The 70,496-nt window shown below is 54.6% G+C and overlaps 1 protein-coding gene across 3 annotated transcripts; it reads right to left on the bottom strand.

The window, feature by feature from the left end:
* Positions 1–2,342: 2,342 nt before the first annotated feature.
* Positions 2,343–57,249, bottom strand: BCAS4 (breast carcinoma amplified sequence 4). 3 transcript variants are annotated; one of them, XM_034641024.1, is made up of 6 exons: positions 57,015–57,249; positions 42,854–42,925; positions 41,230–41,605; positions 34,044–34,145; positions 29,418–29,552; positions 2,343–2,813 (listed from the first exon to the last, which is right to left on the bottom strand). In XM_034641024.1, exons 1-6 carry the CDS (start codon positions 57,192–57,194, stop codon positions 2,584–2,586), a joined length of 1,095 nt encoding a protein of 364 aa, XP_034496915.1. In that variant the 5' UTR covers positions 57,195–57,249; the 3' UTR covers positions 2,343–2,583. The 3 variants fall into 3 exon arrangements, with proteins under 3 accessions (XP_034496915.1, XP_034496916.1, XP_034496917.1); XM_034641025.1 differs by lacking the exon at positions 41,230–41,605 and having other exon boundaries at positions 57,015–57,231; XM_034641026.1 differs by lacking the exons at positions 34,044–34,145; positions 41,230–41,605 and having other exon boundaries at positions 57,015–57,241.
* Positions 57,250–70,496: the final 13,247 nt, after the last annotated feature.

The following is a 70,496-nucleotide window of genomic DNA, read 5'->3' on the forward strand; positions in this document are numbered from 1 at the left end:
GATGTTGAATGATTCTCCAATGTTTCTTCCCTCTTATATGAATTCATTTTATACATCTAACTCGTCCTTAATCCATTTGGAATTTTGGAAATGTTCCTGGCGTACAGAGTGAGGTATGGAACTCGCTTTATTTTTTCCAGATGGTTACCCAGTTGTCTCAACATGAAAACATTTTTAAACAGTTCAGGGTAAACCACACATTTCTGCCAACGCGTGGGCCACCTTCTTGAAACCTCTTGCTTTGACAGACATGAAGTTCACGTCCACTGGCAAAGGAGGGAGGTGGTTGACTAAGGAAGAGCCTAGCTCTTCTGAAATTTTGCAATGTCCTTTATACTGGTGTCCCACAAAAGAACACTTCCTGGGCTGCAAAGTGACCCTGGCAAGGGCTGTGGGGACGGCTCGAGCTAGCAGCCAAGGCTTTCCTTTACCTGACAGGACATCAGCTCACCTAGCACAAGGACAATGCTTCCAGAACACCAGCAAAGGACTGAGGTCAGAGTCGCTGGCAGGCTCTGTGTCCTGGCCTGCCTTGCCCCCAGGCATCCCCAAGTGTCCCTCCACGTTCACTGTCTGGCATCAGGACTCCCAGCAAACTTGGAATGGCCAATCCTCGTTCATGAGTCAGCTGTCCCCACGGATGCTCTCATGCAACCTCTCCCCTCCTCGCTGACCTGGGGGAAAGCGGGTGTCCCTGAAAGGGTCCAAGGACAGCAGAACGCAGAGAGGGTTAGTGCATGCTTCCACGTGTTCTCACTCCGAGATGGAAGGGCGGTCCCTAAGTCGCTGTAGATGCTCCTGGATGCCACCGCAACTGAGAAACAGCACAAAAGTTGGCCCTTTTCCTGCCAGGCCAATCACCATCGCAACACCACCCACGGCAGTGCCCGCTGCCAGCCCTGAGGCCAGCGCTCACACTGGTCCCCTCATTTCGTCCACACCAACACCCCCCAGTGGGCAGGTGCCCTTGTTCGCTGCATTCTCACTGAGAAGGAACCTGGGCTCAGAGAGGGTAAGCAAGTAGCCCAGGACCACACGGCTAAGGTGTGCAAGCAACGGTGCCACCCAGGCAGGCTGACCTCAGAGCCTAGAAGCTCTTTGCCGCAGTCCTGTGGCTCTCTATTTTAGGACACTCACAGTGCTGTGGCTTGATCACATGACGCTCCCTTTCACCTCTCCCTGACCCCGGCATCAAGACCTGAAAGGAGAAAGAGGCCTGGGTGTCTCCAGCAAGCCACATATACTTGGCCTTCCAGAAACTGGTGTCCTCATGGCCTGTCTGAAAAATTAACTTTCCCTCCAATCCCTGCTTGCCCTGAGCAGACGCACTGAGGCACAGTGAGTGGCTGAGCTTCCTTCACTGAGAACAGTCCCGATCGATACAGCACAGCCGCGAGGCTCAACAGCCTGCAGAGTACAGGTAGTGACAGGCACGGCGTCAGCCAGGGAAGCCGGACACACAGACGGCGCCACGTGGGCCCCGGCCACTCATCCACCCGTCACACGGAGTACAGACGCCAGCGACGCCTGTCTGTCCCGATCGATGGCAGCGTGCTGTGAGCCCGGCGCGGGGTGTGGGAAAATTCAGTGAACCTGCCACCTAGGTGAACCTTTCTGGATGTAAACTACACTTCCATCATTTAACATGATGTATACAAGCTTTTTTACTAAAAAAATAATGTCCACAGGAAAATGCTGGCTCTTCTTGAACCAAGGCATCCAGCTATATCTTTTTTTAAGATTTATTGATTTATTTTAGAGAAAAAGAGAGAGAATGGGAGAGCAGGGTGAGGGGTGGAGGGAAAGGGAGAAAGAGAATCCCAAGCCGACTCTGCACTGACTGAGCAGGGAGCCTGATGCAAGGCTCAATCCCATGACCAACTGAGCCACCCGGGAGCCTCCGGCCTGTATCTTTAATTCCCAAACTGTGTCCTGAAATTATCAAGATCCGGCTTTTTCCTTGCTTTTCTACTGCTCTCTCTCCTGATTATGTTAGATTTCCTTGAAATTCAGATGCAGGTCTGCAGTTCAGTTGTGTGTGTATGTGTGTGTTTTCTTGGCTCCGTGAGGAATTCCAGGAAAAAAAAAAAAAAAGCAGAATTATTCCTCACCCAGGTGAGAAATCTGGAATTCCAGGACAAGAGCAGGAAACTCACCCACATGAAACGAAATTAAGGCCAACCCATCGTTGAAGACCCCTGGAAATCCTCACGATCCCTCCATTCTCGCTGGGAATCCAAAGGCCAGGTGACGGGCGTCCCGATGAGCAGATTCAGAAGGTCAGGCTTGCGTCGGTGTCAGGAGCTCCCTTCGAGAAAACACTTGCACCCAGACCACACATGACCTCTTGACACCTTTATTGAGATGATTCACAGGCCAGCGGGCACTGGGGTTCACAGACAAATCAACCACCACAGGTGACCCCGGAGCCATGCGCCTGGCGGCACCGAGCGGACCCCCCACGATTCCCACGCAAAGCCCCTCACAGAGAGACGGGGGGCTCCGAGTCCTGGGGACCTACAGCCTCAGTGGCTGCTCAGACCCCCGGAGCCCAGAACACCGGCGGGAAGGGCCTGGTCCAGCTCAGCGCTCAGGCAGCACACGCGGGGGCCCCCAGTGCGTCTCCGAACCCGTGGTTTCACGTGCAGCGAGCGAGGGGATCAAAGCACACACTGACAGCGACACGACAGGGCTCACAGGCGCCGGCGTGGGGGGCCAGGGGGCCGCAGGGCGGCGTGGCCGGCGGCTGCGGGGAAATAGTCCTCCGTGCGGTACAGCGCAGGCAGCTCGAAGGGCAGCGGCGCCGGCGGGTTCTGCAACGACAGAAAACGAGCGGCCCAGTGAGCCTCTGGAACCCCTCGCTCAGTGACCCAAGAGTTCCATTCGAGGCATGAACTCGGCCCGCGGGGAGCGTTGCCCCTGTGACAAGGCTGCCACGGTCCTTCCGTCCTTCGGTGGCCCTGCCGGGGACAGCCAACGCCGGGACCCGGAGAGCTGCCGGCATGGAGACGCACCTGATAGTGACTGAGAAGGCAGGTGTCGCTCAGGCCCACGTGCGTGTGTGCGTGTGTGTGTGTAAGCGTGTGTGTGTGTGTGTGTGTTTGCGCGCGCGCGCGCACGTGAGCTCTGTGGGGCGCCCTGGAGCCGGGCACACAGCCTGCTGCTGGGCAACTGGGGGGCGGGCTGAGCGTTCTTTCACCGGGTCCCCATCTGTGCCGCCTCAAGTCAGTGCCATCTGAATGTGTTACTTTTTCAAAAAAAAAAATCAAGCCATTTTAAGAAGTGCTCACTTCTATCTGTTGCGGATCTTTGTTGTGAAGGCTGGGAAGAAGAGATTTTCCATCAAGCAGCCCTCCCCAAGCTCTGGGTGGTGAGACCCTTTCTGGGGGAGAAACCGGTTTCACAGAGGACCACGTCAGACAAGGCTTCTCAAACGTGGCTGCACGGTGCCCCCTCACCCCACCCCGGGGTATTTCAAAGTCCCCAGATGGTTCCCATGCAGAGCCAGGGCTGATTGCAATGACTCTGGCCCCCTTGGAGGAGGGAGACTGGGCCCCGCTGGGAGATGGGCAGGTATGTGGGGCTCAGGGGTGCACAGGTCCCNAGAAAACGAGCGGCCCAGTGAGCCTCTGGAACCCCTCGCTCAGTGACCCAAGAGTTCCATTCGAGGCATGAACTCGGCCCGCGGGGAGCGTTGCCCCTGTGACAAGGCTGCCACGGTCCTTCCGTCCTTCGGTGGCCCTGCCGGGGACAGCCAACGCCGGGACCCGGAGAGCTGCCGGCATGGAGACGCACCTGATAGTGACTGAGAAGGCAGGTGTCGCTCAGGCCCACGTGCGTGTGTGCGTGTGTGTGTGTAAGCGTGTGTGTGTGTGTGTGTGTTTGCGCGCGCGCGCGCACGTGAGCTCTGTGGGGCGCCCTGGAGCCGGGCACACAGCCTGCTGCTGGGCAACTGGGGGGCGGGCTGAGCGTTCTTTCACCGGGTCCCCATCTGTGCCGCCTCAAGTCAGTGCCATCTGAATGTGTTACTTTTTCAAAAAAAAAAATCAAGCCATTTTAAGAAGTGCTCACTTCTATCTGTTGCGGATCTTTGTTGTGAAGGCTGGGAAGAAGAGATTTTCCATCAAGCAGCCCTCCCCAAGCTCTGGGTGGTGAGACCCTTTCTGGGGGAGAAACCGGTTTCACAGAGGACCACGTCAGACAAGGCTTCTCAAACGTGGCTGCACGGTGCCCCCTCACCCCACCCCGGGGTATTTCAAAGTCCCCAGATGGTTCCCATGCAGAGCCAGGGCTGATTGCAATGACTCTGGCCCCCTTGGAGGAGGGAGACTGGGCCCCGCTGGGAGATGGGCAGGTATGTGGGGCTCAGGGGTGCACAGGTCCTTCACATCTCCACCAGAGGCCCCTCTCGCCACCCTCCCCATTACCCCCACCCTCCCCATTACCCCCACTCCCTTGACTTCTCTCATTTGATTGTCCAATCTCCTGGCCCCCTGCACCTGAAACCCACTCTGAGCGGCCTGCAGGTGCAGGTGCCAGGGCAGGGGTGGGGTGGGGTGGCAGCTCTGGCCCACCACCAGCAACAGCTCTCCCAAAGCCCAGCACCCCTGCCTGTCCCACACTGTGCTGTGTGCATACTCGGCCTCCCCACGCACTTGTTCCCTCCAGCGACGCCCTGACCATCATCCCCATTGTGGAGGCGGGGAAACCAAGGCTCAGGGGGGTGCCTGACCCACGTCCCGTGTCCTCCAAGCGTCCACCCACTCCCCCACCAGGTCCTGAGAGCCCAGGCCAACCAGGGCCCACCTGCGCAGAAGACGGCAGCCCCAGCCATCCTGAGCTCGCTGGCTGGGGAGACAAAGGAACCAACAGAACAACACTGCCACGTGAGCACTAACGGTGGGGAGCTGCAGGGACCTGCGGAAACTGGAGGATGCTCACCTCCCCGGGGGTGGGGGGGGGCGGGGGGGCTGGAGCAGGCAGGGCAGCCTTCCGACTGAGGAATGGCATGTCACAGTGCTGTGGCGGGGAGGGAGGGGCACTTGGGGACTCCAGCGGCTCAGTCTGGAGTGGGGCCAGGTCACTGTGTGGACAGAGATGAGGCTATAAAGCAGGGCCAGATCACGTGGGGTTCCGGAGGCCGTGCTAAGAGCTTCATCCCAAGGGACCAGGGAGCCACTGAAGTCACTAATCGGGAGTATGTGTGTGGAATTCGGTGTTTCAGAAAGAGCAGAATTGAGGGAAAGAGGGGAGCAGGGAGGAGGCTGTGGCCGGGATCCCCTAAAGAGAAGCAGTGGGGTTTAGGGCGGGAGTGGACAGATTCTCATGTCTGAGCCCCAAAGCCCTGAACTTTCCCCCACAGAAGGAAACCATTAAAGTATTTCACGTAAGACAGAATGTGCTCAGGTGTCTGAGGTCTAAGTACCTCCCTGCGTCACTGTCCCACAGCTAGAAAACCAGGGTGAGCCATTCACCTTGGCCAAGGGCCAGCCTCACGGAAGGGCAACAGAACATTCCATCTGTCAACCCTGTGTCAGCCACTCTTGGCTCAGCCTACTTGGGGGTACTTGGGGCCCAGGCCTACCACCTGCCCCCTTTTCCTAGCACCTTCCTGGGCTGCCCCCTGCCACCATGGACGGGATGCAAGGCCTCTAGTAGCTCCATGACCACAGTGTGACTGAGAAATGAGCCACGAGATACATCTCACAGCCTGAGGGATGCAACGTGTAGGCAGCCCATATGCTTAGAATCTCTTCACCCTTTTCTCCTAAAAACTGGTCATTGTAGTAATCTAGAAAATGCAACTTCCAAGCGAGTAATGACAGCCTGATCAGCAACCTGGTCCTGACACATGGGGGTCAAAGAGCATTATGTGATCCTGTCTGAACAGACAGGTCGCTTCTCCTAACACTCAGGTCCCCGGCAAGGAAAGGGGCCCAAGAGGGCCGTGTGCCTCATCCTGACCCCCTGTTCTTTTTGAAATAGTTCTACCATTCAAAAGGGGGTGCCTCTGAATGGGTAAGACACCCCTCCCAGGGATAGGCCTTCTGCCTCCTCCTTCAAGGAGAGAGACTTCCAAAAAAGGAAGAAAATCAACACAATGAGGACAGAACCAAGGAGAAGTCACCCTAAGAGCCTTCTAGTGGCCCTGAACCAAACCCCCGCCAACATCTTAGAGCATGTGGGGAAATGTGGGATGGTGACTCATAGCTGGTTGGAGAACTAAGCCTGAAGTCAGCCAGCAAGGGGTGACCTATGATGAGCCAGGGGGCTCCAAATGTGGCCTCAGGGGTACAAACGCTGCTCCTAGACAGCGGGTGGCCGTGAGGCGGACACGGGCCTGTCTAGCCTCCACTGCCCGCCAGGATCCTGATCTTCTTGCAAGATCACTTGTGTCTGCGCTGGACCTGGCCGCCCTCCCCACCCCCTAAGGCTCAGGTGGGGGCTGGGCGGGTGGGGGGGCGGGGCAGGGAAGGTCTGACCCGCCCGAGCTGTGACTGGTCCAGGGCTGAGCTTGTGACCTGAGCTGGGCCAATGAGAATCAGCCTGGGGACTCTGCCTACTGAGACAGGGATGCCATCGCCCCCAGGTTCCGGGGGTGGGGAGTGGAGTTGGGGGGGGAAGGGGGATGGGCCATGAGCCCAAGGGCCACTTCTGCCACCTGCGGCAGTGCAGGGCCTGCCTGGGATTGAAGCCAACGCAGGCACACGGGGCTGGGAGACGAAGTCTGACGCTATCATTTGAGCAGCTCCATCCATTACTGCCTGAGGCGGGAGTTGCCCTGGGCCGTTTCCTGCCCACCAGCCATAGACCTCTCTTGTTTGCTTCTGCCAACTTGACCTGGGTTGCTGTCACTTGCAACCAGGCTTCCTAAAACAATAAACCCACAGTGGAGCCAGTGCGTACTTGCAAACCAGAGGCTTGAATCAGCAGGTAAGGGCTGGTGTGCGAGGCTGAAAATAGCCAGATGCCCCAGCTGCTGCTGGGAAGGAGACCACATCCTGCAAGCCAGGCCTCAATCACAGATACTTCAGGACGCCATGGAAACCCAGGCCTCCCCACCCAAAACTCCCGGATTCTCCCAGCAACCTGCAAAACTGGGGTCCTCCCTGTGTCTCAGAAGTGGTGGGAGCCAGGGGACCAGGGAGCTGGGGTCCACCAGGCCTGTCCAGCTCGAAGCCCAGCCTCTGCCCATCCCCAGACAGGGCCCAAGTTTTTGGGGACCAAGCAGCAAACCCAAACCCTTGAGAATCTCGGGGGGGGGGACTTCAGAGATATCTACCTCCCACCCCCCTCCTTCTACAGATTCCCTGGGGTGGGGATGGGGGTGCTGCCAGGTAAGCAGGGAGGAGTGTCGAACTCCAGGATCCCCAGCTCCCAGCCTGCAGGCAGGAATGTTCCACCTGCCTGAGACTGGTTGGGAGATGGGGCAGTCTGACCCTGCAGGTCCCGGCCTCTGCCACGCCCCCTTTCTCTGAGTCTCTCTTCACTGTCCCCTCTGCCCCCAGCCCAGAGCTCGTCTGCCAGCTTACCGCGCTGGGCCTGGCCTGCTCTCCCCCGTCTACCCACATTCTCGCATCCTCACTTCCATCCTGGACACCCGAGTTCTCAAACCTGTAGCCCACACACCAGACGGATGTGCCTGGTCGGCTTCATGATGTCTAAAAAATGGAATTAATTGCAAACATGTAACAAATCCGGAGATTTCTCATGAAAACCAGACTGCCAGCTTCTCTTGGAAAATCAGATGATCTGGCAGCTCCGGGACCACAGCTCCTTGTGGGCTCCGGGTGGCCGAGCTGAGGAGCAGGGGGTGCTCTCCTGGGGTCCAGAGCCCTCCCAGCCCCCTCACCATTTCTACAGCCTGCTGCTGCCAGCACACACCTCACAATTGGCCAGCCTGCCAGTCTGGGCCACCAGGAAGGTTCTTTTCGGACAAGCCACTGCAGGACCGGGTTCAGGGCAGATCACTGTCTCCTAAAGTGATGCTCACCCACCTCAGGGTCTTGGCTTGCCCTGTGCCACCTGCTCACTTGTTTCCAGAAATTTCCACCCCCTCCCTGGAAGTCCTGACCCACCTCGTGTCTCCCTCCCTCATCCCGAATCCTGGTCTGCTTTCTGCTCGGGCCAGGGTCTGCAAGCTTGTTCTGTGACGGCCCAGACAGTAAACACGTGAGGCTTTGCAAGCCACAGGTCTCTGTCGCAACAACTCAACTCTGCCCTTGAAGTCCCACAGCAGCCACAGATCAATGGGCAAACCAGTGGCTCGGCCGTGTGCCAGTGAGACTTCACAGAACAGTGGCAGGCCAGATGTGGACCCCGGCCATGGTTTGCCCCTGAATGAAATCTGTCTTCCTAAAGAGATCAGGACAAAATTCCTTCCCTGCATCTCCCATAGAATGGGCACTGGGTCATAGGTCATCAGACCCGGGCTGGAGGATTCCGGCCCAGGCCCACCGAGCTGACTGTCCCGGGCCTGAATGTTGTCTGGTTGGCTGCCCTCAGGCCATCACTCCAGCTCCGGCCTGTCCTACCTCACCCAGCAGCCTCCCTGCCAGAAGAAGCAGGCCACGGGGCAGCCCCACTCGTGGGCTGGCTTCCGAGGTCCACAGGGTCAGCCCCAGAGCCTGGTCAAGCCCTGGGGGACTGAGGCCCCAGGCCGACCTTGTGCAGGCGAGCTTGAAGCCCAGAGGCCCACACTCCTCCCCTCGGTCACCAGGCACTCCCAGGCCTCTGGGGCTTGGGAGAGGCTCCCCCCACTACAATCAGCACACCTGCTGCCCCAGGCTCCACACAGTGTCTGTGACTCCCCACCCCCCCCAGCCCTCTTCAAGGTCCGGTTTTCTCTGCGCCTTGAGCTTCACCGGAGCTTAGCCGCCCCTCCCCTTGATGGGGCTGCACTTGGCAACTGGCTTCCAAAGAGAATATGAAAAGGAAAAGGCAGTGCTCAGGAGGAACCTGGCAAACGCTACCTGAGTCAGGTGGTCAAGGTCAACACCACCAGTGATACATCTTGTGGACAGCCTCTGTGCTGGGTGTGACGAAGGCACTTCACCTCTGCGGTCTTCCTCCCCAACCCCAAAGCCCCGATCTAACCACGAGAAAAACATCAGATTGGCCCTAATAGAGGGGTATTGTACAAAATCCCTAACCAATATTCCTCAAAGCTGTCAAGGTCATCAAAATCCAGGAAAGTCTGAGAAGCCGTCCTAGACCAGGGGCGGCTAAGGAGGCATGAACTAAACACAATGTGGTTGGTAACTTGGATGCAATCCTGGAACAGAGAAAGACATTAGGGAAAAACTAGCAAAATCTGAATAACTATGGAGTTTAGATATTAGCAATCCACCGAGGTTGGTCCCCTGACTGGGACAACACACCACCGTAAATACGGTCATAACAATGAGGGGAACCCAGTGAGGGGCACATGGGAACTCTCTGTATTATCACAGCAATCTGTCTCTAATACTAAAATTAAAAAACAAAGCTGGGGGGAAGGGAAGAAAAGCAACAGACTGAAGAAACAGCTCGATCTGCACAGACCAAGCCCCCAGCCTCTCCACACCCACAGTGACTGAGTACTGAGCACTTTCTGAGCACCCAGCCCACGATGGGCCCTGAAAGTTCACAGCCCCCCCACTCTTACAGCTGCTGAGAGAGGCAGGTATCCTCAATCCCATTTCGCAGAAGAAGAAACTGAGAGTCAAAGAGGCACCAGCCCAAGATCAGTCAGTTGGAAAGTGGTAGAGCTGGATCGGAACCCAGGGCCACCCAGCCCCAGCGCCGAGCCAGGACCCAGGGAGCCCCGGGGCTGAGTGGAATTGGGGGTGTGCTCTGGGTGCAAGGCCCTGGATGTCCCTTTATCGCCTGCTTTCCAACCTTAGGACATCAGGAGCCCCCCCCCCCACCCCTTCTAGCCGACTCCGAGATCACAAACTGGTGGCCTTTGGTTAGCATCTGGCCCGCAGACACAACTGGTTTGGCTCATGCAAATTTAAACATGAGTTAGCTGCCAACATGGAAGAAGTGGGATGTTTCAAATAAATACTGAGTTCCTATTTCTCCTGAAAGGAGCTATCTGGCCACGCTGGGCCCGCATTCCTGTGGGGTGCAGGGAGCTGGCCCCTCTAGACAGGGCATGTGCCGCCTGGCTCGCCGCCATCCCCGCCCGGCCTGACTCACTCGTCCGCAGGACCTGCCGGGCCCCGTGGGCATCAGAGCTGGCACCGGCTCCAGGCTCACGTCACATCGCTCAGACACGGGGCTGTCGAGGAGCTGGATGGAGAAGGCGTTGCTTCCCGTCCCTTGCCCTGGGCCCCATGGGCTGGGAACCGCCAGCCTGGGGCTATCGCCAAGCCCAGCGGCTGCTGCCCTTACCCACTGTCTCCCCGACTGGAGCCTGGGAGGCAGGCACTGAGACGGTGCCTGTTTCGTGGAGGACAAAGCAGGCTTGAGGAGGAGCGGGTGGGTCACATGCCCAGGGTCACCCAGCTGGTAAAAGGCCGAACTAGGAATCAAAGTGGGCTCTCATGAGCTTTGGACCCTGCACCCTGCCAGAGCCAGCCCACAGGACCTTCCCCTCAGTCCCAGCCTCCCTGCTCCGTCCCCGCCGAGGGCTTTCTGCACCTCGGGCCACGCCTGGCTATTCTGCCTGCAATGTTCTGTGTCTGCTCCAGGGCCCCAAGTCTTCCAGAATGCTCAGACAGCTGTGAGCAGAGCTCCTCCCATTTCTCTGTAAGCAGCCCCTGCGTGTCCAATCCTGCCTGAAGTGCTGGACCAGCCAGCCTTGCCGTGCCTGCACGAAAGCAGTCCCCCTTGCTCCCCGAACGCTCCCACCCAGCTGGGCCACCAGCCCCAACCTCTGCCAGCCCAGTGACCGGAGCCGCTGGTAGCAGGGGGAGGCTGGTAGGCTCTAGTGACAGAGGAATAGGGCGGGGGGCTCCCACAGCGTGCGGCTCCTGCCCCCGAAGGATCCTAGCAGCAGGGCCAAGCTGGTGCAGGCTCGCTACAGGGGATGCTGACCCTGGGCAGCAGCTCTAGAAGGTTCGTGGATCCCCGAGGATTCTGCTTTTAGCTGGAGGAAAAGCGTTAACATGGAAACTAGCAGAGGAGGAGCCCCTGGAAGTCCTGCCAAGATACGGCTACTAAATCCAAACTCACACACGGTCTGGGAGGGAAGACAGGATGGCCAGGTGGGCGGAGTCACGTCACGGGCGCCTCCAGAACTCGACCTTCCTGAGGGCCCCAACTCCTGCCGCAGAGTCTGATCTCTCCACCCTTGACCCGGGCCCTGCTTATTGCATGCCTTCCACACCCCCCCAGCCCTGCTCAGGGCCCCTCTTCCCAGAGTCCTGGCTCCCCCTCCAGTTGATGCTTTCCATTGGAGCCCTCCTGTTTGAACACCGAGGCCCCTGGGCTTTGCTTCTCATCCCACGGCCACCGATGGAACTGTCTGCCTGCCATATACTTACATATGTAATTTTCTTTTTTTTTTTTTTAAAGATTTTATTTATTTATTCGACAGAGACAGAGACAGCCAGCGAGAGAGGGAACACAAGCAGGGGGGAGTGGGAGAGGAAGAAGCAGGCTCCTAGCAGAGGAGCCTGATGTGGGGCTCGATCCCATAACGCCGGGATCACGCCCTGAGCCGAAGGCAGACGCCCAACCGCTGTGCCACCCAGGCGCCCCATTACATATGTAATTTTCTTAAATATTCTTCTGTGGTTTTTTAAAAAAGATTTTATTTATTTGTTTGAGAACAAGAGTGAGCATGGGCAGGGGGAGAGGGAGAAGCAGACTCTTTGCTGACAGGGAACCTGTCGTGGGCTCGATCCCAGGACCCTGAGATCATGACCTGAGCTGGAGGCAGATGCTTAGCTGACAGCGACCCAGGAGCCCCTAAATGTGTATTCTTTTTTTTTTTTTTTTAAAGATTTTATTTATTTATTTGACAGAGATAGAGACAGCCAGTGAGAGAGGGAACACAAGCAGGGGGAGTGGGAGAGGAAGAAGCAGGCTCATAGCGGAGGAGCCTGATGTGGGGCGATCCCATAACGCCGGGATCACACCCTGAGCCGAAGGCAGACGCTTAACCGCTGTGCCACCCAGGCGCCCCTTTAAATGTGTATTCTTAATTGAGCACCTGCTACGTTCTAGAGACCCAAATCCACACAGGCATCACAAAGCCCTTCTACGGATGAGCAAACTGAGGCTTTCAGTGGTTACGGGACTCACTGTGAGGCCTGCCCACTGCCCAAACTGGCCACCCGCACCTCACCTACCCTCAATCCCTTCTGCTGACTCTTCCCTGATCCCTCCCCCCATCACCACCGTCGTCCCCTCACTGCCACCTCCCAGCTGCGGCTCTTGCCCGTAACCCATCGCCCACACGGCAGCCTGAGGGACTGTCCTAAGAAACAAATCCGACCTCTGGTAAGTGCGGTACTTAGAAGAAAATGCGACTCTTCACCGTCGCCTTCAGGCCCTGCTGCTGAGGTCACTGACGGGTACTTGTCCGGCCAAACCCAGACCACAGCTGGGTCCTGCTTGGCCTCCACCGGGCTGAGTGTCTTTACTAGTATTGTTGCTTCTGTTTGTCTGCTCGTTTGTGTTCTCCTGTTTTTGAATGAAATGCCACTTCTCTTGGAAAGATGGATCTCCAGCTTCTTGGTTAAAAAACCCAGAGCTCTGGTGTACCAGTGGTGAGGACGAGCTGGTGTCGAGCTGTGGCCGCCCCCTTTCCGAGGGGACACGTGCTCTCGCCTCAGCCACCTGCCTGGCCCCTAGAGCTGGGGTTTGTGATCCCAGAACCGTATGATCCAGCCTGAATCTAAACCCGGTCTGTCACCTCCCAGCACTCACAATGCTCCAGCCTGGAAACCTCTTCCTGGACCTCCCCAGGGTCTGTCCTGACTTGGACCCTTGAACTTGCTATTCCCCCTCAAGGCTTTGCCACTAGGGTCTTCTCGTGCTGGTGTCTTCCTTCCGACCCTTCTAAGGGACCCCCGATTTCACTGGTCACCTTCCCTCCCCCGCTGCACCACGAAGGAGTGTATCCCGTCTGCCTCTTTCCTCAGTCTCCCCACCTGGCTGAGTTCCGCGGGGATGGGACCTGTGTCAGTCTCCAGGGCCACCGCCCCAGGGAGGAGACGCTGAGGCCACGAGAAATGAATGAACTTGAATGTGCTCAACACCTGAGGCACAGCAGGAAGGGCTGGGCTCTTGCCAAGTCAGGGCTCAGAAGCCCGAGGCCAATGGTGACAAACACCATCTCCAGACAGGGACAGCCGAAGGGGTGGCTCAAGGCTGGCATCCCCGCCCTGCCAGGTCCGTGCCCCACTCGTGGAGACACCAGGTCATGTTAAAAATAAAACACACTCAAAACACACTCAAAGCAACGCGCTGGCCTGGATGGGAGCCTAGGACGGAAAACGGTTGTCTACGAAAAGTCTGCTGAAAGCCATGCCAGGCCAGAAGCTTAGTGAATAGTACTGGACCCACGTCCGTGCCTTCGTGCCGTGAGAGGACAGTGAAGGAAAGGGGTTAGGGGCCGGCGGGAACTCGGTATTGCCTTTACGAGCTTTCTGCAAATCTGAAATCATCCAAGATAGAAAGGTCATTTAAAAATGAGTAAATAAATGAAGCGTGTCCATGGCAGCATCTGCAAAGCATTGAGCCCACGACACAGATAAGAGCTATTAAATCACAATGCCAATGTCGTCAGCGACAATCACAGCCACCAAACCTGACGTTACTTGAAATGACGGCTCACGGCAACCCCGTGCCGAGGCTCTAACAGTAAACCCTGCTATGCAGATGTGGGGGCTGAGACTCAGCAGGCTTAGGACCTCACTCAGGGTGTGACACTTGCAGGTGACAAGACAGGGCCGGCCTCGAAGAGGCAGTCACACGGGCCCTGCACTCCCTCGAACAACTCTGCTGTCACTGCCTTGACATTCGCAATAAGCTTTAACAAAAGGGCCCCGCAAATTCTGCAGCCGGTCCTAGGATCGCTGGGCTCCCAGCGCCTCCAGAAAGCTCACTCCCGGATGGCTCCCTGGGGAGCGTGGGGCCAGCACCCTGGGCTGAGGAAACATCATGGGGCAAAGTGTGGCGGCAGGGGCAGTGGTGAATTTGAGGGGTTGACATCGGCGAATGGATTTGGGTGGAGCCAGGACTGACCCACTCTTGGCACAGAGCAAGGAAAGGAAGTTTCTTTCGCAGCCCAGAGCATCAAACCAGCCACCCCCGCCCAGGGGTCTACTCAGTTCAGCAACTGCCTTGTCAGACAGATTCTCTGAGCCCCACAGGAGGCACGCGTATGCCCAGATTCCAGCTACTGGTGGTCCGCCTCCGGACGAGTGTCCGTGGCCTCTCTCAACAGCTGGCCGAGGTCCCCAGCTGGCTGCTCTCATGTGGGAGCCGTACATTTCCCACTCTGATGCTGGTTATCAATAGAATCCTTGAAGTTTTGTTGGCCGGCCTCAAAGGTGGTTGGCTCCACAAAAGAAAGTTGAAAATAGCACCAATTAGCTCTGGGAAGCAGAAAGCAAACACAGACTCGATCAACCATTTTGTCCGGGTCTCTAACGTGGGCAGCTGTTCTCCATCAAATAAATAAGCCATTAGGGCAAGCACAGAGGCGTCCACCAGAACCAGCAGGTGTTAAGAAGCCGCCTACAGCCCGCCCCATGCCCCCGCCCACCGTGGAGAAAGACCCTTCACCCAGGGCTGAGCGGCCTCCTACAGCTGACAGAGTCTGCCTCAGAGGCATGGCCCAGACTGTCCCCTGTCCCAGGCATCCATGCAGCCTTGGAAACCTCCTCTCAATCCACCCTTTCTTCAAACCCAGGTGCCTTCAGAGCTCCGGCCTGGGCCTACAAACCTCGGCCAGGTCCTGGGTCTGCGTCCTCCAAGCAGGCGGCCTGGACTGCTGCCACCACATCGATGCCATCCCCATGGCCCCAGCACTCGCCTCGGGAAGCCCTTTTCCAGTAGCTTACTCCCTGTGCTGTCCTGGTCTGATTAAGACATTTTATGCACTGGGCCCCCTGAGAGTGACAAGGGATGATTTTCAAGGTCTGGAAAATAACATCTGAGATGAGAAAAAGAAAGAGAGCTCGAGATGGGCAGAACAGGAGGTAACTGGAGACGGGGAAGGAGACACAGACAAAGGGAGGGAGAGCCAGAGGGGGACACAGAAACACCCGAGAAAGAGAGAGAAGATGCGGAAACAAGATAGGGGAGACTGAGAAAAAGCAGAAATAGAGGGAAGGCGGGAGGGGAAGCAGGGGAAACGGGAAAAGAGGGATGACAGGAGGAAGTAAGATGGAAGAAGAGAGGGAAGGATGGGGGCCAGGGAGAAAAGGGAGGCACGCCAGAAAGGGGGCGATGGGGGCAGGTTGGGGACAAGGACCTGGAGGGGAAGAGGTGGTGACAGAAATGCATTCAGGACCTCTCCAGACCCCAGCCAGGTCACTGCGCCAGAGGCCACGAGGAAATACCCGCCAACACCCTCACCACCTGCTGGCCCCGTCCCTTTGTCAAAGAAATAATATTCCCAAAGGACAGAGGCCATCTCAGAACAGGTCAGTCTTTGTGGAAGGGACTCCATCTCATCTCAGAGGCAACATTTTGCTCTTCTCCCATGTGGTTCAGGACTCCTGGAATCCCTGGTCAAAACCCTGCACCGCAGAGCCCAGCCAATGGGGCCCAGCCCTCTGGCTGCAAAGAGAGAAGGTGGAGGGGGAGGGGAGATCCTGAGCGGGCTCCCTCTCTCACACCCACCCCAGAGACCCAGCCAGGAGGCAGCCCCACCCCACCTGCAGGGACATCGTGTCTGTCCGTCTGTCTGTTCAGGGCCGGCCACATCCCTGTGCCTGGTATACTTCAATGCTGAACCAATTCACAATCAATCATCGACCTGGTGCCCTGCTGCCTCCCTGGGTGACCCCATTCAGCCCCGGGGCCAAAGCCACTGGCTCCATGCTGGACAGCACCAGCCCCAAATCCCACACTCGCATCTCCAACCGGGGCTCCACCTGCAAACACATCCATACAGACTCGAGTCACATGGCAACTTGGCTGAATCTCCAGGGAATGATGCTGAGCGAGAGCAAGAAAAGCCAATCCTGAAAGGTTACATGGTGTAGGATTCCATTTATAGAACATTTTTGAAATAGCAAAATTTGAGAAACAGAGGGCAGATTGGTGACTGCGGGGATGGAGCAGGGGTGAAGGTGGTCATGAAGGGACAGCGTGAGATCCCTGTAATGTTGGAGATGCTCAGCGCCTTGACCGTAGAGGCAGAGACAGGAACTAAATAACAACGTAAAAATGTATAGAACCGATACAAAGATAGAGAACAAATTGTTTCAATGTCAGGACCTGGCCAGGATACTGTACTACCATTTTGCAAGATGTTACCACTGGGGCAAAATGGGCAAATTGTACAAGGGATTTCGCTGTATTATTTCTTAACTGCGTGCACATCTGCAATTTTCTCCATAAGGAATTTCAATTAAATGCCCCTCCCTCCCCCAGCCGCACAAGGAATGGACCCTGTTTCCACACTGCTCCTCCCTGGACCATTCCAGCGGCTCAGACCTCCTAGCTTCCAGTCGGGCCCACGGGCCAGACTCAGGCCATCTCGAACCGTCTAGAGCTGAGTCCCAGCCCTGGGCCCACGTCTGCTCCCTCTGTTCCCTCCACCTTCCCTTCCGGCTCCCGTGGCCTGCCTGCTCAGGGTTCACTGCTCCCCGAGACACCTGCACACTCCCTTCCCCACCTCCCTCAGTGCACCCCCTGCCCCAGAGGCCCTTTCCAGACCACCTCCTGCCCTCTCCCAACTCCCCCTCGTGCTTCTTCTCTGCTCTTCTCTGTCCCCTGGGGCACTAGACTGTCAGTGGCTGGAGGGCAGGAATATTTTCTGTCCACTTTGGGTTCTGAGGATACAAAAGACCAAACAGCTCATACAGGTGGGTGGCTAAGTATTTGCTGAATGAAGGAATGAAGAAACGACTGTATGAATGAACAGAACAGAGGGGAGGTCCGTGGAGATTTGGCATCAAAGGAGTTAAGTCTGGCCCAGGGGCTGGGGAAGGAGGGGGTGAAGGGCTGGGGTCCTGGAGCAGCCCAGGAGGACTTACAGGGGAATTTCGGGGGAGGAAGAGGCCAGTGTGTGCCTCAGCACAGAGGGGGGAGGGGCAGGGACGGCTCCAGGAGCAAAAACCCTCCGTAGAGAGAATACCCTGCAGGCCGGCCCTGTGCCCACCCCTCAACACACACCCCAACACGCTTCAAGAAAACCAGAAACAGGGTTTGGGTAGAGGCTGAACTCACTTTCTGGGGCCTCCTGGGGATCTAGAGGTCAAGTCTAAGGGGCTTCCTACCATCTGCCCATTTCCTCCAAAGTGGCTCACAGCTTGGGGAATGAGCAACCGCAGGAAGGCGGAGTTTGGGGGGTGGGGGTGGGTCACAGAGGGCCTTGGATTTGCTCTGATATGCTCTCCAAAGCCCCACGTGGAGCCAGTCCCTTCATCTAGCACAGGAAACTGTCCCACTCCCACATCCCTCGGACAGCACTGGCCCCCCTGCCTAGCTGTGTGATCTTGGCCAAGTTACTTTCCCTCTCTGTGCCTCAGTTTTCTCACCTCGTAACGGGGCTCATAACAGTTTCTACTTCAGAGGGTGTTATGCCCATATAACTGCAAAGTGCTTACAAAGCAGTACGTGCCCAATGGTGGCCGACTAATTTCATTATTATGGGCCCTGAATTCATATTCTTTTTAAATACCATTAGTAGCTTAGAAAGAACCCAAGTGTACAATTTCATAACATTGCATTTTTAGTATTAAATGCATTCGGTTTCAAAGCATGAACATTTAAACTAAATCACAGTTGTGGGAGCTAATGCTGGTACTGCTTGGATTTTTAATAACAAGGGGGCCTCAAAAATTATAAGTGCAGGGACATCTCCCTGCCACTAAAAGGCAGGTTCACTTATCAATCACAGCCGCCGGCTCACAGTAGATACTCAATGAACACCTTCTGGTCAGTGACAAGTTCCAGGAGGCCACGCCAGGCACGAACACACTGGCAGCCAGCCCCAAGAGCAGCCCCCGGCCCGTGGCCTCCCATTTCTCTCAAACCAATGCCTGATGCCACCTAAGCCATTCCTGCCCACCCTCCCCCGGCCACCACACACTCCTTGGGGTATCGCCCGAGGCCTCCGGAGCCAGGCCCAAGCCAGCTAAGAGCTGCCAGTCACAGGTGGGGAAGAGGGGGTGCTGAGACCCCTAACCCAGGTCCCAGCGGGCACCTCCCCACCAGGGCTCATCAGCACCCAGGCCTGGAAACAGCCCCTCCCTGCTCCCGCTCTTCACTACATTCACAAGCCAGCATTAGCCCTTCTGACTGAGGTTCCCAGGTTAATTATTAGGACTCTCCAAGTAACAGGAACTTTGGCCTTGACTTTAGGTCTGGCAGCAAGGCCAGGTGCGATGGTATCAGCCGAAACAGGCACCTGCACGAATTGACTGCTTAATGAGACGTGGTTTATTTTCCCAGAAGAAAGCTGACCACGAACAGAGCCAAGTTCAAGAGCTTCCCAGGCTCCTTAGGCATCAAACGGATCACACTTCCTCCAGGAGCCCCAACCCCAGCTGTGGGCATCACACAAGTACCTGCACTAACGAAGGGCTCACCTGCACCAGTCACGTCCCTCGGAACCAGGGTGGCCGATGGCAGCTGCCCACTCTGTTCCAGCCTGACCTTGCCCAGGAGCACCGTGCAACCCAGTGCCAAGCCAGTGCTTCCCTGTCCCATGGCTGCCACTCCCCTGAGCCCTCTCCTTGTCTGTCAGAGGCACGCAGCCCTCTTCAGATCTAGCTGCTCATAGCACCTGCCCGAGAGCTTTACTTTCTGCGGAGACCTCGAGCCTAGGCAGGGACCCGGTTTCATCATTCCGTCATCCTTGGGTGCTCAATCCACAGCTGTCATTACTAATGGCTCCCAGGTACTGAGTGTCACTGCAGGACTCCCTCTTACGGTACGCTTAGGTCCCCAAGGGTACCAGGGCTCTGAGAGGAGCAGTGGGCATCCACGAAGCAGCCCAGCCAGTGGACGCAGAACCAGATTCAGACCTGGGGGCCCCTCCACTCCACCCCTCTTTCCATCTGAGGAGGGAGGGGTCCTGGTGAGACCCATGAGGGGAGGAAGAGCTGAGAGGGAGGGGGGCAGGGGGCACGGTGAGGCTTTGTGTGGTGTGTGTGACACAAGGAGACACATGGAGAGAAGCATAGAGGGGCAGATGAATGCTTCAGAGACGGGAATCCAGATGGACACGGAGCCTGACAGGGGCGGACCTCTCCAGGTAGCCAGTATGGCCCCCAGTGTGTTGACAGTGGTGGGGACTCAGCAGGGGACCCCAGGTGCCCCTGGTGCCTGTCCCCCTCTGAGCCGCTACCTCGGCTAGGTGGGCTGTGGTCCTGGCGTGAGCAGGGGGAGTCTGGCCCAGGGGGGACAGTGGCTGGGGGAAGAGGGGGCTGCCCCATTCAACCCCCACTGGTGGGATGGGCGGCAGTTCAGCACAAGCTCGTGGGGGTGCGAGTGGAACCGATGGTCGCTCAAAAGGAAGTTTCTACGACACAGATCCTGGCAGCCCACACTCACAGAGCAGCTGCTGGGTGCCGGCCCCATGCTGAGCACTGCACACGCAAACCCTGATTCCCGGAGGCCGTGTGCAATCCGGCAGGTGCTTTGCAGCCGGATGGCTGGGGGCATCTGGGCTGCTTCTCTTCCCTCCTCTGGCTGTTGACAGGCAAGTGGCTCTACTTCTCCCTGCCTCAGGTGCTCTTCTAGAAAATGGGCCGGTGATGGACACCCACCTCACTACGGCAAGTGGGAACAGAGGCCCGAGTTCAGTCCGGAGCGCCCAGCACAGCGCCAGCCACGTAGGACGTCCTCACCTGGCTCCTCCCCTGGTGATTTACGAGCCTCATCACCCAAACAGTGCTCATGTCAGAGCAGAAGCCCGAAAGAAGTTTGCAGGTAAAGAGGGAATCCTGCATGCTGAAACCCTCAACCCAATTCCACGGGGTTTGAGCACTGCTCCCCCATTTCATAGAGGGGAAAGTTGAGACCCTGTTTCAAGGCCATGGTGCTGGTGAGCAACTCCACCAAGGCACAAACCCAGGGCCGTTGGGCTTAGAACCCATGCTTTCATGTTTTTAAACTATTTTGGGGGGGCACTGGGGTGGCTCAGTTGGTGAAGCATCTGCCTTTGGCTCAGGTCACGATCCCGGGGTCCTGGGAATTGGGCTCCCTGCTCAGCGGGGAGCCTGCTTCTCCCTCTGCCTCTGCCCCTCCCCTTGCCTCGTGCTCTTGTGCTCTCTCTCTGCTCTATCTCAAATAAATAAATAAATAAATAAGTCTTAAAAAAAATAAACTCCTTATTTTGGAAATTTTCCATATTTACAGGAAACACAAGAAAGCAAAAAGGGGACGATGATGGGCTCCACATACTATGTCCGGTTCTGAGAACTGTCATTCATCTGGGCCAGCGGTTCCTATCCCAGGGCAATTGTGCCTCCAGGGACTTCTGCAATTTCTGGACTTCGATGATGGTCATAAACGGAGGCATCTGGTGAGCAGAGACCAGGGATGCTGCTAACGTCCTACGATGCACAGGACAGCCCCGCAGCAGACAACGTTCCGGCCCCAAATGTCAGTAGGGCCACGGTTGTGGAACCCTTGTCCGAACCCATGCTTTCAACTACCCCCCTCTGAGTACCACAGGCGTTCGGTCTACACTGGGGGGGGGGCACTGTAACAGGGGAACTGGGAGAGCACAATCTATGAAGGGTGACCTTGAGGGGGACACTTGCATTCCCTCAGTAAACAGGCGTTGACCTCACACCTGGCCAGCCTCCATAGGAGGCCTGGGGGGCCAATAGGTCCCCCGAGAGTTCCTTGAGCCTCAGATTTGTTTTTAAACTCAATCGATTTCACATAAAAATCTGCATTCCCAACCTCTCTTTTTTAAAAGAAGGCCAAGGCCAGACTACTTAGCTCCTGGCTGGCATTGAGGGCACCTGCCTCTTCCCATCGGCAGTCCCTGCCTGGCCCCTGTGCTGCACTTAGGGCCACCTGACCCCCGTGTCTGAATTTCGACCCCTGGAGCATGAAGAGCATGGGGGTCTAGAACCAAAGGAACCCACCCCCGGCGAAGTGCAAATGTTCTAACTCGCCCGAGCCTCAGTTTCTCATCTGTACAGCGCACGTGGTAGCAGTACCTGTGTGACAGGTGCACACGAGGACGAGCCCAGCCCGGGCAGGCAAAGAGCGGGCTCCCACTGGCCCTAAGAAGAGCCCAGAGCGCTCCGGCTGCTGACCGGAGACACATAAGACAGTCCCGACCCTCGAGAAACTCAGTCTGGGGGAACGACAGGTGAAAATACACATGGCACCCCAAAGTGCTAGGACACCAGGGGATGGACAGGAAACGGGGAGCCCAGAGGAACACTGCCCAGGGGTACACGGGCTGCTTCCCAGAGGTGGTGACATTTGACTTCGCCTTGAGCAACGAATCAACACTACCAGGTAGGGTGTGGGGAGGATATTCTAGGCCGGGAGGGGACCAGCATGTGCAAAGGGCACGGTGTCCACCAGCCCCGGGGATGCTGCAGTCACAGCGACGCCGATGGTGGACTCCAAAGCTGCTGGTTGGGTGCTCGAGAGGGCGCCCCGCACACCACCCACCAGGGAGAAGACGGAATGCTCCCGCGTGGGCTTCAACGCACAGCCCCTGTGAAACAGAAACCCTTCCTTGTTGAAAGGAACTTTCTTCTCAGTCACCCTCAAAATCTCAACAAGAATGCAATGCTTTAAAAAAAAAAAGAATCTGTTTCACAAACCAGCCTGCCAGGAGCCCTCGGTCCCTGCCCAGCACACATGCCACCAAATGTCTGGAGTCAAACAGATCCACAAACACGTGCGTCTGTAGCTCACTGAGGGCCAGTTTTGGTGGCGGGGGGGGGNGGGGGGGGGGGGGGGGGGTGGCTGGTGAGTAGGGGGCTGGGGACCAAGCGCCACTCAGCCCTCCATTGTTGCGTTAATATTTGCCATCTGCTCATGTTGCATTTCCACCGCAAGGGATGACGGGACAGAAGGAGAAGAAGAGGCCAGTTCAGGGCCCGGGAGAAGGAGCCTTGGAGTCTTCTCTGCCTTCTTTGTGTCGGTGCCTGGCTCGGCCTCCACCGCCAGATAAAGCCCCAGCCAAGCCATGCCTCCTTCCGGGAGTCACCCCTCCAGGGGGATTGGGCAGAGGGAGGGGGAGGCGCCCCAGCCAGCCAGAGCCTCCCTCCCTCCCTTCCCTCCCTCTGCTGGGCTGGGTGGGGAGGGAGCTGGGGGTGCATAGAGCCAGCGAGCGAGCTGGAGGGGAGGAGACACCGAGCCTGGCACTGCTGACTCCTACAGGCCAGCCTGGGCAAGGCTGCTCCGCCCACAGCCTCCCTTACCTCCAGGGAAACCCATGAGGCGGCCCCAAGCTGCAGGGGAGAGGGGCAGGCCGGGACACTCATCCCAGCTCTGCACGGTCTGGAGACTGCCTCCAGAGAAATCGGGGGAGGCCTTCAAGGGCCATGGAAGCCTGAAGAGCACCCACGGATTAATACTTACTGAACACCTACTACGTGCCCCAGTTGGGTGCAAAACTCAAAGGCCCAGACACAGGTACTCAGCACGGGGGACTGGGGCCAGGCGGTGGGCGGCAGGGAAGCCGCTCAGGAGCCCAGACCTCTGCTTTCTCAAGAGAAGGCAAGTACAGATGCTTGTGTGAAATGTCGTTTTTAAATGCTGGCCACTCATTCAAATTAAACACACACACACACACACACACACACACACACACACACACACACACACACACCCCCCAAGCTGGGCAAAGAACGTACGTCAGCTGGCAGATCGGACCTAAGGATCTTCTGTGTCCAACTGCGACCATTTAGGCTGTGCTCCCAGTCCTTAGAAAGAGCACAGAGGGAGGGGACAGACACACTGAACAAGGTCAAAGCTGGGTCAAATCCTGGCTTTGCCACTTAGGCTCGGTGACCCTGGGCAAGTAGATAGGCCCCTCTGAACCTCAGGTTCCTTCCCTGTGAGCGGGAGTAACGACAGCTCCGTCTGGGGCTGTTATGGGAAGCGGAGACAGGGCACAGAAAGCCCTCCGCATGCGCGCTCGACAGAACCGTAACAGCCAGAGCCACAGTAGGTGCTCACGGAACTGCGGGCTGTTCGTCACGCTGCCACCGGAGGCTGAAGGGCCCCGCTGCGTCGGCGCAGAGGACAGAAGATGCCTCTTTGCTCTTCCCTGCCTCCAAAAGCCTCTGAGGGGTACGGGCCATCAGCCTGAAATCCAGAGCTGGGAGTACGCTAGACACAAGCCACTGGGGCCACAGACTTTCGCCACAGTGCTTATTACCAATTAGAAACACTTGTTGCTGATTTCTAGACATCAGAAGGTTCGTAGAAGACTCTCGATGTCCAGCTCTCTCCCCAAAATAGGAAAATCGGGTCCTACTTGGCCGCCACCCCATTCCGGTGAGGATGCCCGTGAGCCGCTGGACAGCCTGTCCCCCTCTGGGTGAGGCGTGGGCTCCACCATCTGCCACGGGTCCCACTACTCCTCGCGGTCTCAGCGCCAAGCACACTCCTGCACGCTGCCAGGCCGCCCCATGGGCATCTGTGCGGTGAGGAGGGGGGCCGGGGGGGGCCGGGCTGGCTGCAATCCTCCCCCCCCGCCCCAGGCAGCCTAGCCCTGTGTGGGTGTCACCACTTGGCCCCAAATAGTTCTGCTATTAGCCAAAGAGATTTCCTTGGAAAGCATCACACTCTTATCCACCAGAAAATTAATCAAAATGACACCTCCTGAACAAGATGTTTTGGCTCAACAGAAAACAAAACAAACAAGTTAGCGAGGCTGCTCTGTGCCTCTGGGCACAGGCCCCAAGAGGAAGGCCTGGTGCCATCCACGGACACTGGGGGGGGGGGGTCGGGGTCGTGATGGGGCCTGGGCCAAGGGGACACCTGACATGGTCTCCCAGGCCCTTCTGAGGGCTGAGTCCCCATGGCTCCAGTTCTGTCTCACACTTCCAGTTCTACACACATCTAGAAAGTTCTCCGGGTGTGAGGGGCCCTCCGTGTTGACCTGTGCTGACAGCCGCCCGCTCAGGTGGGGTCTCTGGAACCCAGACATGCGTCCAGGAGACCTGGGTCCCCCACATGGAGCCTCTGTTCTCTCTTTCGACTGGACAGGGGCCCCAAGGCCCAGGGAGATGAGGATTCCAGCAAGCTCGGGGAGCAGCATGGGACGTTTCTAGGCTGAGGACTCTCACTCCTACCAACTGAACCCGGAAGCTCGGAGGGTACCACTTGCCCCACTCAATTCTCACAAGACACCGTTCAGGTCTCAACACGACACGGCCGACGCTGGATGCCAGCCCGAGCTCAGGGGAGAGAAGGAGCTTGGCAGTTCTCTAAGGGAAGCAGACTTACCACATCACTCCCCTGCTATGAACCCTTCCATGGCTCCCCATTGCCCTCAGAACAGCCTTAAACACCTCTGTGTGGCCCAAGACCTTGCCAAACCTAGCCATGACCTCATGTCCCCCCCAATCTCCCTTCTGTTCACTTGGCCAAGCCACACTGCCCTTCCTTCCATTGCTCTGCCCAGCATGCCGACCCCCTCAGGGCCTCTGTGCCCCCTTTCTCCTAACTTCACACTGACTTCCTCATCATCCAGGCCCCAGCTAACGTGGCCCTTCCTTGGAACTAAAGTGGCCTTTCCTCAGAGGCCATCCTTGGCTCCCTCAGAGCAAGCCAGGGTTCCCTTTCGAAAAGACTACGTACTGAATTTTCTTAGGATTTGGTCACTGCCTATATTCTCCCACTAGACACAAGCTTTCTGGGGTAAGAGATCACAGCTCTCTGCCCAGGCCAGGGAGGACAGAGTTAAGAAAGTGGGTTCATGTCCTGATGCCCAGCTGTGTAAACTTGGGTGAGTTACTTAACCTCTCTGTGCCTTACTTTGCTCACCTGTACAATGGGGATAAAAGTAGCACCCCTCCGCCCACCTTCTGACAAGCTGAGAACGGTGCGTGCCACCGCAGGGCTGGCTCTGTGTCACCATCGCCACGATACCTGCGTACCACTGAACAACCGGACAGTCTGTCCCGGGTCACTCCGTTCATTTCCAGGCACAGCTGGCTTTTCATATCTGCTGATGCTCAGAATCAGAACCGTCCTTCGGAGAGTTCTGGAGTCTTTCTCTTCCTTTCTGTTCCCACTGCTTGGGTGGGGGCCCTCGTCACTTTGCATCAAACACCAAACCAGTTTCCCCGGCAAGCTGAGCTCCCCCGGTCGTGCTACTGTCGGTGAAGCAAGCCCTGAGCGGTCTGAGGCTCACAGAGGCCAAGGGACCTGTCCTCGGACACGCAGCTAAGCCACGCCGGGGATGGGCTCCAGCTACAGCGAGAGAGAAGTAAATGCTTAAAGGCTACAAGTAAAAAATCTTGGAACATTGTAAGAATCAATGTGAAAGTGTAACGGGAAACTTTTACATAGAGCAGCATGAAGATAGAGACCATTGTCCCATAAACACATGCGCGTCAGCATTAAAATCACAGCACGAACCACGTACATTCCTGTACCCGGACACAGAGGGCCTGGGGTGCCAGGCCAGCCCCCATCTCAGCCTGTGGTTGGATGGCCTGCTTCTCTGGCAGCTCAGGTTAGAGTTAAAAGGCCTGGGTTTTAGGGGAGCTCGTGAGGAGGGGGTATCCCCAGGCCGGCACCCCCAGGCCCTGTCAGGCCAGCCCAGGCCACAGCCGGCACCCAGTCACATGGGCAGGTGCAGGTCTGGGTCCCTGGTGCTGGGCACGGGGGCGGAGGACTACTTCCTGGCCCTGTTTCTGGGGTGCGGAGAGACCCTGGCCCAGCTGCCCTGCACCCTCCCCGGGCCTCCCACTACTTTTGCAAAGTGAGGAAGGAAGGAGAGGGAGGAGGACAGGAAGGAGGGAAGGTGGGGCTGGCCAAGTTAATAAGGACCAATTTTCTCTCTGTGCCCCCCTGGCCTCCCCAGGAAGTCCTGCTCCAGCTCATGGACTAGGAAGAAAGGGGGAAAACATACCCCAAAAGGCCCCTGCCCAGCTCCAGGAGTGAAAGCTGAGGGCCCTCCTTCCTGGGCCCATGAGAGGGTCCCCACCCCTCCCCTGACTCCAGAAAGGTCATGGGGGGCAGTGAGGGGTGTGGGCTTTCAGAGGAGTGCTATGGTGCACCCTAGAGGGAGAGGGCCCCTTATCAGCATTCCCACCGGGCTGAGGGAGACTCAAAAGCCCGTGCCCCACCCTTCACTCCACAGGGCTCTTGGGGACCCTCAGAGGGAGTCTGAAGAGGGTGGGTAAGGGCAAGAGATAGAATCTGGGCTGTGAGGGGTGGCTTCACACTGTGGGGGGAGGAGGGCCCAGGGAACACTGAGGGGACTGGCTTGAACCAGTGTGGAATCCTGGCTTTAGGGGAATCCACCCCTGTGCTCTATGAGAACCCCCATTTCCCAGCGGTGGTCCCAGGGGCCGAACTGGGCACAGCGAGGGTGCAGGGCCAAGTAGTTCAGATTACCAGCCCTGAGCCCAGGCCTCACTTGCAGATCTGAATCCTGGCTTCACGACTTTTTGATTGACAAAGCAATTCGACTCTTTGGTGCCTCAGTTTCCTCCTCTGTAAAATTGGGATAATGACTGGACCTACCTCACAGGGTGGGACATCTGGTGCCTGCAGAGTCAGGGCCCCAACACAAACTGTGATGATCATTATTCTAGAAGGGCTCCTCCGGTCCAGACCCTAGGCGCAGGTGCAGCCCTGGAAATCTCTGGGTCTGCAGACACGCACACACTCACGGGAACCACCTGCCTCAGACAAAGCCCTCCTGGGGCCAAGTTTAACATGCTGGGTTGCTGAATGACTCACCACCCCTGCCTGGAATGCACTTCCTGGAACAAGTCACTGCAGGTAGGCCTGGGGGGCCCCCCTCCTCCAGTCTGGTGGAGATGAGAGGGTGCAGGTCCCAGCATGCCCTGCTGCACCCACGTGGGGTCCTGCTGCAGGAGTGGGCAGGGGAACCCCAGTGTCAGAGGCCTGCGGGCCTGAGTTCCAACCCCAGCCCCGAGCTCAGATACATGACTCTCTGTCTCTGAGCCTTAGTCTCTGCCTCTATATGGGGACACTAGTGCCAACCACATGGGACAACTGCAAATCACAGAAAAAGAGTGGGAAGTGCAAAGACCAAGGGCCCAACAGGCCCCATTGTTAGGATACTTGCTGGCGGCCATGGGCAGCCAAGGTACTCTGATTTCCTCTCCTCAATGTGGTTCTAAACATCAGTAGGCAGAGCCCTGCGTGACCCGGGGTGGGGGGGCAGGTTCCTGTTTACCAAGGAACAGTCACCATAGCTCAAGGGAGAGGAGGACAGAGAAGCAGCTCCTGACTTCATCATTGTTGGAAGGCAGAAAGATTGCATTTGTCTGGAGATGGGGCAATCCCAGAGGGCTTCTCAGAGGGGGTGGCATTAACTTAGGCTCTGAAGGATCAATAGGAGTTTCTAGACCATGAGCTCTGTGAGGTCACTGTCTAGCTGTTACTGGCCTTGGGCAAGTGACTCACCTGGAGGCAGGCAAGTGAGCAGCACATGCCTCGGGCAGGCGTTAAGACAAAACGGAGCCACGGGGTCCTGGCAGGGACTGGACAGGGAAGCCCAGTCAGGCCTCCCAAGTCACACTGTTGAAACAACATTGCCTGGCCAAACAGAATATGCGGGCCAGCTACATGCCGCCCGTGGGCTGCAAGACCACAACCGCTGAAACCTTCCAAACTTCCACTGCGACTCCCATCCGATCAGAACCACGTTGACGCCCAGTGCATGTGACGGCTGGGAAACCTAAGTGAATACACATGCCCGAAATGCCTAGTGCAGTATCTGGAACCCGGTCAGCAAAGTGGAGATGTGCGGGCAGGCAGAGGGTCGGGGGAGCAGAGGGGGGACCCCCAGGCAGAGCCCGGGAACAGTGAGAGACCCTGCTTAGGGGCAGGACAGAGCAGCTGGCTGAGCTGTGAAAGGCAGGGCCCCAGAGAGAGGTCAACCAGGGTCCAGTCCTGCCTTCTCACACCAGGCTGTGTGGCCTCCCACAGTCCCTTCCTGTCCCAGAGCCTCAGTCTCCCCATCTGTAAAGTGGGGCAATGATAAAGATCCTTCCTCCAGAGACAGGTGGGAGAACGAGGGGCCACAGAAGCCAGCAGATGGAGCACTTGGAACAGACCTGAGAGGATGACAGGAACCACTGTCACAGCCTCGGCGCTCCTCGTGTGCAGAGCTGGAGAAGCCTCTGTCGTGGGGGCCATCCTGTACACTGCCGAGTGTTTAACAGCACCCCTGGTTTCGTTTCGTTTCTTTTCTTTTAAGATTGATTGATTGATTTGAGAGACAGAGCGAGCACACAGAGGCAGAAGGAGAAGCAGGGTCTCTGCTGAGCAGGGAGCCTGATGCAGGACTCAATCCCAGGACCCTGGGATCATGACCTGAGCCCAAAGCAGACACTTCACTGACGGAGCCACTGAGGCGCCCCATCACCCCTGGTTTCTACCCACTAGATGCCAGCAGCCCCCCTCATATCCAGCTCACAACCATCCAGACATTGCCCCGTGTCCCCCGGACCAGGGGACCCGCCGATAGTAAGTTGCAAAGACAGCTGTGTCTTAGACACTGAAGGTCTCCCCTGCAGAATCAGTCTGGCCTCAATCTTCCCATCAGTAAAAGGGATACAATGATGGTTTCTTTGGGCTCGTAGGGAGGATCCCAGGGAAGCAGAGATGTGGAGGGAAGAGGCCTTTGCAAGTTATAAAGGGCCACGTGCAGGCTGGCCCTGCATCCCCAGCCATCCACCGCCCCAGCTCCCCTGGTCCGCTGGAGGCCGACTCATGCCTTCAGAAGGAGGACCCACCCTGAGCTCTGAATGTCACCCTGAGCATGTCCTTAGGTGTATAAGGACAGGACAGGAGGGCAGGGGCTGTCCCCGCTCCCTGCAGTAACCCCAGAAGGACCACAGTGCTCAGCATACAGCAGGCGCTCAATAAATGGTGGATGACTAAGAGAACGGTCACAGCACTGAAGCTCAAAGCTCAGGGCAAGACGGGGCGCCCAAGGGAGGGACGGAGACACTCCAGCCACCGGGGCCAGCACTCCCTCAGCCAGCCAGCCAGACGCCATTTCCTGTCTGTGGAAGTGAGACATGCCCTTTGAACTCTCACTTCCTGAGCCCCTCTCCCCAGTCTGGGGTCTGGGAGGAGGCGGGCGGTGGGGAGATACTCACGTTCCTGAAGGAGGGAAGCCCTGTGGAGCCCAGCCATCTCCGCAGAGCCTGCGAGAAGGTCCCGTGGTCCCGCTCGGCCTGAAGCACGTGGGCCTCCAGGAAGGAGACGTGGTGCCCAACCATCTTGACGAAGGCCTGGCGGAGAGAAGAGAGAGCTGGGGATGCCACATGGGCCACATGGTCCTGGCCACGCTGCGCCAGCCTGCAGAGAGCCCAGGCCCTCACTCGCCGTGGCCCTGCTCAGCGGGGACATCCTTAGACACCCTGACCACAACGGTAACGGCTCCCGGGTGGCCTGGCCAGATCTCTACTGTGTCCTCTCACCTTCTCCCCACGGGGACCCTAGCTTTAGCCTCTATTGTACAGAGGAGGGACACTGAGGCTCAGAGAGGTTGGGTCGCCTGACCAAAGTCATGCAGCCAGCAAGTGGCCCCGAGGGGACTCAGGGGCACATCCATCAGCCTGCAAAGCCTTCTCGACTAAAAACAGCTCTTTAGAAATTGCCAAACTGCTCCTTTCGTAGTTGATGGGTATCAGACGGGCTCAAAGTCAGAGGCTGCCAAGGGGCGGGCAGGTGACCAGCAGGTGAAGGAGGGCTGAGCGGAGGCTAGGATGGCCCAGGAAGCTGGGTCCAGGCCCAGGGGGCCACTCGGCTCCAGGCTTCTGATGCAAAATGCCCAGTTGCAAAGAAAAAAGAGAGAGAGAGAGAGCACTCTGGGGTCAGACTCTGTGGATTAGAAAACAGGGTCCAGAATTTACTAGTTGGCAACTTACTTAATTTCTACAAGCTTCAATTTTCTTATCCATTAGATGGTAATAACGCTGATATCACTCTATTGAATATGAGTAACACCAACCTTGCTAAGCAGTTAAGTGCTTGGCACACCCTGAGCTCAGTAAATGTCAGGTATCATTTTGAAAAAAAAGAAAAAGTAGATTTTGTGAAAAGTCTCCAGTTTTTAGCAATGTTAACAATAAATTCACAATGAAAAAATAATAATAATACTGTGTAGGCCCAGAAAAATTCAACTGCCTCCTTTTTGTGGTATCCCTTCATGCCTTTCTCGACACTGAGCACACGTGCGTGCCTGTGTTCCTGCGTGTGCCTGTGTGTTTATACGTGCATGTTTTTAAGTGTGTGTGGTCACATGTGTGAACGTGTTTGTGTGTTGCGTGCATACATGGCTACGGCCATCGTAGGTAGTGACGCCAGAGCCATGTCAGAAAAGCCCCACCTCTGTGGACCTCCCTTGCTCCCCCAGCGGACTGGAACAGTTTCTCTCACCAGGAAGAGGAAGGGGGACATCTCAGGGCTGGGCCCCACGAGGGAGCCTCCCTTCACTGGAAGGAAGCTCATGGCCCCCAAGGCCTACAGGGAGCCCACCGTCCCCAGCCCTGCCCTCTCCTCCTCTCCCACACCAGGCACACCAGCCTCCCTTGGGTCCCCTGACAATGCAGGCCCCACTCACCCCAGGGCCCTCCCACCGGCTCTCTGCAGGCCCGGCCCTGCTGTCTGTCCTTGACGGGGCGTACACTGCCCATCTCTCGGGCCCCGGACCGACCATCCCCTAAACAGAGAGGCCTCCCTCACGGCCTCATCCACCACAGCCCCCGTCACTGCAGAGACCCCCAACCTCCCTGTCCTCTTCTTAGCCCTCCTCAGCCTCTGAACTTCCCGTCTGCTTATCCACAGTCCGCCGGCCTCCAGAACGGAGCTCCTGCAAGACCAAGGGTGAAGTCCGTTGCTCACAAGGCCAACACCAGAGCCCGGGCAGCCCCGGCGAAGGAAGCGCCCTGAGCAAAAAGATGCAGTCACACCCCCTGCCGCCCCAGGGTTCTGGCAGGGGCAGAGCTGAAAGGCCGAATGAGCCTCACGAGATTTGGGGTGGACGGGAGACAAGGGGCCATGGGGCCAGAGAGCTGCCCCCCAGCACAGGCCTCGCCGGGGGCACATCTGCTTGTGAGACACAGCAGAGCCCTGCGGTCCCCGTCCTTCCCTACTCTCCGGTCCTCCCCGTCCTCCTCGCGGTAACGCTGGTCTGGTGCGGAGTGTGGGGTGACATCGAGGAACATGTGCTCCTGGGGGTGGAACTGCCTCCAAAGGGCTGGGAAGGCCCGCCAGCCAGGGCAGCCGCAGCCAGGGAGAGGCCTGACTCAGGGAGGCTCGGCACCGACGGGGCTGGGGGACAGCGGGAGGGCGACAGCTCTGGTGGCTGTGCCTCAGGAGTCGGAGGGACTCCCACCTCGTCTTTTCTACAACGTAAAGGTATGACTTTTATTATCAGGAGGGAAGGAACGAAGAGAGGGAGGAGGAAAGCCCCAATATTTCCAAACATGTTGGTAAGTACTGATGGGTGTGAACACTCTGGGCCTCACACCAGCGCGCTGTCCGGGCGGGAGAGCCAGCCCTGGGCACGGAGGGGCGGTCGGGAGCAGACGTGTGCCACCGCAGCTCTACCATCTCCCAGCTGTGTGACCGCGGGCGCATCACCTCACCCCTCTGGGCCTCCCCTGCTTCCTCTGCCAAATGGGACCCGTAACGGGACCTTCCTCCCAGGGCTGCGGCAGGTGGAGCGCCTTCTTACAGGAACGCACTTGGAGTCCCTGGCTCAGCGCAGGTGCCCTGGATGGATTCGTTTTTAATACTAAACCTGAGAAAGGCCCAAGTACCTGCCCGAGTGGCCCCCTGCAGTCCCCAAGCCCCTCCTGGCAGGTGGCACTGATCTGAGGGTGGTCCTGAGCTCCCTGGAAGGCCCTGACCACCCCCCAGACAGCCTGGGGTCCACGGCCAACTGGGCAGAGCGGCAAGCAGCCGCCCCACACAGACGCACCTCTCAGCCTGTGGCAACAACCACGAGAACAGTGACGGTGCTTGCCGAGCACCTACGTACCCCCGGAGAGGCCCACGTCCTCCCTCCCAGAACCTATGAATATATCACCTTATAGGGCAACAGGGACTTTGCGGATGGGATTAAAGATCCGGAAATGGGGAGACGATGCCGGATTATGCAGGTGGACCCCAGGTCATCACAGGGTCCTTGTCAGAGGGAAGCAGGGGGGTCAGAGTAAAAGAGAGTCTGGAAGAAGCTATGTGTGGGGTGGAAATAGAGGCAGAGGCCACAAGCCGAAGAATGCAGGCAGCCTCTAGATGGTGGATGAGGCCAGGACACGGAGGCTCCCCAGAGCCCCCAGGAGGAACAGCCCTACTGACAGCTCAGGGTTAGCCTGTAAGACACACGTTGGACTTCCAACCTCAGGAGGACTGGAAGATTCAGACCCATGTTGGGTTAAGCCCCGAAGTGCGTGGTTGGTTGTTACAGTTATAGGAATGCTTTGTGGCCGGGTCCCTCCTGCTGGAACGTGGCCATGGACAGCACCTGTGTCTCTCGCTCTGAGAGCCCTGCAGCGGCACACAGTAGGCCCTGAGTAAGTATTAACCTGTCTCTCCCGCCCTGAGAGCCCCGCAGCGGCACACAGTAGGCCCTCAGTAAGTATTAGTGGACTGACTGCCACGGGAAGAGCTGGGCCTGAGAGCGGGGCCAACCCAACGAGGCAAGAACCAGGGCTTCAAATCTTCACATTTTCCTTCCTCTGTCAAACGAGTGGAATAAAATTCAAATGAATCAGCTCTTCCAAGGGCAAAGTTTTAATTATATTCCTGCCTCATTCTCTGCTGACAAGAATGTTAACTCTGCGAACTCCAGTGTGGAAGGCCACGCCCCTTTCCTCCACGGCTCAGAGGGGCACACGTCCCCTCTGTCCAGGCGGCTACGATTAAACAGCAAGCTCCTCCCAGCCTCCTGGGCTCTTCCCTGTGTAAGGAGCCAGGACCCGGGGCCGAGGGCCCCAGGACGATGAAGAGCTCGGGCTCCAGCAGACGTCAGCTGAAGCGGCAGCTTCAAGGCATTCGCAGTGGGACCCCGGGAAAGTGGCTTAGCTCTTGGAGCTTATACTCTTCCTCCGGGAAATGGGACAGTGAGGGTACCGACTTTGTAATGCAGCAAGGAGAAAACGAGATACCCTGTGGCTTGGCCTGGGGCTCCCACAAATAGGATGTGGGTGAGGTCAGTCAGCAGTGAGGCAACAGGGCATGGTGGGGATTGCGGTAAGGTGCAGGACACGGGCCCCATCTGATGGGGTGGCTGCCATCGGCTCTACAAAAACACAGCCCAGGGCTTGGAAATGTTCTACTTCTCAATTTGGGTCATTCTCATATGGGAGTTTATGTGTGTAAAAATTCACTGAGCCATACACGTATGATGTGTATACTTTATGTATTTAAATCTCGAGAAATAAACCTTGAGATTAAAGTATTTAAGGTATTTAAAGAAATGTGGGCTAAGTGCTACCAAAGCTTCTGAATTTCCGGAAGCAGCTTAAAAGTCAGATTTTTATTTAAAAAAAAAAAAGTACCCTAATTTTTAAGTGGGGTACTTTATATAAATTCGTATTTGTCATATTTTCAAAAAATACCATGTAAGCGCAGTCCCTCTTCTGCCACCAACCCCCTGCACTGGGTCTAACACCCGACACTCTCGAGGCCAGATCAGCATTTCCGGAGAGAGGAGGAAAGATCCAGAACAAGCCCACGGATCTCGCAAGGAAAGCTCACGACCCCGGACACACCTCTAGTTGGTCCACTTTGGCATAGACGCCACGCATTTCTGTCACTTTGGCCTGAAGGAGCGGGATGTTCTCCTCCAAGATCTGTGAAGTGTCGGTCCTGATCTGCAAGAAACAGAACAGCTCGTTGGTCCTCTGCCCCAGTGCCCCGGGCTCCTGCCCGCCTCTCAGGTCGCCCAGGCTCTGCAGAGACCTCGCCGACGGCCAGGACGCCGAGCAGCATCCTGTGCGGGGATAGGCCCGGGAACAGCCCAGAGTCCCAGGTGGGGACCAAACTCACCACCTCTCGGGCCCCAGACCGACTCAGGTGTTCCTGTACAGCCAACTGTTTCCCCCACAAACACCTGGCAATACCAGTCCCAAACCAAAGAGCTCCATTTTCCAAACCACTCAACTGGAGCAAATGGGAAGACTCGAAATCTCTTCTCTAAACCCACGCTAAGTTTTCACCGCACTGAAATTAGTAATCCTAATAAGTTGGTAATAATCCCTCACATTCGTTAATAATGCGAACAAAAACCACAGCTTTCGTGTACCCAAGTGCGCCCTGGACATCAACGCTGCGCTCAGCACTCCCCACGCAGAGCGTCTCGTTGAAGTTTCCACTGCTTCTGCTTGGAAGGGCTCCGGAAGTGGCTGTGACCTTCAGGAAGCCACATCCTTCCCTTGATCACTGAACTCGGACACCTGTGCCTCGATTCTCTTTAAGAGCCAGAGGACCAAGCCTAACCTGTCTGTGTGAGAGAGAGATTCCATCTCCACGTTAGCATCTCCTAACGGTGCAGGGAGGCGGCGAACAGTGCTGTCAGATGCAAGGGAGCCTTGGGATCCCCCGAGGGAGACCTGTCCAATGCTGATTCCCAGGCCCCTCCTTGTCTGGGGTCAGCTGGGAATCTGAGTTCTCAGCTAAGTTCCAAGGCCATGCTGGAGGGGGAGTGTGGGGACAGTCAGAGAACACTGGTGGGAACACTAGGATCTGGGTGCAGGACTCAGCCTGGTGTGTGAGCTCGGTTCTACCCACCATGAGCTGTGTGACCTTGGGCAAGTCACTGCACTCCTCTGAGCCCTCCTTTGCTTCTCTGGACAGTGAAGTAGTTACGATGGTTCTGGAGTCCTTGGCACGCAGTGAGGAGAGAACGTCTGGCAGAAGTGCTTGGCATGACTAGTGCAGGCAGCTCCTGACCTGGTCCCCAGTGACCACTGTTTCCTGGTATTCACACCTGCTGTATTCACACCTGCAGTGGGATCCCCTCCCCTGGACTGTGAACTGGCCCTGGCAATTTGCTTCTAACAGAGAGAACTCAGCCAAAAGGAGAGAGTCACTCTGGAGACAGGGTTACAGAGGACTGTCCCTCCAGGTGGCTGGCCCTCTCTCTCTCTTGCTCATGCACGCTGCCTCTCTCCCCCATCTTCTTTCTCACCTGGCCTCTCCGTTGCCAGCCAATAGCCATGACAGAGAGGCCCATGTGGCTAGGGACAGAGGGCAGCCTCCAGCCACCTGCCAGTGAGGAACTGAGGCACACAACCGCGGACTTTTGCTGGACGCGGTCCCGCCCCAGCCGAACCAACACCTTGACAGGAGCCTGCATGAGAAGGACCCCAGGGGCCACCCAGCGCAGGCCCATGGACTCCTGCCCCACAGATGCCGCCAAGTAGTGAGGACCGAAAGTTTTGGGACATTGTGTTAACCAGCAATAGATAACTAGCCCAGATGATAACTCAACACAAAATTATAATTTTAAAAATGATTGGAAAACTATATCTGTTTTTCCTCCTTTTTCTTTCTAAATACATGAAACTTCTTGTGGTTCTCCTGGAATTCCACTCCTGTTGTCCTGCAGGATGACACTTCCCCCCGAGCCCTGGGTCTCAGAAGCTATCCCATTCCCTGGAGGGTCCAAAACCAAACTCTTCCCTCGTGGTTCCCCTCCTCTGGTCATGGTGCTGCCATCTCCCTGGACACTTGGCTCCAAGTCACTGTCCTGGGGACATTCTTGTCCCACGCCCTGGCCACACAAGGGCACAGACAGGTCCTGAGAGGGTGGATTCTAGCGTCATGCCGCCTGGCCTCCGTCTCTCCCATGACCTCCCTGTGCCTAGTCTGTAAGATGGGGACCATACACACACTTCTCTTGGAAGACTGTTCTGGAGGTTAAACAAGACCATCTCTGACTGGATGGGGCCCACACCCACACCTCATATGGCTTGCAAAGTGTCTGAGTTTTTTAATTTGACTTAATTTCCGACTTTAAGACTCAAGCGGGGCTTTTAGGAGAAATGACTAATTCTAGAGCTGGGGCAGGGCAAACAAGCCCCTGGAGAATGTTCTAGTGCCAGAACGTAAGGGAGTGTTTACAAAGATAAAGGACAGGGCTTGTCAAATCATCATGGGAGCCAACTGGAAAGAGCCAAATGGCCGAAGCGAGAATAATCTGGACAACAGAATACATAAAGCGATACAGCATTACGACCCCAAGGACAAGACGAATCCATGCGAGTCTGTCAGGAGCAAATGACGGGACAGGCTACGGGAAGGGGACCACGGCGGCCACGCGCCCCTGACATGATGCGATGAGAAGGCATGGTACCTCTGTGGATTCGCTCCAGAAACCCACCACCCCGTTCCAACCACCAGACAAACATCAGACAAACCCCAGCTGAGCGGCCTTCTGCAAAATACCCAACCAGAGCTCCGCAAAACTGCCAAAGACACGAAACGCCAGAAAGGACTGAAATGTCACAGAGGAGGAGACCAAGCGGACGGGACAACTGAATGCCACACGGATCCTGCACCAGAAACAGGGCGTTGGGGTGGGGGGGAGCCTGCAAAAGCCAAATCAAGCGTGGGCAGCACACCTGTGCTGGTTTCTTAGTTCTGGCAATGGTCCTGCAGCCACGTGAGACACTGGCCCCAGGGGAACCGGGACGAGGGGCGTGTGGGAACCCTCTGCACCATCTTTGCACTCTTCCTGTCAATCTAAAACTATTGCAAAACAAAATATATAAACATGGCTTTAACACTCTCAGGTGATTAAGCAGGGCTTTACAAGGTGTCTTAGAAGTCAGCCCCTCTGGCAACACCGGGCCTACGTCTCCCAGGCACGGAAGGCTTGGCTGAGCAGCGGCTGCTCCCCACAGGTGGGGCATAAGCTCTCTGGTGACAAAGTCACCACCCCTCCCTACTGCCTCCCCCCGCCCTCTTCACTCAGGTCCAGATCCTGCCTGGCTCCCACAGGCACCTGCATTTTTTACCCTTGACAGGAAAAAGCCCTCAATATTTTCTCTTTCTGCCCCCAAGGCCAAATCTCTAGAGACATACCCCCCGCCCCTGCAACAAGGCTAAACTCTGGAGAAATCGCCAAGGTTCAGTGAGGCAATGAAGAGCAGATAACGCACGGCAGGGTCAGGACACAGTGGATCAAATGCAAATCTTTCCTTTCTGCTAATTTCTCAAGAAATGAACAGAGGGCGAGAACAAAGAAAAATCAGGAGGGCCTGGTCCCAGCGACCCACCCGAGGGAAGGGAATGCTGCAGAGGGGAGACTCACAGTGCCCATCCTTCCCTTCCTCCAGCTCTGAAAGAACCCAAGGAAGAGAGGGGCCAGGGCCGGTCAAGAAGGCCCCTCTCTGAAGACGCCTCTCTGCTTACTGGAATTGTGGGCAACGGGGAGCTGTCTACCCCTGCCCGGATGGCAGGCTGCACGTACGCAGGGGGAAAGTAGACAGTAATCCTTGAGGTCTGAAAAGCCCCTAAACCTTTCTCATGGTTCCCTCGTGAGCTGGGAACTAGAAGCAAAAATAAGGGTGGGAGGGGCACAAAGCCAGCACCCCACGAACCTTCGCCACAGGCTGAGCACTGGTGTTAATCAGAAGCGATTTTATCCTCAACCTTTTGTGGCTGAGGACAAGGCGCAAAGACAGGAAAACGAAACGAGCCAGCCCAAGGTCACAAGGCTACCCAGTGGGAGATGGAAGGTTCCAGTCCAGGTTGGTTTGAGGCCACCAGTTACGCCAGGGGTCTGCGAGCATGTTCCGCTGGGCCTTGCGGAGCCAGCCTGCGTCCTGCCTGAAAAAACAAAGCGCACCCAAGCCTGGCAACACGTCTACAATGAAGGGTATTTCCCTTAGAAGCCCAGGTTCCTAGCTTCTTGTGAACAAGCAGAGGACATGGCCACCCTGAGTCCACGTCCCACGTGACAACAATCAGCGGGAGCTGGGTGACAGCTGCCCCTTTGGTTAACCATAGTCCCTACCGCTCCCTAGAGTCCCCCCAGCACGTCTGTGGCAGCCCTGTGCGCTTGTCTTCTTACGGGGGAGTCAAAGGAAAGCAACATGTGTCTTTCCTCACACCCACGCCACACGGTCATGTCACACGCATCTGAGCAGGGAGAGGTCAGTGAAGGATCAATGCTGGCTGAGCCTCAGCCAGGACAAACCCCCAGCCAGCGTACCGGCCTGAGGACCCGGCGGACCTTTCCCCAGCCTGGTCTCCCACCCCCCAGAGCTGGCCCCCGGAGCCCAGAAGTCTGGGCGGCGGATGTGGGTTATCACTGAGCAAAGACGGCTGTCCGGGATGATTCAGGGCCTTCAGGAAGGAGAGCCAAACGCACTTGACCCAAGAACACACACCAATGCCAAATGCAAGTGCTGGAGCCAGGCCAACAAGGAATTTTCTCCATCCATGTGAGCGAAGAAAGAGTCTGCTCCCTGCCAGGGGTGGGGTTCTGAGGGCCCCGACAAGGTGCCCAAACTCCAGATGGCACTGAGCTGGCACCCCGCTAAGCAATTATCTTTAATTGAATGTAGGAAATGACAGACGGCAAAGGGCCCCGGCCTTGCACGGACAGCTGGGTGAATGCGTACATGTGTCCGCATCGGTGTAAGCACCACCCAGGCCAACGTGTAGCACAGGCCATCACCCCAGAGGGCTCCGGTCACGACCGCCCTCCCAAAGCGAAGCACGATCCGGCTTCCAGCACTGTGGCTTCCGTGCCTGACTCCTTTCACGGGGCTCCACATTTGTGAGAGCCCCCCCCCCCAGATGATGTTCAGTGCACTTCACTCTGCATTCGGGCTGTTTGCGGTTTGGGGCATCACGAACGAAGCTGCTCCGGCTACTTGGTAACGGGTCTTTGCGGACTCTCGTCTTCATCTCTCTCGGGTCATCGCCTCCCATGCAGTTGCTGGGATGTGGAACGTACCGTTCCGCATTCGCACCAGCAGGTGAGCAGCGTCTCTGTTGCCCGGCCTGCCCACACTTGGTACCGTCGGTCTTTCTCACTGCGGTCAGTCCAGAGGACGTAACGGGCACATCCCCGCCTCATCGAGCCCGCGCCGTAACTCTTAGGAGAAGGATACCGCTTGTGGTAGATTAAAGAGGGCTACAAATTCTTTCCATTCCTTCCAGGAACACATGGGGTTTGTGTCCTCTCCCCTTGGATCTGGGTGTGCTACCTGACTGTCTTGACCAGGAAAATACGACAGAAGGGAGCCCGTGTGAATTCCCGTACCCAAGCCTCCAGAGACCTGGCAGCTTCTATTCCCATCTGTTGGAACGCTTGCTTCAGGAGGCCAGATGCCACGCTTCGGAAGCCCAAGCGAGCCCCGACGACAGGCTGCACGGGGAGAAGTTACACCAACCAGTCCCCGGCCACCCAGCACTCCCAGCCCAGACGTCAGACAAGGGAGAGAAGGAGCCGCCTTGGACATCCCTGCCCCAGCAGGTGGCACGTGGCTCGGAGGAACCGTCCCCTCTGTGCCCTGCCCTGGCCCACATAACACATTGGTTATTGTTTGGTACCTCTAAGTTTTGGGGTAGTTTGATGCAGCCACAGACAATCAGGACCATTATGTCCATTCTACAGAAGAGAAAAGAAAGGTACAGAGAGGGGACCTGCTGTGCTCAAGGCTTCACAGAAGAAAGAGTCAGAGCTCGAAGCGGCAGTGGCTAGCATTCTATCTAAGGTCTGAACAGGTGGCAGGCACAGGGTAGTGAATTCCAGTCACATAGAGTGATCAAGGACAGGCTGGCCGTGGACTTAATGCATTAGACAGGAAGCCGGACTCTCGTTTCTAATAGCCTGATTTTCTCGGAAATGGAGCGGCTTCTCTCTGGACAGTGCACCAGGGAGCCTGGCCTCTCTCAGACCTCTGGCTTGATCAGTGTTTCCAAAGGCCAGTGCGGGGACTCAGGGCACAGGGTCTATGGTACGACATCACCTGCTCCCCAGAGGTCCCCACTCATTCCTAGCTTGGATCAAAAGAGGAAAGAAGGTCCCAAGCCAAGGCGGAGAGCTGGACGCCTCTCTCTATGCCATGTGCGCAGACACGCCAGGTAAACTAAGCCTCAGTTGTCGGGGCAGGAGGACTTCCACAATCGAAATGGCGTCAGCACCTAGCATCGTTGCAGGGGCCACAAAAGCATCCTACTAGACACGGTCGCTTAACGCAGGCACGCTCATTTACATATAAACTCATGAAGTGGTCTTCCATCCCATGGGAAACCCACTCTGTTCCTTTTCTTGAAACACAGGACCCTCTTCATCTGGTTTCATTTGCCTGCTTTCAGTAGGGCTCAAAGTACAGAGAAACACACTCTGCCATAAAACCCATGAGCACATGACGGACGTACCTGGCAGGTGGCCATGGAGTCTGGGAGCCCCCACGGGAGCAGTGGACGGTGACCAGCCGGAGAGCTCACGTGCTGTCCACAGTGGGGTGGCCACTACACGATGCTGGCCAGGTGGGACCAAGCACCCCAGGGGAGCCAGATCTTTGCTCTTCCAAAAGAAGCCAGACATCCTGATTTTTTTGCGTGACATTCTATAAATGTCAGCAGCAAATTCCTTTTTCTTTCCCTTCCAGAAACATCCAACATATCTGCAGGCGGGACTGGGTCCACGGGTCATGTGTGTGATCTCAGTATTAAAATCTTTGCATAAATGCATCTCTAGGCTTCTAGTTAGGGGAGGGCCTTGTCAACGCTGCCTGATACCTCGGTCTCCAGGGGACACACACACAGGCCCCCCCCACCCCGGGAAGCCTTGATGGTTTCTAAGGCAGGGTGGCCGGGGACCTCTCTCCACCCAGGATGACTCCTACCCTCAGGCAGATACTGGGTCTCCTTTCGAGGAGGAGGATGGCTGAACTTGAGAACAAAGTGTCCCTGGGTCACCACCAGCCCACTCACCTTCCAAATCCGCCGCCTGCCTGTGGGCCCCCACGGTCCACACTGTGTCCACCATAGCATACCCACGGGTCGGTGCCTCTGCCTGGGCGCTCGCCCTCCCCAGTGGCTGAATTCTTTCTGTTCCTTCTTCAAGCCCCAAATTAATCACCACCTGTTCTGCAAAGCCTTCTCGATTTCCCAGGCAGAATTTAACGCCTCTGCTCTTCGTTGTTTTTTTTTTTTTTTTAAGCAAATAAGTCTTAGGATCACGTGCCCAGTTCCTTCTAGATCTTCTCTCCCTCTTCAAAATCTCTGTGGTCTCCCTTTGCATCTTGGGCACACCTTCAGCCTGGTGCTTCAGCACTGGATGACAGCCCTGGTCACACACAGCGAGCTCCTGCAGCAGGGGGAACGGAGACAGAGCTGACGCTCTTTGCACCCTTGGGCTCCCTGTGGTGCCCCGTCAGGGAAGGTGCTCAACGGCCGGTGATGAACCGACTACCCAGGCTGTTCAAAGTCGGTCTCGTTACCCAGCTCCCACCTGGACCCACACCCAAACTAGAAAATTGGTTCTCAGAGAAAAACACACACAGGTCCTCTTGGGGACATTTCTGTCTAGCTCACTGTTGTGTCCCCAGAGGATGGCACGAGGTAGGTCCATTGAAGGAATGGGAATGACACGGTGCCCATCGCGTTGCTGCTTCAAGGAGAAATGGGGTGATACGGAAAACACACTTCACGCTGTGCCTGGCACCAAGTAGGTGTTCAATAAATGTCCAGGGCTGCTGTTCCTGTTACTCCCTGGGCTCTCACAGACACTTCTCCAGACACGTGCTTCACAGGGGCCCAAATCTACCCCATTGGGTCCAGCTGGGCTTCCTCTGCTCCAGGGAGAGGCAGGGCCTAATCCTATGGAGCTCCACCCTTTGGGCCTTCGGACAGAAGCCTTAAACCCAGGTTGCCGGGAGCTTCCAGAAAATTCTATCATTGCTCCTCAGGGCCCCACAACTGGCTGGCTACATTCCTGAGGACGCAAGGAGCTAGAGGAGATTTTTACAGAATTTGGAGTGGGGACCTTGTCTTCTGGGCCCAAGGCACCATCTTCCATCTTCTCCACCCAGCCAAGGGAATTTGACCCAACAAAACCGAGTAGGAGGCAAAAGCTGAGACAGCAAAAGGATTCGGGAAGGAACCTGATGCCCAACCCTGCCTCGGGCTACAGCCTGGGCTGGAGGCTCCTCTAGGCCTTGCAGGCCTGAAGCCATTTCCTGGCTGTCTCCATGTTTGCCTGGCGGACCGCGCAGAGCCGAGGAAAGTTAAATATAGTCTTAGCATCCCCGCTGAATGGCTCCCCGCATCGGTGCCCGAGAGTGCCACCTGGTGGCCCACTCCGGGCTCCTCGGTGGAATAAGAGCCATCTGGGGGGATGGGCGTTATCAAGATGGCCGCCTCAGGAAGCCTTGGTGTTGAGAGAGCGAGAGAGAGTGTGAGAGAGAGTGTGCGCGTGGTTTTCCTCTCACCGCTGGCTGCTGCCCCATTCCTTCTGGTTGCTAAATCACCACCAAAATGGCTTCCCCAGAAAACTCCAGGAAGGGCCTGGAGTCTGGCCTGGGCCTAAATCCACACCTGCCAGGCAGACACTCACCATGTCAGTCAGGCTGCAGAACTCTTCCAGCCTGAGGAGCATTCCCTCGATGGTCTCCTCCACCTCCTTCGCCTGAAAAGAGACAATATCCTGGAGATTAGCAAGTGGTTTCCAGGGAGACAAACGCCCTTCACTTTTTTTTTTTTTTAAAGCAAACTAAATCTTAGGATTATCTGCCCAGTTCCCTTCAGACCTCCTTTCCCTTTTCAAAACCACTCCTAGCCTCATTTAAAATCACGATGAGCTAGCCGCGATCTTGACGCCTGTCGACAGAGGCATGGTTAAAGCCACCATGGCCCGTCCACTCCGTGCAGATTTCACAAGAGAGGAGACGAATGAAAACTAGCAGGAAACAGGACAAAGCTACCCTTACCATCCCATTGTCCGGATGAGAAAACTGAGGTTTGGGGTGAGGTAAGCCTGCTGGAGGTCACACAGCTAGCAAGTGGTGGGGCCAGGATTCCCACGTGGGTTTGAGTCCACAGCCTCAAAGCTCTTACAAACTGTGAGAAACGGCCCCTAACAAACACCACGGAGAGTTAGCACAAGATGCAAAAGAGGTAGAAATACAAACCCACCCTTGTTAACAACACACAAAGGATGTACGTGGTTCCCAGAAACCATACAGACTGAACTGCTAATAGTTGGGGAATGTACGAAACGGTCACTCAATGCCAAATTCAAATTGAACTGGGTGTCCTGTAGTTTATCTGGCAACCTATTAACGGTTCTTCCTTGGCCCTCAGGAGTAGGAATTGAGGAAGAGGGTCTGACAAGGGAGACGTGAGTGCTTTATGTTCTCTGAAGGGTCCAAAACTCGAGGTACCAGGGCTGGGCAGTGACGTCATGAGTGACATCAGTGAGTAAAGCAGGCCGCGGGGGCTTTGCAGTGGTCTGAGAAGGGCTTGCCCAAATCTAGAACAGCTAGCCACCAGCAGCCATCAGTAAATACAGACTCAGGGCTGCCAGAGCCTTCCATTTTTCAAGAGAAGCCAGAAATTTTAATGTGATGGAAAATGTCCCAATTTTTAAACGGTAGCACGGATTCATGTCCTGCCATGCATGGGCCAAGCCAAACGTGAGCATGAAAGGGTCTGCCAGTTTACGACCCCGTTTAAATCAGTTGTGCAAAAATTAGTTAGAACCTTTTTTTCCCCCTTCAGGTATGTACTGTTTTCGTAACTTCCAAACTACCTGCTCTGTTTTTGCTTTGTTTCTGTAATGACCAGGCATCTAGGAAGAAAGTTTGCCAAGAACGTGAGCCACTTGCTCGGGCTTACCAGGCCAGACCGTTCTGCTCCAGGCAGGCGACACCAGATATTTCTGGGGAGGCCTGGTACTTGCACCCCGATATCTGAGGGCTCCCTTCACTGCCCACTTGTCCCAGGAGAGAGGCTGATGCCCTGCCAGGCCTGCTGCTTGCGGCTGGAGCGTCGCTACCACAACAAAATAAACGGTTGTGCAAAAAAAAACATCTTTCCGGCTGGAGTAAAAATAGTACCGAGTTGCAATTTTAAACTCTGGAACCTTCATCTCACAGCTGGGACTATTTCTGGGCCTGCACGGGGGAGGCTTGACAGGGAAAGGGACCACAGCAGAGGGAGGACTGAGAGACACACAGGAAGTTCTCTCCACTCCCCCAAAAGTAAGATCACAGGAAAAGAAGCGCTCAGGAGGGAAGAAGGAGGCAAGAGGCCACAGAGATGGGCGACAGGAAGGCTGGTCACCTCCTTCTGCTCGCAGAGGAAGGGATGAGACGGGAGAAGGGCACAGATGGGCGGGGGAGGCTCCTCCAGAGGGCAGGTGCAGACACCCCAGACCCCAGACCTGGACGCCCTCGCCCCAGCCAGATGGGCCGCCTTGCTCCCCGGGGGGGGCCTGAAGCTCTTTGCTCAGAGGAAACACATCTCACTTCTACCCTGGCATGTTCAGAAAGGAGGTTCATCAGTCCCGGGTTCAAATCCCGTCGTCTCTTTTGCCAACCGTGGGGCCTTAAGTCAGCGGTTTGCCTTCTGCATTTCGGTTGGCGGCCCTGTGAGGGCAACGGCCACACCCATCTGGCAGGGTTGTTAGGAGGTTAGCCTCCCATAATGAATGTGGTCAAATCAGTTAACAGAGGGCTGACACACAGTAGGTGCATAATATGTGGTTGCTTTATGTATCTCTCTCACTAGATAATAAAAACCATTTCATTTGATTCTCACAGGAACACTCTACAGTAGGGGCTATAATTTCCCCCTTTTTATGGATTGAGAAACAGAGGACCAGGGAGCTTAAGTCACTCGCTCAAGGTCACACAGCGAATAAACACTGAAGCCAGATTTGACCCTGAGCGCTCCGAGTCCAGAGCTGAAGTTTATAACTACCAAGAGGCTCTTTGCAGCGGGGGGGGGGGGGAGAGACATGTGTCCCCTTTATTGCTGCCTGTCAGCTACGGTCTCCGTCCCCCACCTGTTCCCCCTGCAGGGCCCCGAAGCAGGAGAGAACAGAGAAAGCGTTGCTGAGAAAGCATCTGAGGAGGAGCGAGCCCGGAGACATTCCCAACCACCAGGAAGGAGCTCGGGATTAGCTGGCCCGCCATGCCCACAAATCATTCAAGGGACAATTTTCTCTCAAGATAATCCCCTAAGTGGCCTCAGAAATGAGAGTCCTGCAGGCTGCAGCCCACATGCCTTGTTCACGAGCCCATAAGCACAAAGAATGCCTTCGTCCTGCAGACAACTCCCTGGGCATAGACTGTCCCACTCTGGGGTCTCGCCTAGGGTGACATTCGGGGCATGGCCGGCAGAGACGGCGTGTGGGTATCTTAACACATGTGAATCGTGGCATCTGCTTTCTTACATCAACGTCCCGAATTGCCCACCCAAGCTTCCCAGCCGGGCATGCCAGGAAACCCATGCGGGGCCGGCCCCTGCCCACAAGGGACAGGCACCCGACACCCCACAAACAGACTCTCCACCCGGGTCTTCTCCAGCTCATCAAGTGGAAACGCCACCATCCGTCGCTCCAGCCAGATACCTGGGCGCACCCTTGGCGCACCTTCTTTCTCAGCCCGCCCCGTCCAGTGTGTTTGCAGATCTCTGCGCTGCCTTCAGAACGGAGCCCGAAGCCCGCCGCGTCCGTCCGTCCCCCTCGCCACCCCCCCCCGGCACTGGGCACAGTCCTGGCTCGCTGGCCCCCCTTCAGCCTGCTCCTCGGAAGGACCCGTCAACACCGAAGCCCTGGCCAGCTGGACGCCTTCCGCTGTACAGCCTGGCGGCCACCGGGACCCTACACCCACAAAACTGGAAGATGACAAACGCCCTTGAGCGGCGGGGGCCACTGGAACCTTCACACGCCGCTGGGGGAGCCTGTGACATGGCACCGCTGCTGTGGAAAGCAGTCTGGCAGTCTTCCAGGAGGTGAGATGCAGAGTTACCCTATGACCCAGCAATACAGCCCAGGGAACTGGAAACATGATGTTCTTACAGAAACGTGTGCATTATTCATGAGAGCCGAAAAGTGCAACCAACTCAAGGTCCATCAAGTGATGAATGAACAAACAAAACGTGCCACGTCCACGCTGTGGAAATACTACATGGCAGGGTGCCCGGGTGGCTCAGTCGGTTCAGTGCCTGCCTTCGGCTCCAGCCATGATCTCGGGGTCCTGGGATCGAGTCCTGCATCGGGCTCCCTGCTCAGCGGGGAGTCTGCTCCCTCTCCCTCTGTCCCTGCTTGTGCTCTCTGTCAAATAAATAAATAAAATCTTTAAAAAAAAAAAAAAGGAAAAGAAATATTATGTGGCAATAAAAAGGAATGCCGACCCGATACACGTTAGAGCATGGATAATCCTCGAAAGCGTGACGCTGAGCAAAAGAAGCCAGACACGAAAGGCCAAGTATCACATGACTCCTTCCAGGTGAAACAGTCAGAAGACGCGAATCCACAGAGACGGAAGGCACATCACCGGTTAGGGGTTAATGGGCGGCGGGAGAATGACGGAAGAAGTGCTAAAGGTCATGGGATTCCTTTCCTGGGGGATGGAAATGCTCTAGAATGAGGTCATGGTGATGTTTGCACAACACAGTGAACATACTAAAAACCACTGAACTGTGTATTTAAAATGGTAAATTTTTTGTCACATGAATTATATCTTAATTAGAAAACAAAAAGTCCTCCCCTGTCCTCCACCTCCCTCAGCAAACACCTAATAGACGCCTCGCCAGCCCTACGCCGTCTGGACCCTCCACGTGCTCTCCGACCTCATGCCCACAGCTCACTCCCCATCAACTACACCAACCACATCCTCACCCCAGGGCCTTTGCACCTGCCATTCCCATTATCGACAAAGCTCACTGCACACTTCCTTTCAGCCTTTGCTCGTCCGTCTCTCCTCAGTGAGGCCTTCCCTGGCCTTGCAGCCCCACCACTCCCTGTCCTGCACCAGTTTATTTCTCTCTTCAGCCTCCATCACCATCTAATATCTTATATATTTTACCTGCTTTGTGTCATCTTCCCCCACCAGAATGAAAGCCCCTACAGGGCAGGGGTCTTAGTGCCTTTCATTCACCTGTGTTCCCAGGGCCTCTACAGAGCAAAGCCTGACACCTAGTAGGCACTCATGCTTCCAAAGATGTCCCCCTGACTCCCTCCCATGTGCGTACCTTTATGCAATCTGACTCTGCCACCCTGCCCCGGAAGAGGTGGGATCCACTGTTCCCTACCCCCGAATCTGGCCTGGCCCGTGACTTGCTCTGACCAACAGGACAGGTGCTTGCAATGCTTTGTGACATCAAGAGACCTTGCAGCATCTGATTCACCCTCTTGGAAGACAACGGCCATGCAAATTGGTCCAGGCAATGCTGCTGGAGAGACCATAGGACAAGAATGGCCGCGTGAGAACTGAGACGCCCCAGCCTGCACCAACCGCCTGACATGAGCGAGGCCATGTTGCCGTGCAGCCAGCGCTTCCATGGAATGCAGCCCCCGACTAAGCCCAGCCAGCACATGAGAGCAGAATAGCTCAGGTGAGTCCCACAGACCGGCAAAATCACGCACTATAATATGGAGGTTGTTTTCAGCCGCGAAGATTCCCGGCAGTGGTAACCAATACAGTGTCCAGAGAATACCTGTTGCAGGAAAGGAAGGAAGGAGGGAGCAGGGAGGGAAAGAAAAATGAGCAAGGGAAGGAGGAAGAAATGAGCCTTCCTGGCGGGGCTACAGGCTGCTCTCTAGTTCCACCCTTGCATGTTATGCTGTGTGGCCTTAACTACACTCTGACATCTCTGTGCCTTGGTTTCCCACTTGAAAATTGGGGGAAAACAGTCCTCAGACTCTGTCTTGAGATGGAAGCTGAGATGGGTCAACAAAGTAATTTCTCTGGGTTACTCTCGGTGAGATGCCATACCCATACAAAAGACGGTTGTAACCAGGACCCTACCAGGGTCTCCACATTCCAATGCAATGGACACAGAAGCCAGGCAGGAAAGAAATACAAGGGAATATGTTTTCCACACACTGCTTATTTTTAGTTTCTCACTTTTAAAAGAGACCTTCTACTTTTCTCTAAGAAACGCAGCAGCAAAAGCAGGATAACGAACGGCAGCTAACCCTCAGTTTCCAGGCAGAGAGACAACAGAGAGGGGTGGGGATTGTGGCTAACCCATTCCCCATCTAGAGAGGGCGGGTGCTGCTTGACCCCAGCAGAGTGAACCATGTGGGAATGTGCCAAACCTGTTTTGCTCAAGACAGACAGTGATCCAGGAATTTACGCAAACTTTCCCAGCTTGAGAATTCAAAAGCCCCCAAATTAAAACACAGTATGACAGCCAAAGAAAGCTGTCTGCAGGCTGAATGTGGCTTCAAACCTCTGGCCTGTGTCTTTAAAACACAAGGACACACGGGGCACCTGGGTCGCTCAGTTGGTTGAGCGTCCAACTCTTGGTTTCAGCTCAGGTCATGATCTCAGGGTCGTGGGATCGAGCCCCCATCACGTGAGACTCTGCGCTCAGTGAGGAGTCTGCTTCTCTCTCTCCCTCTGCCCCTTCCCCTACTCATGCTAATAAATCTTTTTTAAAAATTAAAAAAAAAACAACACAAACATATATGAATATGAATATATGAATTGTCCAGAACAGACAAATCTATAGAGACGGAAAGTAGACCAATGAGGGGCGTCGGAGAGGAGGAGCTAAGGGGTACAGGGTTTTTCTGGGGGTAATGAAAATGTTCTAAAATGGATTCGGGTTGATGGTTTCACCACTCTGCGAATAAACAAAAACCCATTGAGTTGTACACTTTAATTGTGTGGTATATACATTACATTGTGATAACGCTATTTACACACACACACGCACGCATGCACGCACGCACGCGTGCATGAGAATCCTTCTAGGAAACCACGAGGTCCATTCCGCCAGGCCAGGAACGGGGCCACTGAAGACCTACACCTTCTGTTGCAACACTTTTGGACAAGGCACACATTGGATTTTTTGTGAGAAAACTCCCCCTTTTTAGAATTCGGCAACCACTTCGCATTTTTCGAATCACATCACGGTGCCAGCCAGAGGACGTCACCTGCAGCCACACGGGGTTCCAGGGTGGGTTTTATGGCTTTTGCTGGTGCCAAGCCTGCCGCCTGCCCCTGCCCCTGCCCCTGCCCCGGGGCTTCCTCCAGCCAGGTGGGGCCAGGGTCCCCAGTACACGACTGGGGCGAGAAAGAAGCAGTCCAAGGACCGGGGCCTGCCCTTGCCCTGGGCACGCAAACAAGAATGTCACTTCTTCTCCCAAAGCAGTCATGGTGGTCCCTTCAGATGACAGCAAAGGTCTTTTTAATGTCGGTGTCCTCTCTTCCCCCAGCCTGACAGGAGGCAGAAACAGCCGCCTCGTCTCTGTGCACGGATGCAAGGGCTGGAGGGATGGTCAGAAGCCCCCGGGAGCTGGGGCCAGCAGGGACAAGGACTGTGCAGGGCAGACAAAGGGATTCTCCAGACAGCGTTCAGTGGAACTACCAGGAAGGACCCAACGTGTTAGGAGACAACCCACTTCCCAAAGAGGGGACACGGGAGCTCCTTCCTCTCAGGCCCCAAAACGGGGCAAACAAGAGCTCCCATCCAGGTCTCGAGGGATCCTTGACCTTGAGGTTCGAGTGTCCAGAAAGCGACACCACTCTCCTCTACCCTTGTCCTGACCCTGGTTTCTAAAAGGGTTCCTTTGGCAACAGCAGCCAAAATTTAAAAGGCAGTTACCCTTGGGTCCAGGAATTCCCCCACGAGGTTCTCTCTCCCTCAGACATATTTGCACAAATGCAAATGACGTGTGCACAGCTCCTCCCGCAACAGGCTTTGCGAGAGTAAAAGAAGCCACGTAGCCTCAATGTCCAGCAGGGGAGAGATGGCTGCCTCAACCGTGGTAGAGACAAGGCGGTTCTGTCGAGCAGCTAGAGACACTCCGGCCGTCCTCTAGGTACTCACGTGGGAAAGTCTCCAAGACACGCTGAGTGAAAGAGGCAGGACACACCAAGGGAAGTGCTACAGGTGGGGACGGGAGGGACCTGTCCTGCCTGCGAGGAGGGCACACGGACAGGAACAGCGGGGGGAGGAAGCTCCCTCACCACTCCTTGACCACGGGGACCTTGGAATTTTGTGACATGGGCATATACTTTTTATGTTTTTTTAAAAATATTTTTATTTATTTATTTGACAGAGAGAGTGAGCCAGCGAGAGAGGGAATACAAGCAGAGGCAGAGGGAGAGGAAGAAGCAGGCTTCCCGCTGAGCAGGGAGCCGATGGGGGGCTCGATCCCAGGACTCCGGGATCATGACCCAAGCCCAAGGCAGACGCTTAACCAACTGAGCCACCCAGGTGCCCCCACTTTTTATTTTTTAAAACCAAACTTATTTTAAGAGCAAAACCAACACCAGTTCACTTTAAAAGAACTCCCAGGCCAAATTTCCAACACATTTGCGCCAAGGAATAAATTCAGAACCCAAGGCAACTTTAGACGAACTCGTGGCTCATTTGGACTGTGGGCTCAGCAACTGTGTTTTGCAAACCAGGAACCAGAATCTACAGTCGGCCTCGCGCAGTCCAAAGAGGGAACACCGGGTTTCCGGGCCTCCGCGAGGCCGCACTGGCGAGTGGAAGCTCACGATCTTCGGCACAAGTGAAGGGCTTGAAAGGGCCGAAATTCCCACTGCCGAACACTTACTGAACAATTATCGTGCATGAACCCCCACCCCTGCTCTGTCCCTAAGGACAAAAGTGTCTCTCACGTATTCTCCCACCCAGCACCTGGCAAGGTGTCTGCACCCAGCCCCTGCTCCAAAAACACCTGAATGAGCGAGCGAGCGATTCCAGCTGATGTTCAGGCAGCTAACCACGGGCTAGACCCCACACCACGCGTTTCCTGTGGATTCGCTCATCCAGACCCCAATCACTGCATGAGATGAGCATTCGAGGCACAGAGGGGCACTGAGCACAGGACGGAGATCTGACCCCAGGCCAAGTGGCTTCAGAGCCCGCGTCCCCCCCACCACGAGGCCTGGGCAGGAGCAGGACTGGGGGAGTCTACACAGCCATAGAGGATGTTTCTTTAATGATATGGACGAAGTCACTCAGTGCTGTGGACGAAGCAGCAGGCAGGACGGACAGGCTCCCTCGTGGGGCTGCCGCTGGAAGCAGGCTGGCCATCAGAATCCCCAGGCGAGTGTTTACCAGCCCAGACCCCCAGCCCTGGGCCTTGTTCACAGGTGGCCCCCATGATCAGCAACAACACTGATTTTCCAACACACCCATCAGTTTAGGGCACTCCAGGCTTAAGACCCTGCTGGAGAGCTTTTGGAATGCTGGGGTTCAGGTGGCACCCACCCCAGTGAAAGTAGACTACCTGGGGCCGGGGGCGGGTGGGGGTGGCAGTACAGCTGGCAGAAACCAGCATGAGTTTTTGAAGATCCCCAGATGACTCCAGGGTTCAGCAAAGTTTGGGTACCAGGCCCTATATCAGTCCTCTCATCTTGGCTATGCCCCACCCCACCCCGGAGATTGCTTTGACCTCCTCTCCTATTTGTAGATGCATGAAATAGGTGTGGGGTTTTTTTTGCCGTTTAAGTTATCGGATACACCTTGCACACCTCTGTGCACCTCGCCTTTCTCCCCTGGAGCCGGGCGCTGCAGGCCGCTGTGGACGGTCCCCCAGAGCCGACTCACTCTGCAGCCCTGAGCTGTCCACTGTGCAGAAGCAGCGCTCTCAACCAGCCCGTGCTGACAGGCACTGAGGTCGTTCCCGATCTTTCGGAACCTCTCTGTTTTAAAGCTTCTCAGGAGGTGCTGAGGGTCAGCCAGACCGGACACCGTTAGCTGAGGCTCCGGGCTGACCCCTCCCCACAGCACGGACGTCCTATGAGAAGAGGTTGTTCAGACCCAGGAATGGCTCCTTCCACCGGGCAGCAAGGCAGGAACGTCCTTCTGAGAGATGCCGCTCCCTTCAAGTACTCGCCTTGGCCTTGGCGCCTCACACCCCCGAAGGTTCTGACTCAGGGAACGGGCCCAGCTCAGTCCACGTCCCCTGGACGGCTGCGTCTGTGGTCCTCCTGCTGCCACTCCAGCCCCTTCAACATATTCTGGCCCTACAGCCGTGAGGCCGGGAACCTGATCACGGCTTCCCCCGCTGATGGCCAGCACGCCCCTGCTCACGGCCAGGACCCCAGGATCGAATCCACAGTCTTCCCCATGGCCGTAGGCCCTGGTCTCGCCCTGCCCACTCTCGCCCTTGGCCGCTGAGGTCCACCCACTCCCTGTTCCTCATGTTTGCCCCTCGGGCCATGCACCTGTTGCTGGAGCTTTCCCTGGTGGTTCCTTCCAACCGTCCCTGAGTGTCCATCATTGTCCCTCCGCTGTCTCCTTCACGGCACTAAGCACCGTTTAGACACTCTGCTGGATCGTGACTCGTCTGCTCACCCCCCTCACTGCAATGCCAGTCCTTGAGGGCAGGCACCCCCTCAGCCTTGCAGGCCTCTCCCTGGTACCCCACCCAGCACAGTGCCTGGCACACAGCGGGCTTCCCATAAAGATCTGAGGAATAAATGAATACAGAACTGTACTTTGAGACAGGGTATCGGCACGTCCCCCACGTGAATGCCGAATGCCGAAAGCGGACCAGCAGGTCGCAAGGGCAGGACACATGCTGGGGGAGGGGGAGGGGCATAAGCACATGGTGTTTGCAGGTTGGACATAACAGAATATCCCTTGCTTTCACAAAGAAACAACCTCTTTGATATTTTTTTTTTCCCCATGAAACTCCAGGGCATCTTTGGCTAGTTTATGTTTTTCTACTTTAGTCCAAACACATGGTTTGGAGAAGTCGTTCCGTTTTTTCCCTACATGACAACAGAAAAATCAAATGTTCAAACACAAGGGTAAATGGTAGCTGATGCTAGCTTCGGTACGGGGAGGACAACAGGGAGGAGTGGGGACTGTGGCAAACAGGGACCCAGACCTACCAGACCAGCTAATATTTTATTTCATTTTTTTAAGTAGGCTTTATGCCCAGTGTGGGGCTTGAACTCACAACCTGAGATCAAGAGTCACCTGTTCTACTGACTGAGGGGTGCCTGGTTGGCTCGGTTGGTGGAGCATGTGATCTTAATCTCAGGGTCACGAGTTCAAGCCCCACGTAGGGCATAGGGCATACTTCAAAACAAAACGAAACAACAGACTGCCTAATATTTTCAATAAACCAGAAACTCAGAGTTTTTCATGAGAATCCTCCATTTAAGAAACCCTATGTTGACAGATCCTATCACATCGGAGTGCTGGATTCAGCACTGGGGGCCACCAGTTTGCAAGCCCTGATCTAGTCCACATGCGGTTAAAAGACCCAGGTGTTTTCTCTGCCATCATCCTCTGCTCACTCAAGCAGAGACCCTGGGCCTGAGAGTGCGGGCCTGATTCCTCCCATCCAGGCCGTGAACCTCACGAGCCTGTCCCATGTCCCAGCAGAGGAACCAAATAGGATTCTGAAAAAGCCTGGCCAGGAATTCACCCATGGATGGGTATCAGCGCTCAGCCTTTCGGGGCGGGGGGGGGTGGTCTGAGCTCCCTGTCCTCCTAAATGAGAGTGCACCCAAGAGGCAAACAGCTCTTTGTCTGCCGTCCTGAAGCAGCTTCTGGAGACCGCCCTGAAACTCCCCCAAAAAGAGGAAGTTCAAACCAGAAAAAGAGAGAAAGTAAAACACGCAAAAAACTGGTTGAACAGAAAACCCCAAAGGCACCGGAAACAGTAAAACACCCACCTGCCAAACAAGGTCACCGTACCGCCCTGCAGCGGCACCTCGATTCTGGGAGACAGAGCTCCTGGGCACGGCTTCTGCCCTCCTCGTTACCAAACCTCGCACGGCTCCCCCTTCCACCTGCCGCTCTTCTAACCCGAAGGGCACCTTGCTTCATTCCACCCCAGGGCCTTTGCGGGTTTTGTGCTCCCTGCCTGGGTGATTTTTCTCCTGGTAGCCTGGCCAGCTCTCATTCACACTTTGGGGCTCAGCCTACAATGCGCTTCCTCAAGGAAGCCCTCCCTGACTGCACTCCAACACAGTCAGGTCCCTGGGCTTCCCTGGGGAGACCCTCCCCACCCCCTGTCTTGCTGACTCAACAGATACCCTCTACCACACCACTGCATGTGTGTTTCCAGGGCTGCCATCACCATCTAGAGCTTTTGTGTGTTACGTGTCCATTGCCTGATGGTGTCCTGAGAGCAGGGCCCCTGCGTGTCACTGCTGCCCCCAGCTCCCGGCACGCAGTAGAGGTTCAAGTTGTTGAACGCCGCAGGCCTACTCCACTAGGGACCCCAGGACCCCCCAGGACTGGAGTCGGCTGGTCAGGGACCCATTTAAAAGCCAAAAGAGGCCCCAGGAGGAGGGTCCAGCTGTCCAGGCCTGTTCCCACACCAGATCTCCCTTTTCCAGCTCATTGGCCCATCTGCAAACAGCCTCAGTGCAGGGACCCGCTAATGAATTAAGCTTTAAGTAGAGCTGGAAGTGACTCTGCTCCGGCAGTTTCTGCTGCTTCCGGTAAATAAACTTCAGGCAGCGCTCTAAGTGGGTTTATTGCCGCACAGAGCTACAGGGAGTGGGCTCTTCATTACATCCCCCACAAGTGAGTGTGAGCCAGCCCGTGTCTGAGTTAAAGACAGCCCTGAGTGAGAAAATGAAGTTAATACACGCAGTTTCTCTTGAAGGCTGCCCCTAATAGAGACAAAATGAAGCTGAGCTTTAGCCGCTGGGCACAATGACATCTCTCTGCTGAGAGCAAGGGAGAGAAGGAACGAGAAAGATGCTCACGTTCCTTAAACCAATGAAAAACTGTAGACAACCCAAACGCCCGTCCCTGGGGACAGACGTCACAAATTACAGCCCCTTCAGGGTCAGTGGGAGCAGGGTTTGGCACATGGCTAGCACATCGTATGAGACCAGGAAACAGGAGTAATTGTTACTTCATTGTGGAATACTAGAAAGAAGGGTGGAGACCTGCGCTCTGCAAGACGCTTGAAGCCACCCGACTCGCATGACTATTGAACACTTAGAATGTGGCTGGTCCAAACAGAGATGGGCTGCAAGTTCAATATAAAAGCCTGATCTGGGGCTGCCTGGGTGGCTCAGTCGGTTAGGCGTCCAACTCTTGACTTCGGCTCAGGTCATGATCTTGGGATCGTGAGATCGAGCCCCAAGACAGGCTCCGGGCTGGGAGTGGAGTCTGCTTTAGATTCTTTCTCCCTCGCCCTCTGCCCGCCCCCCACTCTCAAAAATAAAAAAATTAAAAGCCCGATTTTGAAAACCTAGTACAAAAAAAGAAGTAAAAATCCCATTAAAATTTTTTACATTGATTACATGTTAACATGATTGACATTTTGGAGACACTGTTATTTTAAGTATATTGAGACTAATTTCACCTGTTTCCTTTTCCTTTTTTATGCGGCTCCCAGAACATTTCAAATTACATGAATGGCTCATATCTGTGGCTCAGATTTTATTTCTATTGGATAGCTCTTATGGATACAATTCTGACCTGAAAATATGTCCACACTATTTTGTGAAATTGAGATGTAATTCACATACCATAAAATTCACCCTTTAAAAGTGTACAGTTCGGTGGTTTTCAGTATATTCACAAAGTTGTGCAACCATCCCCTAATTCCAGAACATTTTCATCACCCTGAAGAGCCCTGGACCTTATCATTAGCAGTCACTCCCCATTTGTCTATGCTATTTTGAGTGGAAAAAAGCAACTTGCAGAACAGTATTACAGTATCAAGTGGGGTTTTATAAAAACTCACACAGTATTATTAATATATATGCATACCCATATTTGCACATGCCTTTTTTAAGCATCTGGAATGAGGTAGTCACCTTGCTGGTGCGGTTATCTCTGGGGACTGGAGTTTGGGACGCAGAGAAAGAGGAGAGGGCGCTCACCCTTTATTTGCTCTACTTCTGTCCTGCTTTTGAGATTTAAAAAGAGAATGAGTTGAATTCAAGCCTTAAATAACTCCTGGCAGACTCGGATAAATAACTCGTTCACAGCACTGTTAACAGACTGGCTTCAGCTGGAAGATGAAGGGCCTAGTTTCAGATCTACTTTTTATTCTGTGCTTTTAAAATAGAAAGTACAGCTAGAGACGAGGTATTTTCCCTCTTAGCAACAGCAGGACCAAGGCCCCGGGGCTTCCCCGCACAAATGCAGCCTGCCCGCCTCCTTCCAGGCCTCTGGCTCTCGGCTCCGAGCGGAGCGGGCTGAGCGCCCGGCCCAGGGGCAGGACCCGGGGGCGGCCTCCCCAGGGCCCCCGCCTGGCAAAGAGCAAGCAGCTCCGAGCGCGCCTCGCTTCCCCGTGCCAGCCGATGCTGGGAGCCCCTCGGGATGCGACGCGAGTCTGGGCCCCCGGGGGCCTTGTGGGCTGGAGGAGGGAGCGTGCGACCTGCCGCGTATCTCTGGGTGGCGCCAGGCATCAACCCGCCGCAAAGGAGGGGGCCCTAGGGCCCCTGCGCCGGCTGCGAGAGGATGCGGCGGGGACGCCAAGGATTCAGGTCCCGGGCTCCGGGGGCCGCACCCACCCTTTCCTGCCCCGGGGTGCGAGGGCCCAGATCCCCCAACCCCGAGACCCGCCTTCCCCACCGCCATCCCCCGTCCCCTACCTCGGACCCGGGCTCGGGGGTCAGGAAGAGCGCGAGCTCGCGCGCCCCGCTGAGCACGGGCTCCGGCCGGTCGGCGTCCACGAGCAGCATCAGGAGCGCGACAGGGTCCAGCTGGCGGAGGCTGCCGGGGAGCCGGTGGCCGCGTCCCGGCCTTGGAGCCCCGCCCCCGACCGGCTGCATGCCCCGTGGCCCGCCTGGAGGAGGCGGGGCAGGTGCGCACCCGGCCGCGACCCCCCGCGCCTCCCGGAACGCCGGGCTGAGTGGGCAGCGCCACCCAGTGGCGCGCGGCGCTCACTGCGCCCGACCCTCGCATCACCTGGTAAAGCAGAGCTGCTCAAACTCGCCTGCAGATTGCAATCACCTGGGACCCTTAAAACTTCCAAAGTCCCGCGCACACAGTCTCTGGGGTTGGAACCTGGGCACCAGTACTTTTTGAAGTTCTCCTGGTGGTTCCAACATACAGCCGAGTTGGAGAACCGCCAGTATAGACCACCCCTTTTCCTTGGAATCTGGGCGGAGCCACGGTTCCCAGCCCCCAAAGCACTTTAGAATGCCCTGGGGAGCGTTCTAAAGCCCGGAAGCCAGGCCTCACCCCCGCCGATTTAGCCGGAATCCCTGGGGGTGGGGCTTGGGGGATCAGTACTTTTTAAAGCTCCCCGGGTGATCCCAGCTGGCATCCAGCATAGAGAACAGCCATCCAAGGGATTCTTTCATTTAAAGACCGAAGCCCCCGCCCCCAAGGCCGCCCTAATTCCAGCCTCTTGTTCGCGCCAAGCGGAGAGTCCTGGAAATTTAGGGAAACCGGGTGTAGCGGTCCTTTTCCTCCCAGGAGCAGCTTTTAAAATAAACTCCCCAGGGAATTCGTAAATGCTCCAAGTTTGACACCCCCCCCCATACACACACCCCCCTGGGGGCTTGTGTAGACCCTCTAGAGGCCGAAGAGGGCGGGGGGCATCTCCCCAGAACAATCCGAATGAGGAAAATCCTAAAAATGGTGCAGAAGTATAGGGAAGTCTAGAGTTCTAATTTTTTCCTATGACGTCTTTTTTTTTATGTTGCATTTGTGTAACAAATTTTGTTACACTGTCCCAGGGTTTAGGGTTGTAAATAAATATACACGACGCCCCTCGTTCCTCTCTTCCTCCTCCGGACCCCCCCCCATCTAAACGTAGTGTATCTGGAAACCTCGGTAGGGGGCGTAAGCACGTGCTCGATCCGTCTTGGGGGGGGTCTGTCACCCTACAATTTCTGCAATTCCCACTTCCACATCTGCCCCCCGCTCATGTCTCCACATCTCTGCCCAAACGTTCAGGCCTTCAGGTCAGGGTCGCTTTCTGGAAAAACCTTGGCAAAGATTTGGGCCGCAGAGGGTTTCGTAAAGGATTTGATAGGAACCTGAATTTGGCCATTCATTACCGTCGTGATTTTTCTGAGGCTCAGAGCCCTTCCTCTCATCTCAGATACCCAGGAACCGAGCCCAGACCCTCACCCCTGCAGGCGGGCTGGGACCCTCCCTCAGAAAAGCCCAGAACTGACTTCAGATGACTTCAGCAAACTTCCCCTGGTGGATGAGACTCACCAAACATAATGCTAAGAAGAAAAAAAAAAAAAAAAGAAAGAGAAAAAAAGACAAGTTGCAGAAGGCTCCGTAGGGCACGCTGCCATTAACATAAAGTTTTAAAAACATGCAAAACCACACTCTGTGTTGTGTATGGATACAGCCATATGGGGTAAAAGTATAAAGCTGCGCCTGGGAACGGTGAGGGCTGCGTTCAGGAAAGTGGGGGAGGGGGATGCAGGAGGCTTATGAACAGGGTTTCAATTATACCCGAAACGTTGTCTTTCTTCTGCTGATGTTGGCTCTCAGAGTTAACCCTATTGAATGCCCAAAATGACTCATTAAAAGCAAGGCAAATAAAAGGCCTGGGATATTATCTAGATATTATCTAGAAGTGCAGCCTGCTTGGCCCCCCTCGCCCTGGAGATGGGGTGTCTGGGAACGATCTGCACTCTTCACCAGCGTCTCAGTGATTTCTACCCTGGGCTGAGTTGGCTAGCCAACAGTTATTTTGCTGTCAGGGTTGATTTTTTCTTTTTTTTTCCCCCCCTAAATGTGTGATTATGCCTTAGAAACATTTTGCTAAAAATACAGATGCCCGGAGCCCTCCCCCAACTTTCTGAATCAGAATCTCTGGGGAGCGAGACATCTGCCTCTTCACAGCTCTGCCGTTGATTCGGATGCACGCCAAAGTCTGAGAAGGACCCCTGCTTAGGGGCTCCCTCTTGCTGCAGGCTTTACCCAGGGACCCCCGTGGGAGGCCACATCAATGGTTTTCAACAAAGGGGACTGACTGTGTTCAAATCCTCTGGCCTCTCAGTGGAGCTTGGCTGTGCCCCAGCGCCCTGCCCTCGGTCCCCAGATCTTGGGGAGACACAGGGGCAGGCAGCAAGCCTGAGGCCTGGCATGCAGCCTGCCAGGGCCGCACCCTGCCCAAACCAGTTTGAACCAGCTGCAGGGATGGAGCCGTGGTGTGTCCCCACGAGCTCCCTCTGGCGCCCAACCCGGGCTCGGAGCTGCAGCTCTGGTCTCCTGCTTGGGAGTCCTCCGCGGGGGCAGGCAGCGGGCTCTCTCCCAGCCTGGGGGTGGGGGTGCCTGTCGCTGCCCGGCTGGCAAGGTCCCCTGGAGCCATAGTAGGAGTCCCTAGCTGGGCCCCGGGGTCACACACTCTGCCACCCCCCATCCCCATCTGGCTTCACCTCCAGCTACAAAATGGTTGCCTGTTTGTGTCTTTTCAAGGTCAGTTCTCCCAGTTCAGGCCTCAGGCATACAAGGTTGTAGATTAGCAATGGTTCCCAAGCTTGGCGCCACATTGGAAACTCCTGGGAAGGTTCCAGAAAATACTGATGCCCAGTCCCCACCCCAGAGATTGTGATTTAATTGGTCTGGGGTGTGGCCTTGGTTTGGGGGCATTTAAAAGAGCCCAAGTGATTTTAATCTGTACTGTTCCAGCGCTTGCTTAACTCTGCGGGTGCTGGTGACCCTGGGGTCCCTCCGCATCCACCACAGTCCTCAGGGTTCCTGTGTCCCGAGGCACTATTCACAGAGAAGGCCCTGCTGAATCTCTACCACACCCTGGGAGATAGGTGGGCCTTGCTGTGAGCCCATTTCACAGATGAAGAAACTGTGACAGAGAGAGACAGAGGTTAAACCACGTGCCCAGCATCATAACTAGTATAAGCAAGAGCCAGGATTTAAACTCAGACAATCTGATTCCAGAACCCAACTCCTAAACTTCTTTTCACACCATACTGCATCCTACAAGATAATCCCGTTTGGTTCCTGGTGTTGCCTCCCTACTTGTAGCCTGGCCTGTTAGGAAAGTCTTGCTGCCCGGCCCCTGCACCAGCCCACCCTCCTCACTGCCCTCCCTCTACAGCACATTCTAGGCATCTCCCTTCTTGCTCATGAACCTTCAGTGGCTCCCCAGTCCCACTGAGTGACGTTCAAAGACACCCCCGCCCGGCCCTACCTTGCCAATCCAATTTCACTGCTTTTCTCTTTGAATCCTAAATGACAAATGACAGCGCATGGAGCCGGGCCAGAACAAGAGAGGCATGTGGAGTACAAACTCCAAGGGGACCTCGCTCTCGGGGTCTCCTCACATTGTGTGGCCTGGGTGTCTTGCTTGCCTTACCTGCCACGTCGCTTGCTGCTATAGACTGAATGTGTCCCTGCCCAGATTCCTTTGTGGAACCTAGCTCCCAAGGTTAGGAGGTAGGGCCTCTGGGAGGTGATCAGGTCAGGAGAGTAGGGCCCTTGTGAATGGGATTAGTACCCTTATCAAAGAGGCCCCAGAGAGCTCCCCTGCCCCTTCCACCACGTGAGGACGCAGCGAGAAGCTGACAGCCCACAACCCGCAAGCAGGCTATCACCAGACACCGAAGCTGCTCGGGCCTTAATCTTGGACTTCCCAGCGTCCGGAACCACGAGAAAGAGCTGTTGTTTGTAAGTCACGGTCTGTGGGATGTTGTTATTGCAGCCTGAATGGACTAAGAGTTCTGCAAACGTGTTTGGCGTGGATAACATCATGTTTAAAGATGTGTATCTTTTCATTTGACACACTTTTATTTTTTTAAGATGCATTTCTTTATTTTAGAGAGAGTGCGCCAGGGGGAGGGGCAGAGGGAGAGGGAGAAAGAGAATCTCCAGCAGACTCTGTGCTGAGCACCAAGCCTAAGGCGGGGCTCGATCTCACAACCCCGAGATCACGACCCAAGCCCAAACCAAGAGTCGGACGCCTAACCCACTGGGCCACCCAGGCGCCCCAACAGGGTAGACTTTTACAGTTCATGTGGACATTCCGATTCCTGGCTTCTCTTGGAAAGAAAGGAAAGATCAGGAAACCACGAGCTTGCCCTGGGCATGGCAGTACTTGGCCAGCGAAGGAGCTACCCCCGGCTGCCAGTCTTCCGCACCCGGCCCCAGTCTCTAACTGACCTGTGGACCCTGAAGATGTCAGGTTTTGGACCCCAGGGTCCCCTGGACATGGCCCCACATCTATATCCAGCATTTCCAGTCTGCAATGCCCTAGCTTCCCGTGAGCTGCCTCCACCGGACTTCAAGGACCTATGTCCCGACCCGCAAGCCCGTGTGCCCTTTAGGCTTGCTTTCTGAGACCTTCCACCTTCTAAGCTGTAAATCCACCCCCCAGACTGCACGTTCCTGCAGGACAGAGAATATGTCGCGTGCATTTGGTTTTTTTTTCCTTTTTCGCGGTGGGGGTCCAGCAGGGGGCCTCTCTGCACATAGAAGTCCTCAATGAACAGCACCATCTAAAATTTGAAGTCATTCTCCGGCTTAGCATCTCTGTTTCCCACTAGCAAACTCATGTAAAGCACAAGCCCCCTGCGAAGAGGCAGAGTGAAAAACCAGGTTTGGAAATTCTCACCCTAGAGGGGCAGGACAGAGCGAGAGCACGGCTCCTATCCTTCCCTGCAAAGGAAAGCTTCGAATTCTCTGCAGTCATTCCATAGGGTTTTTTCCCTACCTCTTTCCCTTCCAAAACAGAGCTACACAAAAGGGTCTCACAGCCTGGGAGGCAAGGGTCAAAGTTCAAACTGCCCCGTGCATGTCCACATCCAGCTTTATAGCTAGAGCCAGCCTGGGTTTGAGAAGCGAGAGGAGAATCACTGGTTTGGAGGAACGAGGAATTCTCCCCCTTCCAGCTACTGAGATGGTTTGTAGAGTTTCCTGGATTTCAAAATTACAAAAAAGGAACTGTGGTCTCATTTTCCTGTTTCACGTTTGGGGAAACCGAGGCTCCGTGGCCCAGGCCCACACGTGTAATGGCGAAGTGGAGTCCAGGTTCGGACCCACAGGCTTTCTAGGATCACACATGGAGATGGGACAGAACGCACCAGAAGACGAAGACGCTAGAAAGTGAAGTGCCCCAGCAAATACAGTATTCTTTAGACTATTTGGGACATCTGATTTGCTTTTTTGTTTCGGTAATGAGCATCTCTGTTCACTAGGATTCAAAGGTCCTTTTCTGTCCTTGGAGGACATGGTATAGCGTCGTGCATACAGTAGGTACTCCATAAAGGATTTAACTGCTCTATATGAAACCTACAGTCATTTCAGCAGCAAACAAAAAAGCCGTGAGGGGCCTCAGGTTGTAACAATGGCCAAAAGCAAACACAACGAAATTTCCTTTCCGGGGTGGGGGGAAAGGCGTTTCTCTTAGTGACAATGTGGGAAATCCTGTCTTCAGCAGTTCAATTGACAAACATAGGGAATTTTTAAATTAACTTGGAGTTTAACTTAAGACAGTAAAATAACACATCTGCTAAATGAGAAAGAGGATGCTTTTCTGAAAAATACAGAGCACAGAGCTAAAAGTGGAGTATTCTCCGGCCGCTGGATGGCCCCCACTGGGTACAGAGGGTAGCTTTGAGAGGGAGGAATGCAGAGTGGCTAACTGCACAGACTTCAGAGTCAAACTATCCGGTTTCAAATTCTGGTCCCCACCTAAAAGCTGTGTGACCTCAGTGGAGTTCCTTAACTTCTCTGTGCCTGAGTTTCCTAATCAGTAGAACGGCATGCTACCACTTCCTACTGCTGAAAAGATTCAACGAGCTGATCTATGCAAACTGTTTCAGTGTCTGGAATACAGCAAACGCTCAATAAATACTACATTATAAGTGGAATATTGACAAAGTAGAGTGTTTCCAAGGGAGGGCAAAGAAGATGGCCAGATAACTAACAGGTGAAACCGCCAAGCCAGGTATTTGTCACCAAGTACGCACTTGATAAGCCTCTGTTGAGACAAACCGAACATAAAGTCCTGTCATGTGATGCCAGTTTGAAGGCGCTGGCGCTGCTCTGCAGGGAGAAAGCCTGGATTATCGAAAGGAAGATCACGAGGAAGGAGTCCGTGAAATCGGCCAGAGAGACAAAAAGCCAGAGAAACCCCACCCGCCCGGCTGCGCGGGCCGCTCATCGCAAAGCGCTGGAACGCCTCTGTGTGAAGGGCGCCCTCTGGTGTTGGCACTGCGCAGCAGCGGAGGGAGGCTGACTGCTAAGCTTGGCCCCGAGATTCCTGGCCGCTGGTGTCCGCACCCTGCGTAATCCCCACGTGCGGGTGGGATCAGCGGATACGATGGGCTGTCACTCCTGTGATTAGTCACTGATTAGTCCGTCTTCAGTTAATCAAAGGAGATTACCCTGGGTGGGCCTGACCTAATCAGGCAGGCCCTGAAGGAGAGCTTGGAGGTCAGAGATGAGAGAAGTTCAGAGAGGGACACTCCTACTGACCTGGAAGAACGCAAGCAGCCGCGCTGCACACTGTCCGTGGGGGCCACGGGGCAGGGGCCTGCAGGTGCCCCTAGGAGTCCGGCCCTTCAGACCTACACCTGCCAGAACTACGACCTGAATGCATTCGGATGCCCACCCAAGCTGCCGAGGGCCCAGCCGAGTCAAGGACCCAGGTAACCCGTCTTATGCAGACTCCTGACCCACGAAAAGGGAGATAACAGAGGTGTGTTGTTTCAAGCCTCCACGATTGTGGGAATTTGTTATGTAACAGTAGGAAACAGGTGTGGGGGCGTGAAGGGTACCCAGAAACGAGGGGAGAAGTTTCTAAAAGTGAGGCTTACATGAGAGAGCAGCTGGTTCTCCAAGTGAGTCCCCGCTGATGGGACCATTCACCCCGTCGGGCTGGCCACGCCCCTGTCCCTGTCCCTGTCCCTGGCACAGAGGGATAATATAGATGGGGTTTCTGCTGGGAGTAGAGGGTTGACATGGGGGTGGTGTAGACGATGTTTCTGCTTACGACGACAAAAGGTCGACGCGTAGATCAGTGTTCGTCAAACTGGAATATACCAGGTGAATGACAAAGAGCAGACTGTGATCCGGAGGTCTGTTCAATGACCCAGACACTTCACAGACAAGCCACGTGAACTACATCCCAGGATGTAGTGTGATATCAAGTCCACTAGACTATTAGCTCCTTGAGGACAGGAACCGCGTTTTCTCGTTCACAGCTATAACCTCACACCTGCCACAAAGTCCGCGTGGTAGACAGTTGGCGTTTCGAATCAATGAGGTTTGTGAATCACTTTTTAATAGCTTTATTGAGCTATAATTTGCATACTGTTCAATTCATGTATTTAAAGAGTACAGTTCCACAGTATATACTAAAGTTACTCCCAGAGTTGTGCGACCATCACCATAATCGATTTTAGGACATTTTCATCACCCAAAAAAGAAATGCCACACTCCTGAGCCGCCACTTGCCAGTCTCCCCTTCCCTTCCCCTCCCCCCAGCCCCTGGCAGCCACCAGCCTACTTTCTGTCTCTCTGGATTTGTCTCTTCTGGACCTTCTGTAGAAACATAGCCTAGAGTATGTGGCCTTTTGTGTCTGAGCGCTTCCACGTGGCATAATGTCTTCAGATGTGCTCCCCGTCGTGGCACACGTCCATTCTTCATTCCTTTACGTGGCCCAGTCCCTTTCTGTCCTACTCCATTATACAGATGTTCCACAGGTTGCTTATTCGTTCCTCAGTTCATGGCCATTTGGGCTGGTTATGGATCATTTTTTAATGGCTGTCAGTGATCACCAATTAGTAGACAATCTCTATATTCATGTTTTCGTCATTCTCACCTTTTCTCGTCTGTTGCTACTCATCGAATTTCACCATACTAAAGGTTTTTTTTGTGTGTGTGTTTTTTTTAAACAGCCTTTCACACACTTAGAAAAGAAAAGAAAGAATGCCATCTAGGGTTGACCAGAAGACGGAGAAGGACCTGGACCACCCAGCAGAATATAAACTCAGCACAACTTCCGCGGAGGGAAACCTGGCAATCCACATCCGGCATTTTATAACCTGTCCACAACCCTAGATCCAGAAATTCCGATTCTCAGATCTTTCCTAAGAAAACAATCGTGTTTGTGTGCAAATCCTTGAAGAGTTGCAATAGGAGAAAATTAGAAATAGTGTGCATGGTCACTGACGGGGGAACTGAGAAGGTAAATCAGCAATGTCCATACACAGACCTTGCGCAGACATAAAGGACCAGTTGTGGATGAATATTTAATGAGGCGAAGAACTGTTTATACTATGTTGAGTGAAAAAAGCAAGTTCTAGGACTGTGCGGTCGGATCTCAGTTCTGTAAAAGAGAAAACTCCACGTACGCACACAGAACACGGTGCTGACAGTGGCTACTTCCAAGGGGTGGTAATGCTGTGATTTTAACTTTCCTCTTCTAGATTTTGCCTGCAGTGAACATAGATTAATTTTGCAATGTGAAAAACAAATGTTTTATTTAAAAAAAGTTCTTCTTGGACAATTATCATATGATTTCTCTCATCTATGGAACATAAGAACTAGGAGGATCGGTAGGGGAAGAAAGGGATAAAGAAAAGGGGGGTAATCAGAGGGGGGAATGAAACATGAGAGACTATGGACTGTGAGAGGCAAACTGAGGACTTCAGAGGGGAGGGGGTGGGGGAAGGGGATAGCCTGGTGATGGGTAGTAGGGAGGGCACGTATTGCATGGTGCACTGGGTGTTATACGCAACTAATGAAGCATCAAACTTTACATCGGAATCTGGGGATGTACTGTATGGTGATTAACACAATATAATAAAATAAAATTAAAAAAAAAAGTTCTTCTTGGGGCGGCTGACTGGCTCAGTCTGAAGAGCACGTGACTCGTGATCTGGGGGTCATGAGTTTGAGCCCCTGTTGGCTGTAGAGATTGCTTAAATAAAGTTTAAATAAAATCTTTAAAAAAATAAAGAAGTTATTCTTTTTTTTAAAAAGATGTTATTTATTTATTTGCCAGAGAGAGAAGGCACCAGCAGGAGGAGCAATAAGCAGGGAGCCTGATGTGGGACTCAGTCTCAGCACCCTGGGATCATGACCTGAGCTGAAGGCAGACACTTCACTGACTGAGCCCCCCAGGCGCCGCCGAAGGAAGTTATTCTTAACCATGAAATACTGGTGACTATTTCTAAAAGGAAGCATAGCCATTGTATTATCCTTCTGGAAGGATTATCTAATTAGAAATAGTGAGCAAGCTATTTACTAAAGATACCAACCCCCCCCCCCACAATAACTACTTAGAAAATACAGTGGTTGTGGGCCGTCTGGGTGGCTCAGTTGGTGAAGCGTCTGCCTTCAGCTCGGGTCATGGTCCCGGGGTCCTGGGATCGAGCCCCGAGTCAGATCGGTGGGGGGTCTGCTTCTCCCTCTCCTCCCCACTCGTGCTCTCTCTCACTATCTCTGTCTCTTTCTACTAAATAAGTAAAATCTTCAAAAAAGAAAAAGAAAATATAGTGGTTGCAATAACTCCTTCCAAGGAGAAAAAAAGAACAGTACCTAGGAACATACTTAACAGAAAATGTGCAGGAACCTGAAGAAGGAAACTGTGAGACTCTAGGAAAGAATATGGAAGAGGAAGCTAATGAGTGAAGAGGAGAATCCAGACCGTGAAGCCCTTCTCCCCTAAACTAATCTACACATTTAACGAAATCCTGCTCTAGGCCTGCATTGGAATTTTTCTTTTGAAATATAACAAAAAGATCCCAGCGTCCACCTGTGAGAATAAACACAGAATATTCCATCGATCCTCAAACACACTTTTCTTTCCTATTTTAACATTTTTGAGACCAAGATGCATTTTAGATCGAGTGAACTAACGTGTCAAGGTTAACCAGCAAAGTTTTGAATGAGAGTAGTTGAAATTACAAAATTATAAGAATTACCCTTCTCGTTCCACGGCAGATCAGGTAGACAGAAGTAAGTAAGAAGGCAGAAGAATGTAAAAGATCAAAGCCCCCAAAATATTTTTGCTTACATTTGATATTTAAAATGTGAAAACCTGGGTACAGTGGATAACTTCGTAGGAAACTATAACTTGGAAAAATACCAGAAAAAAAAATCTAAACAGACCGATTTCCCCCGGGAGCAATGGGGATAATTGTCAAAGATTTATGCCCCAAGAGTACCAGGGGAAAGTGGTTTCACAAGGGAATCCATCCTACAAGATCTTTAAGGAATAAAAAATTCCAACACCATTTGAACTTCTTGAGAGCACGTACAAATTTCTTTTCCTTCAAATTATCTTCAAAAGTAAACAGAACACTGATACCAAAGCTGGATAAAAGTTCCACAAAAAGGAAACAAACATTTTCTCTTATGAATATTTATGCAAAAGTATTACATTAGGCAGCAGAATCTTGTAGCACATTAACAAATAATAATATAGCATAACCCAATGAGGCTTATTCCAGGAAGACTAGTTCAATGTTAGAAAATCTCTTAAGATAATTAATTCATATTAATAGATCCAAAGAGAAAAATCATGATTCTTTTTAAAGCTGAAAGGGCCCTTGACTAGCTTTGGCATCCTTGTTTGATGAAAACACACCCCAAATACCCACACATACACACATAGTAGGAATTGATGGATGATTAAAAACTTTTTATTATGGAGAATTTCAAGCATAAATTATTTTAAACGTAAGTAAAAAGTTCAAAAAATTGCTAGTTCATGGTCAAGACTGTTTCATCTATACCCATACGCACTTTCTCTCCTACTCGGAAATACAATGGTTTTCTTATACGCAAACAACAACAGGCGAGAAGACACAGTGGAGGATAAAAATATCCAGGAACCAAGCTAACCAGAGAGGAGAAGACATACCTGAGGAAAATCGCACACTCTGGAGGACAGGAGTCTGTACAACAGAAAATGCGTATCCTATCTTGGCTTGGACAACCTGGGATCGAGAAGATGCCAGTCTCTCTAAATTAACGCAGAGATTTCATGCAACCCCAGTGACCATCTCAAGAGCTTTTTGTTTCTGCTTTTAACTAGACAAAGTGATTCTCACGTTCATATGAAAATCTAAGGAGCACAAAGAGACAAACCCTGGGGGAGGGGGGAGCAACAGGGGGATGCGGTCGGCAGAATGATCCCCCCATAGATGTCCGTGTCCTAATCCCCAGAACCTGTGAATAGGTTGTTACCTGACAAGAGGAAATGAAGGTTGCAGTTGGAAGTTTGCTAGCTGGTTGATGTTGATGTGGGCAGATTATCCTAGATTATCCAGAAGGGCACAGCATGACCACAAGGGCCCTTAGAAGTGAAAGGGGGAGGCAGGGGGTCAGTGTTTGCGAGATGCAGTGTGGGAAACTCGACCCACCATCGCTGGCTCTGGAGATGGGAGGAAGAGGGCATGAGGTGAGGAATGCGCGTGGCCTCCAGAAGCTGGAACCCTCCAGAAATGTCTCCAGAAAGGAACAGAGCCCCACCGGCACCTTGATGGTCACCCCGTGAGACCCATTTCAGACTTCTGACCTCCAGAACTATAAAATAATAAGTCTGTGTTGTTTTCAGCCAGCAAGTTGATGGTCATTTGTTACAGAAACAACAGGAAAGCAAAGCAGGGGATTAGGCCTCCCAAATATTAAAACCTGCCGAAAATCCTCAATAATTAAAACGGTATGGAAATGAGGGGCACCTGACTGGCTCATGGGGTGGGGGGCGTGTGACTCTGATGTCGGGATAGTGAGTTCAAGTGCCGTGTTGGGCGTAGAGATTACTAACAAAATAAAGAAACTTGGGGCACCTGGGTGGCTCAGTCAGTTGAGTGTTGGCCTTCGGCTCGGGACATGATCTCAAGGTCCTGGGATCAGGTCCTGGGATCGGGCCCCATGTCGGGCTCTCTGCTCAGTGGGGAGTCCGTGTCTCCCTCTCCCTCTGCCGTTCCCCCCGTTTGTGCTCTCTCTCTCTGTGTCAAATAAATGAAATCTTTTAAAAAAGGAAAAACTAGAAGATTCTGTATGTCAAAACTACTATAAGCATATTCTAAAATAAGGGCCTTGGAAATATTCTGTATCTCGATTGCGGTGGGGCTCATATGGGTGTACTGTATCTGTTGCGAGTCATTGAACTGTACATTCCAAGTACGTGTCATTGAACTACATTATACCTCAGTGAACTTCGTTGTTAGGAAAAGTCTCACGACAAGCTGGGAAAAATTGTTTGTCCCTACCACATATCATCGTCAAAGGGTGCTCTCCGTCATATACAAAGGACTTCTGGAAACTGATAAGAAAAACACCAAGTGGGCAAAGTATATGAAAAGATAGGTGGAAGAAAAGTTCATTCAAGAAGCTCAGATCGTATGAAAAGAGGTTCAGTCTCACTCATAAATAAGATACATTCTTCTACCATCAGACTGGTGAAAAGGCACAGGATTCGCAAGGCTCTGGGGAAGGAGACATTGATACCCTTTGTTGACGGGAGTATAATGGACGCACCCCGAGGGAGACAAACCAGCCCTATGCCTCAAAATTACAAGTGCACGTGATTTTTCCCCTCCCTAACCCCTTTTCTAGGAATTTACTTTATCAGTATATTTCCATCCATGCAAAATGACCTATGAGTTCAATTATTGATTGCCACGTAGCTGCTATGGCTGAAGAATTGATAGAAACGAAAGGCCCACCCCTAGGGGATTGTTTAATAGATGCAACTGGTTACAGATGAAGGAACTGCAGAAGTGAGCGGGGATGCAAGGTGGTATCCCAGATTACACCCTGGAACAGAAAAACAGACATTCGTGGAAAACTGGTGAAGTCCAAAGGAAGTCTGAAGTTCAGTCAATAGTCATGCTAGAGACTGAATATCTGTGTGTCTCTCCCCTCCCCCCATTCATATGTTGAAGACCTAACCCCCAATGTGTGCAGCCCTGATCCCAGAAGAGTAGTATCTTCAGGGTCCTGATAAGAAGAGATGCCAGAGATGGGGTTGGCCCTTGGGTGAACTGGGGACAGAGAAAGGAGAACGTGTTTGCACTGTGTACTTTTTTTTTTTTTTTAAGATTTTATTTATTTACTTGACAAAGATACCAGCGAGAGAGGGAACACAAGCAGGGGGAGTGGGAGAGGAAGAAGCAGGCTCCCAGCG

The sequence above is a fragment of the Ailuropoda melanoleuca genome, chromosome 13 (genome assembly GCF_002007445.2).
Source record: "Ailuropoda melanoleuca isolate Jingjing chromosome 13, ASM200744v2, whole genome shotgun sequence".
NCBI lineage: Eukaryota > Metazoa > Chordata > Mammalia > Carnivora > Ursidae > Ailuropoda > Ailuropoda melanoleuca.

Bases quoted from the DNA above. Each gene is read 5' to 3' on its own strand.
- BCAS4 (XM_034641024.1), bottom strand. From the start codon at position 57,194: ATGCAGCCGGTCGGGGGCGGGGCTCCAAGGCCGGGACGCGGCCACCGG. The intron at 41,606-42,853 runs GTGAGTGTCTGC...CCCCTGCTGCAG, and splicing joins TCTGCAGCCTGACTGACATG to GAGCTCGCTGTGTGTGACCA. The intron at 34,146-41,229 runs GTGAGTGGGCTG...TGTTTCTTGCAG, and splicing joins GCAGGCGGCGGATTTGGAAG to ATCAGGACCGACACTTCACA.